Source organism: Rhinolophus hipposideros (assembly GCF_964194185.1).
Source record: "Rhinolophus hipposideros genome assembly, chromosome: 15".
Lineage (NCBI taxonomy): Eukaryota > Metazoa > Chordata > Mammalia > Chiroptera > Rhinolophidae > Rhinolophus > Rhinolophus hipposideros.
Window position 1 is genome coordinate 24,587,281 of NC_138061.1, and position 72,089 is coordinate 24,659,369.

The 72,089-nt window shown below is 41.0% G+C and overlaps 2 protein-coding genes and 1 long non-coding RNA gene across 6 annotated transcripts; 1 reads left to right on the forward strand and 2 right to left on the reverse strand.

Moving 5' to 3' along the window:
* Window positions 1-393: 393 nt before the first annotated feature.
* On the reverse strand, window positions 394-36,776 carry ENTPD7 (ectonucleoside triphosphate diphosphohydrolase 7). Its single transcript, XM_081074873.1, has 13 exons — window positions 36,662-36,776; window positions 36,279-36,381; window positions 34,987-35,169; window positions 21,906-22,111; window positions 21,506-21,656; window positions 17,412-17,515; window positions 15,258-15,314; window positions 13,633-13,766; window positions 9,861-10,027; window positions 7,424-7,748; window positions 5,429-5,514; window positions 4,184-4,345; window positions 394-2,890 (listed from the first exon to the last, which is right to left on the reverse strand). The coding sequence occupies exons 2-13, from the start codon at window positions 36,284-36,286 to the stop codon at window positions 2,659-2,661; spliced, it is 1,815 nt and encodes a 604-aa protein (XP_080930999.1). The 5' UTR covers window positions 36,287-36,381; window positions 36,662-36,776; the 3' UTR covers window positions 394-2,658.
* A 3,666-nt stretch (window positions 36,777-40,442) lies between these two features.
* Window positions 40,443-50,654, reverse strand: LOC308508008. The gene is made up of 4 exons (XR_013994974.1): window positions 49,381-50,654; window positions 49,118-49,213; window positions 48,583-48,717; window positions 40,443-43,503 (listed from the first exon to the last, which is right to left on the reverse strand). It is a non-coding gene; the product is annotated as an uncharacterized lncRNA (long non-coding RNA).
* A 264-nt stretch (window positions 50,655-50,918) lies between these two features.
* SLC25A28 (solute carrier family 25 member 28) lies at window positions 50,919-60,536 on the forward strand. 4 transcript variants are annotated; one of them, XM_081074159.1, is made up of 4 exons: window positions 50,919-51,015; window positions 57,166-57,394; window positions 58,495-58,551; window positions 59,693-60,536. In XM_081074159.1, exons 2-4 carry the CDS (start codon window positions 57,172-57,174, stop codon window positions 60,223-60,225), a joined length of 813 nt encoding a protein of 270 aa, XP_080930285.1. In that variant the 5' UTR covers window positions 50,919-51,015; window positions 57,166-57,171; the 3' UTR covers window positions 60,226-60,536. The 4 variants fall into 4 exon arrangements, with proteins under 4 accessions (XP_080930285.1, XP_080930283.1, XP_080930284.1 ...); XM_081074157.1 differs by lacking the exon at window positions 50,919-51,015 and adding an exon at window positions 51,027-51,332; XM_081074158.1 differs by lacking the exon at window positions 50,919-51,015 and adding an exon at window positions 51,487-51,617.
* The last annotated feature ends 11,553 nt before the right edge of the window (window positions 60,537-72,089 follow it).

Genomic DNA, 72,089 nt, shown 5'->3' on the forward strand with positions numbered 1-72,089 from the left:
ACTCAAAACGCAGAACTGCAAATAGAAATCTACTAAATACTTTAAAAACTGAGGGCTAAAAGAGGGTTAAAGGCAAGATAGACTGACTCTATAAGCAAGAATATTTCATCAAGAGAAAGCAAGCTATATAACTGGCCCTCAGCAAGGAATAAATGGCTTGTTTCTATCTAATGAGATTTCATTTAAAATCATCAATTGGGAGCAATGGAAGAAGCACAGGAGCCAATACCAAGAGCATATATTCAAATTTTCTGAGGGGTATGGTAAAAATCTTATTTTTATACCATGGGACTCATATTACTCGTGGTAATAAAGACAAGCCTAGATCCTGTAGTATTAAAATAACACACAAGATGTAACACACTACACAAAAACTCAAAGCCTAATTAAAATAAATTAAGAATAGAAAATACATTTATATTGAAAAAAATGATAAACATAAGTATCCTGAGTTTCTCAACTATAAAAAGAACACAATAATATCAATCATTCATAATGATTAAATAACATACATAAAATTCTTAACAGAGTGTCTGGTACACAATGAATGCTTAACAAATGGTAGCTATTATTATAACCAGGATGAAGAATAACTTTACTAATAACAGCTTTCAAATTGGACTAATCATCGCCTCTTCCCTGCTTCAACTTCATTTTGAGCAAACAGAAGTGATCACTGTTGGCCAATTAGGTAACTTGACTACATCACTGACTACAAGAAAACCAAAAATAGTACTTGAAACAAAGGTGAGGGGAAAAGAAAGAGCTACCTGAGTGGGCAATGGCTAGCAAAAACATATTTTGACATGATTAATAAGCAGCATTCATAAGGCAAGAGCTCACTCACAGTAACACAAAGATTAAGAAGTCAAAGAAAAATCAAGGCAATTTAGAAGTCTTAAAAATTAAAGGAAATTGCTGTGCTAGAAGCCCTAATGAAAAGCAAAAAATATTTCCAAAGGAACCATTCAGACTCTTTGCTAGATCCATTTTTATCGAATTTGAAAACAATTCAAGACTCATCTTTTTTCACCTACCAACCAAGAATCAGTATACTTCTTTTCATCTTTTTCGTTTATTTCTAGGAGGATCTTGGTTTCATTTTCTGTTTTATGAAGCATTTAATTCCCTTCTCCTTCCAGTATGGAACTTATATTTTAAGAATTCGACTTTCCCCCCCTTTCCATTTCCCCTATTCATCTAATTCTAGAAATCAAAGGTGACAAAATAGAAAACAAGGTTCCTTCAACTCTGGGAGCATATTCTTGTATAGGAAGGGACAAAATATAAAGAAGATTCCATGGTGGGCGGGAGAAGAATAAGAAATCCTCGTGCAATTTTAGTATATGTGCTGCCGAAGCGAGCACGACCTCATGCAATTTAAAGGTTAAATGTGGAGGAGCTTCGTGGGTAAAAGTGTAATTACTATGGCTTTTCCTCTCCAGTAACGGAAATGCTGTTTGTGGTGGAGCCGTCTCTTAACAAAGGTTCTGAAAGTTGTCAGGTGGCTTATGAGCAGATTTATCTATGTATTCCAAAGTTTAGAGTTTGCTTCTTTTCAGACAAGAGTCAAATTGAGAAAATTTATATTTCTCAGAAAAACAATAATAAATAAGAGCTTGGCTCTTATTTAAGAGCTTTATTGCCTTTGCCCATTATCCTAATATTGTTCTTTCCTCCTTTAAAAACAACTCAAATACACACCTTCCCAAACTGCATACTGATCTTAGCAGTGAAATAAAGGAACTCTTCTGAATTTTACTGTATAAGGATTTTTAAAAACAGGCCTAGAGGACAGTGACCTGAAACCAGACAAACCCAGGTCTCCAATCCGAATCACAGCTTCTCTATCCTACAAGAACATTTAAGGCTCACACACAAAAAAAATAATAATAATAATAATGCCCGAACAGCCTGTGAGGCACATAGACATGGGGAAATTTTCTATCGTGGTCCTACCAGACATCAGATAAGATCCTGTCAAAACCTTCAATGGACCATTCATTTAGAAGGGGTTCTAACCTTTAAAAAATCACATACAAACATCAGCAACGTTGTCAGGGCCCTCGGACCACACTCATCATGGCTTCTTTGTCAAGTAAGCAAGGAGGTTGTATTATTTTGGTTGCCTGGAAATTCATATCCGTTCCACTGAACTACAAATAATCTTGGCTCCCTAGTAAAGGTTGTGGATCTCCACATAAATGACATCTCTGTTACAGAGAAAAAAGGGGCTGCTGTGCTTGCTAGAATGTCTTCAGCTTTGCATAAGATGCTCCAAGTTTGGTGTCAACCCAGCTTCCAGTGTGCCCAGTGCCAAACTTCATGCTTTAGCAAGGGGATAACAGTCTGAATTCCAGGAACACACCAGACCTCTCAGATAAAGGAGCAGAAGAAGCATAATTCAATTGGACTAAGGCTGGCCACCTTTGTTAGCACCAATCTCTCATTATTTAGTTCTTCACAGACCAAATTACAGCTTCTCCCAGATAAGGACCTGGAGACAGAAGGAATTAAAGTAGATACTAAAGTAGAAATTCCAAGGCCAGGTATCCACAAGGTCAGGCAAAGCAGCGTCTGAGGCCAATACAAGAAAGTGGTAGAACGCTATGAGCAGCAACTCCGGAGGACACGAGCTTCCCTCGTCCTTGCCCAACCTCATGGCCCCACCTGGACCCCAATCAAGGGCACCACATCTTCAATCCATAGCATGTTCAATGGGGCTGAGGCTCGAGTTTGTCGATGGTGAATTCGGCGCAACCGCAGAAGGTACAGGATGATGGCCAGGAGCACCACCAGGATGCAGGCAAAGAAGAGATAGTGGTTGTAGACAAAGGAGAGACGGAACCAGCTACTGTGGGCCTGTCGGACACCTTCCTGCCGTAGATCCCTAGGGAAGAGTTTGAAGGTAGAAAGAAACGTTAGCTTCAGAGACAGACCTCGATGCTGATTTAAAGGCCAAGGGATGTTGTCCCATTTATTCCATCCACGCAAACACTCTAAGATGCCATCTCCACAGAGCAAGCAAAGCTGAAGCGCATGTCCAGCCCCAGGGCTGCCGAGTGATCCCTCTGGCACCTTCCTTTCCACAGTCTACAGAGGAAGCCTCACAGGCTACACCTTCCAGAAACTGGGAACAAAATCGGAAGCCAAAAAAAACGCACAGTAGGACAAGACTGGTCGTCTATAACATTAGTCTCAACGATGGCCCATACCACTCTGGCCTACACAGTTTGTAAATATGATACTAATGAGAATAGGTGGCCCCTGAGCCCAACCAACAAATCGGAGTATGTCTAAATCTTTTTTTAAAAAAAGTTTCTGTGCTTCCTGAGCATTTAGGTGACAGGTAAAGAAAACTGTCCCCTGATCACCTATATTGCAATCTGGACAAAAATTAAGAGACATGTAAACCTAAATGTAGTGGTCTGTCATCTAGAACACAAGCCGTTCTTTGATGGTCCAGATACCACAACCGTTTTTGTTTTGTTTCAGCTGCAGTTTTTTTTGTTTTTGTTTTTTAAATGTGAGTCTCCAAACCGAAAGACTGCATATAAAATATGGACTTCTGGCTTCTCTTGATAAATGAGAACCGGCACGACAGTGACCAGCCCTTTGTGTAGGGCACACACTCTCCGATTCCCCCACCTTGTCTGACTTTTATCATCTGCCTGGCTTCTGACGGCACTGAGTTTATGAAAATACCTCTCCTATAAAACATCTCATGTCCTTTGAATTCGGGCCCACCAAAAGCATTCTAAGCCAAGGACACAATCTCTAGAGTGGCTTTCCTCATTAGGAAAGATGGCTCTGTACAGACAGCCTACCCCAGTTCTCTAGTCAGTTATGTTTTCCAGGGTAAATTAAGAATGACATTTTCGTTTTTATGAGTCAGTATCTTGGAAGTGGTTAGTGAGAACTCAATCCTCAATTGATTTGTTGTGGATCAACAAATAAAGCTGAATTTCTGAAATTGCAAAGCTGTGGAACAGACTCCAGACCCATAATCTCAACCTTCTTTCTGTTTCAACATGTCTGCTTAGCAATAGCAGTTCATGTGGTAATAGTAAGAGGAGTTTGCTTGGTGGGGTTTTTTGGCAGGGAAAGACCACTTAAGAAACCTATCGTGAGGCACTTACTAACATCTTCTGAGCTCAAGAAGCGCTTGGTCAGTCCACCTTACCTGAGTGGTAAGAACCGTGTTTTATACAGAATGGCTCCCAGCGTCCACTGAACCTCTCGGTCATATACCAGCTGGGCTGTCCGTAGGTTTGGGTAGTCATAAGGAAAGTGGAATCCTTCATGAAGCACTTGGTACATCCAAGCCGATTTAAAACACTGATATCTGTGTGACAAAAAAATAATTTAAAAAATTTAAAAAGAAGAAGCAGAATTCTACTGTTTTCCTTTGCACACTCCCACTGGATGTCAAAAAAATCTCTCTCCCAGCTTCAGCTCCCTCACCTCTAGGTGGAGCCAAATCCGAGCCTATTTTATATTAACGCTTACCAGAAACGTGAAGGACACTTTTATGTAATAATAATATTATGGCTATGTTTTTTCTTTTATTTTTGTTTTTATTTTTTAATTTTTTAAAGAGTTCTTATCTTCAGCGAACATGCTGAAATATGTATGTATGTAATTATAGGAAGTCTGAGTCTAATTAAGATAAGAGGGGAGCTGTGGATGGGAAAATAGATGAAACAAGATTGGCCAGGAGTTGATAACTGTTAGTAGAGTAGGTGGGCGATACCGTGTTTCCCCGAAAATAAGACCTAGCCAGACCATCAGCTCTAATGCATCTTTTGGAGCAAAAATTAATACAAAACCCGGTCTTATATTATATTATCTTAGATAAGACCTGGCCTCATATTATAGTAAAATAAGAGTGGGTCTTAGATTAATTTTTGCTCCAAAAAACACACTAGAGCTAATGGTCCAGCTAGGTCTTATTTTCGGGGAAACAGGGTAGGTACACAGAAGTTCATTATACTATTTTTGTTTATGTTTAAAAACTTTTAAACTAAAATGTTTATAAAATGGGAGGACCAATGAACCAAACTGGCAAAATACTGGTATTTGTTAAAGCTGGATGATAGTTACATGAGGGTTTATGTTACTGTTGTTACTACTTTTCCGTATGTTTGATATTTTAATAAAGAGGACCTTTTTTTAAAAAAAAAGAAAAAGACCACAACTTTGATTTCGAACCACTTGGACATAACTCTGGTAAACACCTGGTTTTCCGTGGCTTCACTAAAATAGGCTCATTATTTGTCCCCTATCTCTCAGGAAAACCAAAATCTGAAATAATCAAATTCTCCTTCAACATAAACTCCACTCTGAACTATTGCTTGCTTTTTCCTTCCTTATAATCTGCTGTCCACATTTTAAGGCTACATCTGAGGGGGAAAAGGAAGTTACTTACTTGAGTCGATGCTCATCTGCATGTGATGAAAAGAGGCCATTCTTGAATCTCTGAGTTAGTACTGACCAAGCCATGCCACAGTAATCCTGGAACAACCACAGAGAAATGGTGCAACATGAAGTTGGAGGCAAACTCTATAACTTCCCCCACAGTCACAGCTATTCCATTTCTAAAGTTACTCGGGGGCTACTAGTTGACTCAGGAAAATAGAAATGACATATTCATTCACCGCACCAGGTCCTGTACAAGGCATGTCCCAGAACTCAGGCTGCTGGGTTCCTTGAGTGGCCTAGAGACACTCCTATTTACTCCTGTCGCCCCAAAGTCTAGTACAAAGCCAGCCTGACATGATGCCTGAGCCCCTTAGGCTTCGGAGAAGGGTAAGGTGAGGATCAGGAACAGCAACACCAAAACCAAAGAGCGCGTCCTTCCACTCCATGTAAGATTGACGGGAGCAGGTAAAACAGATGGAACAGAGTGGTCAAAAACCTGTCACCGGCCTACCTCCACGTGGTAATTCTCACCAAAGGAATCATTCCTTTTGTCTGTTCAGTAAACTAACATTTCCTGAATATCTGCTATGTGCCAGGTACTATTCCAGGTGCCAAAAGGGTCCAGCAGTGAATAAAACAGACAAAAATATCTGTTGAAATTTCTTGCTTTCTCATGAAGCTTACATTCTACTAGTGGGAGACAGACAATAACCAAATATACATACATAAATACATACACATACATACACATATACAGAGTGTGTTAAACAACATAAATGCTCACAGGAAAAATAAAGCAGGAAAGGGAAATAGGTAATATTGGGGAGGGTTACAATTTTGGATAGAGTGGCCAGGGAAGGTGTCACTGGGAAGGTAAGAATGCAAGGAAACAAAATCATCTTTTATACCTGGGAAAGAGAGCATAGTAAGCCACTAGCAACCTGGGCCAGCAATCACTTGAGCCCTTCAGTGTTCAAGGGAATAGAATTTGAAGAAGTTTTAAAATGAGAGAAAGATTCAGGCCATGAACAGGCAGGGAGCCCTGGATGCTGGAAAAGGAAAGGAAGTATGAGGGTGATCCTGAAGGCTGGAGAGGAAAAAGCAAATACAAACCAGGCTTTCTCAGTATTTCTTAGGGACTGGCGTTAGGGACCAGAACAGTACACACACTGCACATACTATTCTACTGGAAGTCTTCCACCAAGAGAACGCTAGAGAATTAGATAAAGCAGAAAGGAAAGAATAAAAAATATAAGAGAGAACAGATTCTGCCCATAAGCTTTCTGATAAAAGAGAGAGATCAGAGACATATACAATAATTCAAAGTGACGAATCTACATTAAAGCGGGAACTATGGAAAGCTGGTGGAACTTGAACCTGTCCAGGTAACTGATGATTTAGGCCTATAGGATACTTAAGTCCTATATGTGCTCAGAGTGAATTTTCACATCTGCTGCATTTTAAATTTAAATAACACTTCCCCCATCATTGTACATTTTCACAACATCTTTCTAATATTCTGAGTGACCCTATATAGTCCAACCTTTTAACAGCTCAAACCAAGAAAATGAAAGTGGATTTGTCCACCTGTGTGACATCAGCTCCAAAAGCACATTACAACTGGGAGCACCCAGTAAGGGGAAAAATACCTAAAGATGATACTTTGGGGTATCATCTATCACAAACATTAAGCAATGTTTAGTGTGGTAAGTTATAGGAAAAACTATTGGCTGCCACAACAATTATAGACCTGGCTGAAAATTGGGGTGATAGGATGCCCTGGGAACCTAAGCTTAAGTAATCAGAAGGCTCTATAGGATAGCAGCTTCCTTAACTTCTCTAAATACAATTCCTCATCTGTAAAATGATGCTTCATTGGGCTCCTGTGAAGAGTCAAGTGAGACCATGCAAGCAAAGCCCTTCACACAGTGCCTGGAGGAAAGTCAGGCACCCAATATACAGCCACTGCTGGCATGAGTCATCTTTGTCATTGATCATTTACCTGAGCAGCCTTGGCAAATGTTGGCCCATGGTAGCGGCCACCAATGCGCAACACATCCTCTGTACAGTAAAAAAACTCAGAGAAACCGTAGAACTCGCTGTTGTTGAAGTCAATTGGCGATTGGTAGACGCCATTCAGCGAGGCCTGGCTGGTGTTGGAGCGAGCCAGCAGGGGGCTCAGCATTGCCCCACAAGTCGCCCAGTCTCCTTTTCCCCGGACATGAAGGACCTGGCTGTTCCTCTCCACCACATCTGTGAGGCCCACGGGCAGGCAAGGATCCAGAAACGGATTGTCAGGACTCAGACCTGTCTTCTGGCCCAGCAACCTATCACAGTGACAAAAACACACAGAACGTATCACTGCTGTACCCAACCTACTCTAAGAACCACCTAGTTTAGGAAACCATTTCTAAGAATGTGCCTCATAGACACTGTATTATAATTTTACATGACATCACAGAAACAAGGATGAAGTATTACCATGTAGCCGAGTCACATGAACATTTAACCTAAGAAAATTCAAGTTAGCAAAAAAAGAAAAAATGAAGAAAAGAAAAAAGATAGAGAAATATGGCAGTGACGGATGTTGTTCAACCTTTCAGTCAACATGTACACTTCCCAGTGTAAAGTGAAATTGGAGATGTGAATCTGCTATTCTCCATCCAGTCTTCTTTCCCACTTGACTTAAAAATGCAAAGATCTCACCCTGCTGAGTGTGGTTCTAATGCTTAAAATAACAACTGGGAGGAGGTGAAGTGGGAGGGGCTGGGGGAATTTCCTGAGAGGGAACCACGGCAGTGGCGCAGTGGCAATGGCTGGCACGTGATGGAGCCCATGCCTGACTCGGAGTGCGGAAGGGAGCGGAGGGGCAATTTGGTTCCCCCCCAACAGCCATCACACTGTTCTGATTACTTAGTTTGTAGGTGCTGAGCAACAGTATTCTCATTCCTGAAGAGGTTAATATGTAGATCTTGCAGAGGACAGAAATTAAGTTGAGACCAAGTAACTGCAGTTAATTAATCATCATTTCCTAAACAGACATTGAAGAGTGGACTTCCTAGGATGAAGACGCACCCACAAGTATAAAGACTGAAGGAGGGAATGGGAATGTGGCAACACAACAAAGCGCTTTGGAACACCTGGAACCTATTTTAAGGATGTAACACCAGCTATGAGGAAAACTTAGAAAATCATTATTAAGAAGAGAGAACCCTTAGGTTGTGACATCCCAGGAAGCACAGGTTTCTCTAATAGATCAGCACGTACACAAGATAAATAATCACTCTTCCGAATTAGGTGACTCAAGATACATGGCAAGAAAATGTCAATACAGGGGAAGAAGATGATGAAGGCTGGCAAGTTCCGAGGCAGCAGAAAATAGCAGAGAGAGAAAAAAGAGCAGCAGAACAAGGAAGAAAAGGGGAAAGGAAGCAGAGCAAAACAAAACTGGTGCGAAGCTTTCATAATAATTGTTCCTCAGATGTCCCAGTGCCAGCAGGAGTGATCTGAGCTCCACAACTGGCAACATTTAAGGGTACTGTCACAATACAAACACACAGCTTGACTTTACTGCCTTCATCAATCACCTGGGATAACAGGATTCTCCCAAAGTACCTTGAACTGTTAGTAGTTGAGACAAAACCAAAACAGACTTATGAGACAATATTTTCTTTAACATGCTTCCAATATAAAACAATTGATTGCTGTAGAAAAGTTACTACAAATGGGATATACCAATACCTCTTCAAACTCGTGTTTCTAGCTAAACAAATGGGGGTAAATAATTTTATGGTGGGAAAGAACTCTACTATCTATTATGCTTTCCTTCAATAGCATAATGATAAAATAATTTTAAATGCTAAAAAAAAACAACACCTACAATTATGGTCTAGCTACTGTATCTGTTACTCAAATGAAGAATCAGTGATCTGGTCCATGATGAAGGAAAAACGGGCTCTTCTGGAATTATCGAGAGAGAACAAGTTCAAGGTTAATTTTGGCTACAAAAGTTTTTTATCTGTTAAGTGCACTATGAAACTAACTCCTGCATAAAATGCAACTCCATCTGAATTCAACAAACATGCCTTGAGCACTTTCGTGTAGAAGAAACTGCCAGGAGCTACACTGTACTGCACATTCGAAATTAACGTAATTAATCTCACTTAATCCTGTGACATCCGAAGTGAGACACAGTAAGAAGTCATTACAATAAGCTGCTGTACTTTTTTATGAGTCTTGATGACCAAGATCAGAAAGCATTCTGACCCAGATCCAGTGGACGACTACTGGAGTCTCTAAGAGATGTTACCCCACTGGCAGGGGTGGTAAGAAGAAAGAGGAAGCAAGGACGTATCTTAGCAGGATATGAACATTTCTTTTTAATATCTGCAACCTGATGACATTCTATTCCAGAAGCACAGCTCTCATGCCAAATGTACCTGTTTTTGTTAAGAGTTTCATTCAGCACAAGGTCTTCATAGCGCTGCCGGGCAAAGTTGCCCCCAAAACCCAGAAAGGTCGTGACGTAAACCCGATACACATGTTCGGTGTGTTGTACATCACAACCCAGGTTGAATTCAGCCAGCAGGATCTTTGCAGCTTCTTCCTGCAATGCAATGTAAAGAGAAAAAGGGGAGTTTTAGTTTTGGTTGATTTCTAGAAAGCTATGACAATGCTAATACCCCAGGCTTTGCTGGCTATGAACATACCTTGTAGCATTCTTTCATCCTCATAGCATTATTTTATACAAAGACATACAATGACAAGACTGTACAAAAAAGAAAAAAATCAGAGACTGAATACCAAATTATAGACCAAAACACTATCTGTAGTTACACTGAAGGTAAAATCGTTACAGAGGTTGTTGTTTTCTTGCATGTACTTTTCCGATTTTCCAATTCTCCAAAATGGGAATGTACTATTTTTATAATCAGGAAAAAAAATCCTTTGATAAAAATAAATTTAAGGAATTTGGGAGATCATCATGAGATCTATTCTATGGCCTTTTCTAAAATGATTCAAGAAGTCCTAATGGTCTCTGTGACAGATTTGGAATTGAGAAAGTTCTGTTTTATTATACCTCCAATAAAATGTGCTCTATTTCCTTCCTTCCTCCCACCCTCCCTTCCTTCCTGACTTCAGGTACAGAGGTTGACTTAATCACATTCCCCAGTTCTTAGCACATTATCACGGTAAAGTCCCACTTTTGTTTTCTTCATTTACTTCCTTTTATGTTCACACCCACTCCTGTTTCTGCTCCTCACTAGAGGCAACCATCCTAATGTGCTTAATGTGTAATATTTGTTTGTATGTATTATTGCCAAATCGTTTTGAATTATTGTTTTGAATGTATTTATTTTTAATTTATGAAAATGCTACTGTGCCCAGTAATTCCATTCTTAGATATATGCTCAAGAGAACACTTAGGTATACACAAAAATGTGTACGTGAATGTTCACGGCAGCATTATCTATAATAGCTAAAAACTGGAAACAACCTAAATGTCCCTCAGCTTCTGAACAGATAAACAAAATGCGGCTTGGTCAGACAATGGAATGTTATTCAGCCATAAAAAGGAGTTGAAGTACTGACACATGCTACAACATGGATGAACCCTAAAAACATTTTGTTACATGAAAGAAGCCAGTCACAAAAGGATACATACTGTATAATTCTATTTATATGAAATATCCAGAATCCATGAATCTATGGAGACAGAAAGTAAATTAGTGGCTGGTAGGGCCGGGGAGAGTGGACAGGTGAGTGACTGATAACGAATATGAGGCTTCTTTTGGGGGTGATGAAAACATTTTGGAATTCGATAGTGGTGGCACAACTTTGTGAACTGTACAAAAAATACATCAGGCATTAAGGATTATGTAGGTTTTTAGAAGTGCTATTGTGATGTCTCATTGTTTCTTTCCTTTTTGTATCGAGCACTAAGAACCATTATATCGCTACCGGTATGTGTACAATTGCTTGCCAGTATATTCCTAGACCAGTGTTGCTTTCTAAATCTGCACACACATTTGTTTAAGGCCCTCTGCCACCTTCCACCTACCCCTTAGTATCAGAACCATGACTTCATTTTACTTGTTGAATACATACAAACAAATACAGCCTAAAAAGTTTCACAATCTAGTTCCCAAAATCTCCAACCCTAGCACAGATTTCTTGACTGAATGCCAAAACCACATTTCCAACAGTCCTGCTGGATATTTGGACACATATGTTCCTCAGAGATATCAAACTCAACATATTCGAAATTAAGCTCATTGGTTGTAGGACTTCAGAGCTGGACACCAGAAAGATGCTCTTACCCAAACCACCTGGTTTGCTTAGCATCAACCCTGCCCTTTCCCCTGTGGTCTCTCACAGTGACTGGGCTCCTCACCCTTCCAGTTAGTTCTCTAAGCTGGGCCCTCGGAATCACTGGCCATCCCTCCCTGCCCTACCCACACCACCACATTACATTCTTTTTTCACTCCAAATCATCCCTTGAAATCTGTCCCCTCCCTTCCATTTCCATTTAACATTGTCTAGTTTAGCCCTTTAACACTTCTCACCCAAGGTTCCCTGACCCACATTTGTTTCTCCTACTACCGTGTTTCCCCGAAAATAAGACCTAGCCGGACAATCAGCTCTAATGTGTCTTTTGGAACAAAAATTAATATAAGACCTGGTATTATATTATATTGTATTATATTGTATTACAGACCCAGTCTTATAGTAAAATAAGACCGTGTCTGATATTAATTTTTGCTCCAAAAGACGCATTAGAGCTGATTGTCCTGCTAGATCTTATTTTTGGGAAAACACGGCAACACTGAAATTATTTTCCTAAAAAAAATGGATTGATTGGATCACAGCTGCACAATTAACATAGCCATAAAATTCAGAGCTGGGAAGGACACCTTCAGAGTTTAATTATTTCATAGATGATGAAACTGAGGCCCAAATGACTTCCCACTCCTAAATCTTTGCTGGTTCCCCACTATCTATAGATACAAAAGCCAAATTCCCTAGCATGGCACCCAAGACTTCACGATTTAACTTCATCTTATCTTCCCAGCCTTACTTAAAATCCTATACTGCCATAGGTTATCCACCATTCCCTGGACATTCTGGGCTCTGTGCTGCTCTTTCTGTGCCCTTGTACATACTATCCCCTCCATGCAGAGGGCCTTCCTTCAGCCTCCACTACGCAAAAACCTGTCATCATCCAAGGAAGGTAAATATCATCCCTTCCAGGAAGCTGGCATGGCTCCCATTCAAGCCTTTGCAAATGGAGTTGACTCTGCCAGTTCCCACACTGCCACCACTCTGTTTAGACCAGAGGCTTTCAACCACGGTGATTTTGCACCCCAAGAGATATCTGGAAATATTTGGAGACACTTTTGATTGTCAAAACTGGGAGCTGGTAGGTGGGGGGGGTTGGGGGGTTCCTATCCTCTGGTAGAGGTCAGGGATGCTGCTAAATATCATTTAAAGCACAAGACAGCCCCACAACAAAGACTTATCCAGCCCAAAGTGTCAATTGTGCCAAGGACAAGAAACTCTGGTTTACATCAAATGACAGCACACTGTCATGGTTTGCCTGGTACTGCAGGCTGTCTCACTGACAGATTACAAGCTTTTGGGCTCAGTGTAACATGTCTCATTCTTTGCACATAATAGGTGCTCACAAGTGTCTGTATTTCTTCTTCCTCTCTATGATAAAACTTTTCCCTCAAAGTACATTTTTTACATTCTTCTCAGGTAAGGAATATTAGAATGGAATCATTAGTAAGAGAAAGGGAATAACATTTAAAGAACAAGTATGTGTCAAATACTGTGCTCTGCGATTTATATGCATTATCGTGTTTAACCCTCAGGCAACCACATGAGATAGGTAGTATACTTATAATTGCTGAAATGTATTAAACATTTATTATATGCTTGACAGTTTGCTAAGAGCTTTACACAAATGGTGGTATTTTATTGTCACAACTTTATGAAGTAGATATTATTACTATTCCCTTTCTACATATGAGAAAACTAAGGCTCAGAGAGGTAACCTGCTCAAGAAAATGCAAGCTAGCAAGTATCTGAACAAATATTTGGACCCAGGCAAGTAGGTCTAAATCCACAGAATCTAATCTAATCTAAATCTAATTTCCTTCACAAATACGGATATTCCTTGCGATGGGATTTCCCTAAAAGGTGAAATACCTGTTTTGGAGGAAGGACAGAGGTTGAGGTAGGAACTTCATAGGCAATTTGGAGAGAGGCTCCTCCCATATCCAGTATCCCTACTGTCCTTCTGCGTCCCGTTGCCAATTCCTGGGGAGCTTCAGCATCTGATTCTGAAATAAATAAAGGACTGGAGAGGTCTGGTAATTGAAAACTAAAATTAAGTCAAAAAGAAGAAAAAAACAGAAAACAGTAATCCCTTAAAAAAAAACAAAACAAAGAAATTAACACAGAGAAGAATTATTTCAAGTGACTTAAAACATGGTATTTTAACTATATATCCCTTGTAGATATATCTTAATGACAAAAGGAACAAATAAATATCTTAAACCACATTCTAGTAGTCTTATTGGTAATATTATTGACACTATTTTAAAACCATTAAACACATATTGAGGAACAAAGCAAATAAAAAAAATTTATGTTATTATCTTTAGGGACCAATATTTAGCGTAAGAGAAAAAGAATATAAATATGAAATCAACTAAATTAAATAACCTTATAATCTTAAATATGAGAAATCCCAGCTGTTAAATGCAGAAGGAATGACAGAATTAGACAAATCATCCTTTTGCAACTTCTAGTGAAAAAACCCAATCTAAGCAACGAAAATTGGCTCTTAAACCATTAGGTGAAAAGTGAATGAGGAATTTTTATAATACCTCAGAGCAGGCTGACAATACCTGAACCCCGACTACCTGTCAGTACTAACACGGCTAAAAGTGGGACAACCAGACATCACAACCAGCCTCCTCATGTGATGTAGCAGGAAACATTTAGCACCATCTATGATTTAGTCTTGTGGAAAGAACTGAATCTTAGTCTAACCAAGTTTCCATATCTAATCTGCAGTTTACAGGACCTATGGGGAAACGAGAAACACATTAAAGACCCCGCAAAGATGTGGCCAACCAAATTTAGAACGTGGCAAATGCATTCTACTAAGCGACTACTTTCTTTTCTTTTTTTTAAATGAATGATTTGAAAAAAGAGGTGTGGGGGGAAGGTTAACTGTTATAGATTAACAGAGACATGTCAAATGAAATTCGTGATCCTTGTTCAGATTCTGATCTGAACAAGACAACTACAATAAATATTGAGACAATCAGAGAAGTCTCTACCTAGGAATTAGATGGGTATTGACTACATAGTAGAAATTGTTAATTTTCTTAAGTATGAAAATGGCATTGTGGATTTGTTTTTGTTTTGTTTTGAAACTCCTCATCTGTTAGAGATATATACTGAAGTATATGAAGGTAAAATGATTATGTCTGGAATTTGCTTTTAAAAATCCAATCAGAGAAAAATTCAGGTTGTGTGGAGGGAGTATGGGGACCAAAAAAATGGCAAAACATTAGTAAGTGTTGGGTCTAGGTAACGGCTTCATATAAGTTCATTTATTATTTACTCTTGTGAATGTTTGGAACTTTCCATATTAAAAGTTAAAAAGAAATAAAAGAAAGCTAATTAGGGCTGGAAAATGAAGCATCTTGAGTTTTTTTTTTAAAAAGAAAACTCAACATTAGCACTTATTTGCTACTGATAGTTTATAACTTAATCCTCTAGCCCTTAAAGAACTGTCATAAGAAGACAATATTACTCACCATCCTCATGGTCGAATCTTCCCAAAACAAAGTTGATTCCAATCCATGCATAAACCCCTAAGAGAGAAATACAAAAGCCTTCACTTAATTCTCTTCTGCTACACCATGAATACACCTCTCCCCAGAGTTGCTCTTACTCTCCTTTTCTTACAAAACTAGTGGTAATAATATTTTACTCCACACTCTCAGTGCATGAACTTAAAATCTTTTATGTTAAAAAATAACTAAATAAAATAAAATAAAATAAAATATTTTATCTTGTGATGCTTTTCACTTTTAAAATGATTTGCATTTTTCTAAATTTCCTACAATGACTAGGAATTATGTATAGAAACAAATGTTAAAATGTTCGTTTGGTTTCTGAGCAAGCTGAAGCAAGTACAGTCCACCCTGCTTCCCCTCTAAATGCAAGTATAAACTCTGTATAGAGCATATGGGGCAGCTTTCTGAGGACCCTGAAAATTAATGATAGTGGGCACACTAGGACAGAGATCAGATTTTAAAGAATCACCAAACCAATACTGAGTTTCCCATTTTTTCCCCCTCATATATTACCTGGCCTGGACTAAGTAGCTTGAAACACAAAAGAACACACCAGGTGGTCAGAAAGACCTCGCTTTCTGTTCCAAGGAGCAGAAAAGGAAGCTACAAAGAGTAGGAAGAGTGTGGCGGGGGTGGGGGGCAATCCCTTCCTTTTTTTCCTTTTTTTCTCCTACCAGGCAATCCTGTAGCAGCACAGGTGAAGGTTGGGCAAGTACCTAAAATTCTGACCAGACGAGCTGCAGCCCCAAGAGTTGGGGCAAATCCTTATTGCTTATTTTTTTCCCCTCTATCTTCCACCACTTGGCCTGCATGCAGCTGCAATCATGGAAATGAATGCATGGCAGAGTGGGCAGATTAAAACCGGGCTTTCTGACCAGAGGACTGTGAAAGTGAGCCCCAGGGAGCCAGAAAGTGTCAGGATGATCATAGAGAAAAGGGAATAAAGTGGTGTATGAACTCCTGGGCTCACCTTCAAGCTACATATGCATAGATCTGACTCTAAACAATATAGCAAAGGTTTTGAGAATGGAGCTGGGGCGAGACAACCCATTGGTACGGTCTATGCCCAGGTTCCAGACTGGCCACTGGCTGGCACACACACGGGATAAATCCAAACAGCAGTGCCAAGTCTTTTAAAGATGAACCAACAGAATCACAGCCCACAAAAGGCAGGTCAGAACTTGAGGTCTGAACCTAACCGGGTCAACTATCTGCTCAAACAAACATACAAAAAAAAAATCAATATTCTGCTTATGATTGAAACAAGACCCAGAGTCTCATAATATAATATTCAAAATGTCCAGGATACAATATAAAATTACTTGGCATAGAAAGAATGAGGAAAATCTCAACTCATAAGGGAAAAGATGGTCAAAATATGCCAACCCTGATATGACAGAGATGGAAAGAGAGAAAGTCTCAGCAAAGAAATGGAATATAAAAAGAACCAAATGGAAATTTTAGGACTGAAAAATGCAATGTTGAAATTGAAAAAGATAAATCTTTTTCCCTTACGTGGACTGCAATTAGAAGACATAAAAGATATTTTTTTCCAAGAAACAGAAATATAATTCACCATACAGGCCACACAAGAACACACATTCAACTCCACCCCAAAACTACAAACCCTATAGGGGAGTTTTTAGGAAGGTATCAATACAGCGTAGTAAGTGCAATGAAAGGAAAGCCCATAACAAAACAAAAGTAATTCATTCTGATCATTCCCTGCAATCAAAACTTCTCCTTACTTTAATAATTTGCTTTACATTTGAATTTGGCAAACTCAGTACAACTCCTAAATGCAGATATGTTTTCAGAAGTGTAATTCGCTAACCAAAGAGCCATTTGGTACCACCATTATGTACTGATACATTCTTAAAACCACAGTAGTTAGCACAAAGTTAAAAACAGATATAAACTGATAACTTCCGGAAGCAGCATTCCAAAACAGACACCAATGCAGAATATGCAAATAAACTATACAGCAGAACCAAGAAAATTACTGTCAGAAAAATAAAAATCAGATATACAAAGCAATCCTAAACACCCGTTAGAGAGACAGTGCCGTGGTTGGCTAAGAGGTGAACTAGCGCTCCCCTCAAGGCCCAGTACCTTCCTGCTTCCCAGAAATCACTTCTGCCTGAGACTGTGAAAAGAGGAAGTCGAACTCCAGCGGTAAATCTCTCACCAGATCAGCCAAGATGGCCAACTGCTTCCTGCAAGAAAGAACAAAAAATCCAAACGTTAATCCTTAAACTCTCTTCTCACAAACAGCCTCAACTTGACCTTCTACTCAGCCTCGTGACCTCACTGTTTACCCCATTCCTTGTCAAGTCCTGTTTCTCTTTGGTATGTCCTTTGATTCCAAAGGTTTCAACTGCCTCCAGACTATAGCCTCCTATTTAAAAGGCAATATGGTGATAGTAATACTTTTCCTTTATGTGTTACAATTCAAATAGTGTGAAAAGATGAGATGGTGTGTAGTTCTATGCCTCTCATAGGCTGAGTGGAAATAAGCCCCAGGAAACTGAAGCACAGTTTTGCAATCTGTAAAATAGATGTAATTACATTATTCCTAACTACTGTGAAAGAAAGCTGTTCAATTGAGGTACACAATATTATCCTCAGACCTTACACAATACATAAACGGTGCTTCATTTCACCACACAAGAAGCAGTTAGGTCCACGGGTTTTCACATAATCCTTTATATAAGCTTACAATGAATTTTGTAATCTCCCTTGCCATATTTCAAGGATTGAATTTTTTTTCTTTAGGAAAGCCGTATCATTTGAAAACCCCACATCGGGATCAAAATCCAAAGGTCAAAATTTGGGAATAACATTTGAAGCTCAGTATCTATAGGGTTGTTTTTTTCCTTCTAAACTTTTGTGTTATCAGTATTATCAGACAAAGAAAGGCAAAGCAATGAAGCTAGAAGTAGTAATATGAATCTAGAGAAAATGTTGGTTAAAGATAAGATCAGGGATGGACGGTTAGGGTTAGAGTGTGATGCTAATAACACCAAGGTGGCCAGTTCGATCCCCGCATGGGCCACTATGAGCTGCGCCTTCCTTAGAAAAAAATAATAATTAAAAAAAATATATATATATATGATAAGTATCTTGGATTTTAAATTACTCATTACAAAAATATTCTACTGGATCAGACAGTTGTCAGCACAACTTAGCGAGAATATTGTTAGCACTAAAAAGTAAAGAATTACTTTTAATGATGTAATAATCTTACAGCATGTCAAGTACAGTTTCTAAAATATCCACTGTCACACATACTACATTCATGCAATAAGAATTTTACATGGGGAACAACAGGAGATATTTAACCCTCCTTACTGGATATGCTTCTTAACTACCCAAAGAAGAGGGCTTGCTGGTTTTAGTGATGGTATGGAAGAATGGGCACCGACATACATTGCTGTCTGGAATGTACATTATGGGTACACCTTTCTAAAGGGCAATCAAGGACTATGTACCAAATTTTTTATGTGCTTAATCTTTGATCTGGCAATTACACTTTTAGAAATTTATTACAAGGACATCATCAGAGAAAAATACAAACAGGAAGAATACTGCAGCATTATTTGTAACAATGAAAAACTGGAAATAACGCAAATATACATAAATAGGGACCCGCTAAATAATTTATGGTATAATCATACAATGTAATATTAGACAGATGTTAGAAATGAGGTCAATTTTTATCTACATGTATTGACATGAAAAGTTGTCCAATATATTTTGAGTTCTACCACAAAACAATGTACAATATAATCCCAATTTATGTTAAAAATAAAACAAAATACTCTTCATGTACCATACAGGATTGAATATAACTTTCATTTTCTAAAATTCAATAATTTTTTTTTTAAACTGTTAATGGCAAAACATTGGTAACTGTTGAAGCTGGGTGGTGGGCGAATGGGGATTCATTACACTGTTCTCTCTACTTTTATATACATTTGAAATTTCCCATAATTAAAAGTTTTTTCCCTTAAAAATCACCTTGTGTTATCTGTAACTTTTAAAGGGTTTTTCCATTACAAAGTAAAAAAGTGGTAGAATAAATTCTGTTACTCCAGGCCTTTGGCAAAAAAATAAAACCTAGTGCCAATAAATTCAAAATAGAGTCCAGATGATTCAATGCCATTTTGAATACTGCTCACAAATGCTAATAAATTATCAAAGCATTAACTATGCAAAACAGGTTCTTGCAGTGATAGTTACACTTAGGTCAACAATTATAGCTGCCATAGAGGTAGCAATGATTTCATAAGCCCAGGATAGAGCTAGGCATTATTAAGAGAGGTGATCAGAAAACAAATTAAAAAAAAGGCAAGTTCTGTAAAAATTCTTAAGATAAAATAAATATTAACATTTAGAGCTTCCAAGCTGACAGAGAACATTTAAGACAAATGGGGTGGAGCTACAGTGGGCTTTGTTTGGAAAGAAACTTCTTTGACAAACAGAGGCAATGCTGAGCAGTGTCAAGAGATGAGGCAATCCCCTCCTTTGCTCCAGACTCACAAAACGTGGCCAAACCATCGCCCTGCTGGTTGACTCTGATTTTTGACCCCCGAGTCAGCCTTTTCTCTGGCCCTCCTCCCTGCCTCCTTGGTTGTGAGATCTCAGGCTATTCACAGACTTGTGATGTGGCACCACCTGTGTCATCTATACTCTTCCCAAGTTTCTAAACTTTTGGATGATATGAATATTACTTATGTCAGGAACAAAAACTCCTAAGTTGCATGCACAGTATGATTACAACTTTGTAGAAATTAAATACATATGCACAGAGAGAAGAGAATGTGACAAAATGAAAGTTTTCATAGGGTAGTAGGATCATGAGTGCTTTTGGTTTGGGTTTTGTTTGTTTGTTTGTTTGACTTTTAAGATTTCCTTTAATGACGTAAGGTTGAAGGCATAATATTTTAAAGTTTGGTTTTAAAAATAAGTAAAAACACAACAAAATTTTTTTAAAGACCAAGATATATGGGAAAATAAAAAGACAGAGGGCCTCTCATGGCTATGTAAAATACAGTGGTACCTCGGTTTTCTAATGTAATGCGTTCCAGAAGACCGTTCGAGTTCTGAAACGTTTGAGAACTGAGGTGTGGTTTCCCCATAGAAAGTAATGCAAAATGGATTAATCCATTCTAGACCTTTAAAATCAATCCCCCAAACTGAAAATTTAGCATGAATTTTTCTATCTAATGATACCATAGATCCATAAAATTTATGGTGTTTGTAAACCGAAATGTTTGTCAACGGAGATGTTTGAAAACCGAGGTACCACTGTAATCTACTTCTCTGCAGTAAACCAAATAGGAAATCAGTAACTGCGCATCTAAACAGAAGGAAAGAAGTCCACTGAAAGAAGTACTGACATATGTTATATTGTCTGGCATGTCTGGCATAAGCAGCATGGAGTCCTATACGTATGACTGAGATTTTTGTTGCCAAGTATACAAAAGGAAACTTTTGTGGGAAAGGGAACTGCTATTTACCATGGAGAAATATTTAAGCTGATAAAAAAGATCTGATGCCTATGAGACGATGAACATTTCAGAGCATGGATTCTAAAGTCAAGGGCGCTCAGTCCCACCCCGTGACCATAATAAGTGTGGAGGGGTCGGGGAGGTGGTCAAAGGGGAGATATCACAAACAAGAAGGGGGCTCTTCCTCCCCCAGTGAGGGAAGAGGGATCAAGTGGCAAGATGCTGGGCGAAACTCCCAAGGTTAGCTGGGAAAGACTTGAGACGGGCAAGGGTTGAAAACACTTGTCAAAAGCTCTGGAGCCTGAGCTTTGCTAGGAGCCCCACCAGGGAGCCAGGAAAGGTGCAGAGAAAGCAGCAGTCCTATCAGAGCCCTCACACTAGCCCCAGGTACCCAGTCCCTCCGTGACCCTCCTACTACCCTTCTGTTATTATGCTCCCCATCGAGGTGCCTCATGATTCAAATTTAACATCATCACCACTGCTCCTGACCTTCAATCAAAACTAAGAACCATTATGGCCTTCTCAGGTAGATATGGATCCCAAAGAAGCAAGTGACGCGAAGGTGTGAACAACTGGTTGTGTAGTTACTGCGGGGACTGGCGGCTCTGCTCAGACCAGGGAAGCACAGAGGACAGCAGCCTTTCAAGTCTTGTGCCACCCATTTTCCTGTGTTTCTCAGACCCTGCATCTCACCTCTCAGGAAGAAGCCGCATGCCCGCTGTGCACAGGATGTAAAGGGGGGTCTCCTTGTGCTTCTTCACAGGCACATGAGCAGCAGCAAAGCTCAGCAGAGGACGGAGATAATCGCTGGCATGTTCTGGAGTGTCTGCCATTGCAGAGATTCCTTAAGTAAGACAAAATACTGTTTTTACAAAGCAGATCACACAGACTCAGAGGGCTGATACTCTATGAGGCTCTGCTTAAGATCCTAAACATTCATTTGAGAGGAGGTGGGAGGCAATGAAAGAGATACCGCTCCCCTTAACCGGAATCTCAAGAGAAAAGGGGAGCTTGCTTTCTTGCCCTTCTCTCCTCTCTCATATGCCTGTAGCCGATATATTTCATCAACAACAAAATACATTCTGGTTAGTACCTGGCTTGATTTTTTTAACCACTGGTTGGCTGTTGCGATCTCTCATCTGTTTGATGTCCAACAAGTCATGGGGATTCCCATTATGTCTTGGCCAGAAATAAACAAAAATCCGGGAGCCACTGCTGCCACAGTCTACAACAAGTCCATAATTTAGATTCGGGTCTTCAGTGTCAGTAGCTTCAAGCTCCCCCACTCGAGCCAAATACCTAAGTCGGGCAAAAAGAGAAATTGCTGTTAAGAGGCCAGGTCCACAAAAGGCACCACCATTTAATTCATTTGTTCATGTGTCTTCATTAAGCGCCGACATGTGCCAGGCACATGGGACTCCATGTCCTAACAGAGGAATGAAACAGTATTGACCATGTGGACTGACGTATAGGAGGCAACTGCTGGTCTGTTTGCCTAGAGGCCACTGAAATTAGATAGCTAAAGGACTCCTCCATATTTGGTCTCCAGTTCTGAAACTGGCTGCGGTAACCACTCTTTTCCAAGCTCTTCATGAAAGAGTTCTAGGCCTGGGTAAACAACTGGTTTTTGTTGTTCTAAGCCACTAAATTTTGGGGAGGTTTGTTATGCACACTAAATAACTAAAACAATCTTAATAATTTTCTACCTATCTATTTATCCTTTCTATATATAAACATAAAGAATACTACAGAATGATTATCACTTAATGTGTGTTTCTGGGTGATGATGTTTTTATGGGGCTTTTTGCTTTGCACTTTGTATTGTTAGAATTGTATTGACAAAAAATGCATTTCATGAAACAATAATTATTCTTGTCTACGCTCTTTTTAAAAATTTTGTAGCTATAAAAAGAATGTTCATAAAATTTGCATAGTGTAGTAAAAAATAATAATAAGACAATGCCTGTGTACCTAACACCCAGTTTAAAAAATAAAACATTATACAAATAAAACAAACAAATTTAGAAAAAAAGCTTCTAGGCTCTAAGACAGTACTTTGTGTTGAGAGTTTTCTCAGATTCTCATTCCAAGATACCTGACTGACAACAGGAAGAAGAAACAAGGAAAGATGTTGCTGTCAAACACCAAGGGTTGAGTCTCAGCTCTAGCACTTTCTATGCTGTGTGACCTCAGCAAGTTCCCGAACTTCCCTCAGGCTGTCTCCTCATCTGTAAAATAAGGATCGTGGGGCCTCTGCCCTCAGAGAGACCATGCGATGCCTGTGGGCAGATAGCACAGTGCTGCTGTCGCCACTGCTCTTGCTGTTACGTAATTATTGGGAGAGAAAATAGCTGCCAACCCTCTGGAGAAAAGGGATGGAAAGTCCAGAAAGAAAAGAAGGCTAAGAGTTGGTCGATGCTTCTGAGCATTGCGGCTTTAATTAATATTAAAATTCCCTCAGAGCCTGAGGGTCTGAAAAGTACAAATATCACTGATTCCTCTCTTCAAAGGCTTCACTTGAAGAGGAGCCCAAGTGAGAATGGCTTTTAGCTGAGTATACAGAAAAGGAGCGCTCTTTCTTGGTGCTAAGAATACACACTGCGTGGTAGACAGATTAAAATTCTGTCTTCTAAATTATTTTAAATTTGAATAAGCATTACCCTAGGTTGAGTTAATAATGAAATAAATGCCCTGAAAAGCAATGCTATGGAGTTTTTTTCAAGTGTAATAGCTAAACTCCCTTCCTTATACGTCTTACTCATCCAACATTGTCTTTAGAGCTAACTCTTAGATCCCCAAGACCCTTCCACAGAACTCCTCAGAACTAGGTTTTGTGGAGCCTGAAGCTAATACAAGTGGAGGGGGCGTCTTTTAAAGAAAAGATTCAACATGACAAATTACAAAAGGGGCTCATACAAGTCAGGGGTCTTGAAGTGTAGGTATCATTCCTTAGCTTTGTAGTAAATCCACCTCTGATCAGAACACAAAGCCAGTGTGAAGCCCCTCAGAACAGTCTAGCCTGTGTTTACCGGTGATTTCACATTGCTATAGAGACCACAAAGTTCCTTACTTTGGACAGAAAAAAGCAAACATGTTAAAAAGAAGAACATGTAGAAACTGTTCTAAAATAAAAAGGTAGAGCTGAGTACCTTTCCTATTCTATCATACAAAACGCATTTTTTTTTAAAAAAGAGAGAAGGACATATATTTGAGCTGCACTATAACGTTGTAAATTAGTGCACAGGATAAGGTCAGGTAGAACTTATTCTGGACTTCATGAGAGTGAGTTACGGGAAATGCAACAGGTGGTAAAAATCTGTTACACACTAGAAAGTTCACAGTCCTAAAGATTCCATTTCACCACATTCTTTCCCATGCTAATCAAATTGCCGTGCTGAACAGGGCTCACAATCCACCAATCAGCCTGTAACAGCTCACTTCTATCACATGAAAGCTGGGCAGACATCTGAGTTTGTCACCAAACTCTTGCAAATAGTGACCTCGCAAGATACCATAGATAGAAAAGAAATAGGCAAGACAATCCATCTCCAGCTCAAATGACTTTTCATTTCCCATCATAATCTTTGTACTTCAATGCTTCACAGATTTTCTCTGCTTCTCTTCTCTGAAAACCATTCCTTCTTCTTCTCTCAGACATTCTGGATCCCATCCATTCATGCTTAATGAATAACTTTTCTCTAGTACCTTGATTCTTAAACTTTTGGGGCTCAGGATCCCTTCATATTCTCAAAAGTTATTTTTAAAAAAACTAGTGTATATAGATTACATCTATCTATATTTACCATATTAGAAAATAAAACATAAAAATTTAAAGTATTTACTAATTTAGATATAACAATAAACTCATTGCACATTAACATACTGTATAAAAAGTAACAATATTTTCTAAAACAAAAAAGAGTGCTGTTGTTTTACAATTTTGTAAATCTCTCTAGTGCCTGGATTAATAGAAGACAGCTGGATTCTTGTATTTGCTTCTATATTCAATCTGTTCTGATAGGCTATTTTGGTTGAAGTATATGAAGAACATCCAGCTTCACACAGACATGTTGTTGGAAAAGGGAAGGATATTTCAATAGATCATTATGAATATTCATTTTTATGAATATTTTATGAATCATCATTTTTAGATCATTATGAATATTCTTCTTTGATGCTGCACTAAAACTCAACAAGCAGAGTTTCTTAAAGATTAGTTGCAATGTGGAGCCTAAAACCCTATCTAAGAAGTTTCCCTGCTCCCGGCGGCCAGAACCGAGGGGTAGAGCAGCCCTCGGCGGCCCGGAGGGGCGGGCGGCTGTGCCCGTCCCGGGGCCCGGCGAGGCACAAAAAAAAAAAAAAAAAAAAAAAAAAAAGAAGTTTCCATACTCTGTAACATTAAAATCCATTGCTCTTTCTTGCACTTTGAATGGCTTTTACCCATGCATGATTTTGTAACATCATATATTGGAAAATACTGGTTCACTGAACTACGCAAATCTTACTAATGTTCACACATTTCATTGGACAATATTTAAAAAAAAACACATTCACTAATATCACTACTAATCTTATCAAAAAAGTTTTAAGTATTGGGAGCTATCAAACTCACAGCGGCAGATACAAATTTTCCAAACTTCTGATTTTCACTTGAAAGTTCAAATCTTATCATTGGCAATAAATACTGACAGTTGTTTTCCTTAAAGTGACAAGCTGTTTTACTTCATTCATTTGCAAGAAAATGTCTGTGAAATACCCAAGTCTGAAAACCACAGTTTTTTCCAGCAATTATTCTTTCAAGTGAAAATAGTATTCCATGACAAAAGCAGCTAGGTTTAGCTCACAACTCAAACAACTGCCTAAATGCTTTTCCTAAAGACCATTTCAGTATGCAACAGAACTGCTTAACGCTGATTTCCCATTTTGTCACACAAAATATTGAAAATATATTCTGAAGTGGAACAAAACATTTCCCCCTGCTGCAGCTGTGTGGCAATGGAGACTACAATGACTACTAGCACAATCTAGTACCTCTCCCTGGATTTGTGCTATGGCACCAGCAGATTTTCTCTGCTTCTCTTCTGCTTTTGCATCGTCAGTGTAAATGTCAACTCAGTGAAAAGGCCAAGTATCATCACAATAGCCAAGAGGGAGAAACAACTCCAATGTCCACCGGCAGGTGAATGGATAAACTAAATGTGGTCTATACATACAGTGCAATATTATTCAGCCTTAAGCCTATGAAATCCTGTCACGTGCTACAACCTGGATGAATCCTGGGGATTTTGTGTTAAGTGAAATAAGACAGTCACAAAGACAAACTCTGTATGATTCCACTTACATAAGGTATGCAAAGCAGTCAAATTCATAGAAACAGAAAATAAAATAGTGGTTACCAGCGGGGCTGGATGGGGAGGGAAAAGGGGAAATTGTTGTTTAATGGGTATAAAGTTTCACATTTGTCAGATGAAAAAGTTCTGGAGATTGGCTGCATAACAATTGGAGTATATTTAACACTACTGAACTGTACATTTAAAAATGATTAAGATGGCAAGTTTTATGTTATATGTTTTTTAACACAATTTTAAAAGGGCAAATATTTTAGTATTATTATCAAAATAGTTTTGGCCTCATAGACCCACTAAAGATGAAAGGGTACAGAAACTCTAAAGGGTCAGTAAACATTTTGAGGACCACGGCTCTGATGTGACCTTTATCTTTCTTAACATCAATCTGCTTCTCCACCTCCGCCTATTCTTTCCCGTTTGCCTTCTTTGACATGGCTTCCCCCTTCTTAAGAAGCCTCCATGCCGCAATGCAGACCTTGTAATATCCACAGTTATCCCACACAGTCTCCTCCTTCTGCTATAAAATGTGGAGTTTCATTATTCCCTTTGAGTTGTTTGTATATATTTCAGTATAAGCCCCTAAGACTTCTTTCTTTTTTTATCCCGCTCTTCATTGGCCTTCCCCTCCACTCCGGTTCAAGCCATTGTTTCTCAGTCTAGTTCTGTAGGACACAGCTCCCTGGCCCATGTGGGAATTGAAGCAGTGACTCGGCGTTAGGAGCATGCCGCTCCAGCCACCTGAGCCACCGGGCCGGCCCCTAAGACTTCTTTCATATTTGTTTGTTCCACCTCTCCATCTAGACTACTAGTTTCTCAAGAACATGGCCTTATCTGCAGTACCTTGATATTGCCATATGTTCCTCACATTTCTCTGATGTGTGTCAATCAACACTAAATGTCTGGTCCTAGAGTTCACAATATGCAGCTGTTGGTTTGTTGCTAACGTCTCTATATCTTTGTATAGCTACACTCAAAATCAATTGGTCTCCTCCTTAGAAAGTTTCAATGGCTTTCCAAAGCATCCTGTCATCCTCTTTCGCTCCTGTCAAGATAAACAACTTCACAGCTCTAGTTTGGATGCAACTCAACTTTTCTTTCTCTTCCTTTAGAAGTCTCCATGTATGCACTGGCAGAAAAAAATGTCAGCTGACATTAGAACGCAAGGGAGCAAGACAGGATCAGACAGAACTTATGCTACACCTCCGATTTGAGTCTTTGATTAATCCTGCAGGCTGCAGAAAGTCTCCATTTTTCTCATCCTGTATACAAATGAGTAACTAAAGAACAATTCCCCCCTCCGTGAAGTACTAGTATCACCTCTTTCTGGAATTCTGACATCTTGTGACTTAATCAGGCTTCTTACACTTTTCGATCCCTGAAGGTCCTCCTCTGGGTAGACTCCTAACATAGATAGATCACTCCTAACATGGACAGATCTTAGATGTTCTCATTTGTGATGTGCAGTCCTGGCCTTAGCCATTGTGGTCAATTACTTGCATTGCTGGACCCTCCTGCTTTGCTGATGCTGCACTAAGTCAACCCCTAAAGAGGACCTAAAGCCCAAGAGAAAAGTTCTGAAAGCTTTGGAATCCCTCATATCCACCTTCCCAGGAGAGATCTGATTCACCATCACACATACTTAACCCCACCCCCAACCCCCAAAACACACACACTCCCTCTCTCTATATTTGAAAAACCTGTTTTCCCTCTGGTCACTGCTGAGTCAATGAAAAGAAAGTTGCCCACACATATATCACCCGAGGTAGAACTGGAAGATAGTGGCTTTTCACTGCCATTATCCTGAAAACATGAACAGCGTTAGCACGGTAACTGACCAAACCATTACCTAGCTTACAAAATGAAAACTAATTATGCCACTTCTAGAGTTCAAACAGAACTCAGTAATGCATCAAAAGTCAATTAAAGTACCCCATCGCATGGGGCGACCAGCTCTTTGCTGAACGGCATCATACTCTTCAACTCCATTCAAGGCTCAGAACCAAATACAATGACACCACAGCCAGAGTAGCTGTGCATGACTGACGATAGTAACACAGGCCCAGAAAAGCCTCTTGTAAGGTTACTGTTTATCTCCTAACAAGATTAATCAGAGCAGTCAGGAACATTTATAAGTTAAAGTTCTGCTTACAAATACCACTAAGCACAAGAAACTAAATAAATGAATGTGAATAAACGCAAATAAATGCCTTCAATTTCACCAGCAAAAATATACGGATTGTTCTACTGTATAAAAGAGCCCTTACTTACCTGCATATCCTAAAGTTAGTATTTTTTTTCCTAACTAAAAGCAATGCCCTTTTTGACTTGCTTTAAACAGAACTGAAACTCGTAAGGAAGGTCTGTACTAGCTTACGTATGGCCCCTGAACACTTGAAAAGTGACTAGGGCACGTGAGGAATTTTTTGTTTTATTTAATTGTAATTAATTTGAAATAGCCACGTATGTGTAGTGGCTACCCTACTGGATACCACAGTGTAGACATTCAATATTATTTGTTGAATAAGTGAACAGACAAATGAATAAATGAATGTAAAATATGTATTAAGTCTGAAGTTGTTGGAGCACATCTTATAATGTAAGGCACACGCCAGATAAAAAGTTGATGAAAACACATACCTAACCCAAATTATTCTTAAAAAGAGCTTTGCTGTGTATGGTGGTGGTGGTGTGTGGGGGCTTTGCAGAGGGTATAAAGGAAATCCCTGTACTTTCTGCTCAATTTAACTGTGAACCTAAAACTGCTCTAAAAAATAACATTAGTAAAAAAAAAAAAAAACAACTCTACATTCTATCCTCACCGACATCCCATCATTCTAAATTTACCTTTTCCTAAATTCTAGTTCTAATGCAAAGCTCCCGCCTTCTTCTTCCAGAAGCAATGTGGGTACATGTTCATGATAAAGAAAAAAATAATAATTCTTCAGTTTTGAAACGACTGAGGGGGGATCCCCCACCCAGGCTTCTATCACCTCAGCAGATATGCTAAGTTCCACAAATGGCTGAAAAAAAATTCAAATTTTTTTCAATGCGAAAATAACTGAATCATTCTTTTAAACATTAGCTACTTTCATACATATTAAAACACAAAGGTGCAATGTGCAAGAGAGACTGTAATTTCTACCTAAAGCAATGCCTCATTTATCAAGACCATAGGACGACTTTGGTATTCCTGTGAGCATATTTCCCTGATCAAGTGTTTCTAAACTTGCTCTCGTGTAGACACCTAGTAAGCCAGTGTGCTCCTGGCCACATAGCACACAGTTAGTCCTCACGTGTCATTGAGAGGTTCTTGGAATGTGACTTTAAGCAAAACAACATATAACAAAACCAGTTTTACCATAGGCTAATTGACATAAACAAGAGTTAAGTTCCTATGGCATATTTCTGGTGAAAAAAAAAAAATCACCAAACTTCTAAGTAAAAACCCCAAACACTTCTAATATTAAACACTGAAATAAATGTGAGCTATACATACACTTAAGAAAAATTAATAAAAACAAGTTAGATAATTATTTTCCAACCCGGTGATTCCAGTTCAGGGTCCTAAGTGGCCTGAGCCCATCCTGGCAGCTCAGGGCACAAGGTGGGAACCCCCTTGGACCGGAATCCCTTCCATCAAGGGTGCACTCTCACATACCCACATTCACTCAGACCAGGACCATTTAGACACGCCGTTCACCTCACATCTTGGGCTGTGGGAGGAAACCAGAGCAGCGAGGGAAAACCCACGCAGGCATGGGGAGGACATGCACACTGTACGCCGACAGTAGCCCCGGCTGGGAACCAACTGTTGTTTTTGTTCTCATCAACATTGAACAAAACCGTGTTATTCAAGGACCAGCTATCTACCTTTTGTGAAGCATCACAACATACTGATTTAATTTCGTTTTGTAAATTAGGGACAACTCATGAATTCCTAATTATTTGCTTAAAAATTCTTAGTTACTCATTTAATGATTTTTATCATCAGCTAGTGGCCACCAGCGCTTACATAGTAGCTACTGACACACACACAAAAAAAAATTCTGGAAGGAAAATTTTAAATGGAGATAATGCTGTCTATTATCTTCAGTGTATGTTTATAGGACAAAAAAAAAAAAAAACAACCCAGAAATTAGAAAACAGAAAAATCAAGATTATTTCAAATAATAATAATAGTAATAAAACTAACACCCATGATGCTACAGGCAGTCCTAGATGCTTTTCTCTTTTAATCCAAATGACAAGACTGCCTCCACTTTATACATAAAGAAAATGATATTCCAGAATACGACACCTGCCCAAGACACCCAACTAGCAAATGATGGGCTTATTAGCTCTAACATCAATCCTCTTATCCCCACACCATAATACCTCCTTCCCAAATAAATATCACTAAACCTTAGTGCAGTGGTTCCCAATTCAGGCTGCATGTTAGAGTCACCTTGAGAAAAGGTCCAACTATTTCTTAAAGTTCCCCAAGTGATTCAGATACACAAAAGTTGACAACCACATATTTCAGGTCATCCTTTACATAAATTATTAGACTGTGTAATAAAAGTTTTAACAAAATGTGCAGAACTGTTTGCCACTAGAGAACGGTGGATAGAAATTTTGAGTGTCTACATTGAATACATTTCCTCTCTCTTGCCTCGCTGTCAAAGTGCTAGATATTATTTTTGTCATCTATGTGCCCACATCTCATGACCACCGCACACTCCCCACTACCACTATTCCAATTTGCTCTGGTCTGCTGTCTTCTGAGACAAGAGAGACCCCAGCTAAATAAAACAATGTGTAAAATAAAAGCAAACAGGCTCTTTGTGAGAGCTTATCTTATCAGTAAAGTACAGAAGCTCCTGTACATGAACTTAGTCATATCAAATTGGGTTACTCATGGGCCTCTTTGATTAACTACTGATTCTTAACTTTGTTCCGGATTCCTGGCAGCATACAGTTCCTGATTCTCCATTTCTGATTCTATACAGCTATACATAAATTATTATCTCACTGGGAAATAACTATTCCTTCATGTCTGCCTCCCTAACTAGATTATGAACTCCATGAGTTCAGGAGCCACATTTTATTCATCTTTGTACCCCAATGTCTAGCAGTGTTATGTACACAGCAAGCTCTCAACAAATGTTTGCTTCCTAAATGACTCATAGAGGCTGCCATGATAGTTTAATGATATACGGTAATTTGTGGCAATATGCACATAACTTTTGAAATAGTGCCATTTGTGACAACGGTGAATCTTGAGATTATTATGCTAAGAGAAATAAATCAGACAGAAAATGTCGAGAACCATAAGATTTCACTGATATGTGGGATATAAAACTGAAAACAACAAAGGAACAAGACAAACAAATAAAGAAACAAAAACTCATAGACATAGACAATAGTTTAGTGGTTACCAGAGGGTAAAGGGGGAGAAGGGTGGTAAATGAGGGTAAATGGGATCAAATATGTGGTGATGGAAGGAGAACTGACTCTGGGTGGTGAACACACAATGTGAGATACAGATGATGTAATACAGAATTGTACACCTGAAATCTATGTAATTTTACTAACAATTGTCACCCCAATAAACTTTAATTAAAATAAAGAAAAAAAGAACAAACTGCTTTTAGGCTATATGGCTGCTTGCTGCTCAGCCAAAGCACTACAGGGTGTCAAGACTTTGGTAAGGTCACCACAGTGGCACAGTCTGTGTGTTCCTTAGCACTGTACCTAACCGGTTTCAATTAATTCAACTTAACAAGTATTTAATGGATCTGGCCCCTTGGGGTATATTGGCAGACAAGACCAATTGGATCGCTCTACCTCCCACAGATCCATCAAATGCATTTCCTTCTCGCCATCGTCATTGCTGCCACCCAAGTTCAGGCCACCATCAGCTCTCTATTGCACTATTCCAGTTCATCTCCCTGCTTTCATTTTTACTCTCCTCCAATTCATTCTCTACAATGCCACCAAAATAAGCTTTCTTTAAAAAGCAAACCATATCATCCTTCAAAGCCTTTCAAAGCCTTCCCTCTGCCCTTAGGATAATGTCTAAACTTCCTAAAATGGCTTAGCAGGCCCAGCCTAATCTATCTCTTTACATGACTCACTAACTCCGTAACAGTCTTCACTCTAGCCATATTAACCTGCATAGAATTCCATAATTAGCCCATGCTGTCTTCCAGTGGGAAACTGCACAGGTCTACCAAGGAAATCCCAGTAAGCATCGAGGAAACTCAAATTATGGATTTAGTTCTCCAAAGCTAACAGGCTTCTTAAGGCCAGTTGTTGACAACTGTGTAGTCATCTAAACAAGTGTTGCCTCTTCTGGAAAGGAAGAGTCAAAAGAAGTCAGTACGCCTCAGCACTGCTAGAGGAGTAAAAGCTGAAAACATAAACTTGTTGAGAAAAGGTACCAAAGTCTCCATGTCCTTGTACCATTATATCACCCAGCACATAGTGGCTGCTCAATAAATGTTTGTCGAATGAATGGATGGATGAATGACCAAAGTGATAGAGAAATGAAAACTTCTGGGGATAGAACAACCCAGAAATATTAAGGGGAGTAAGCATGTGTCCCAATTCCAACTGCAGAAGGTTTAAGGAAAGGGTTACTAGACGTTTCTGGGAAGGGTCTTCTGCATTCTTATAAGAGAGCATGGAAGGCCTGTTTTTCTCTAGAGAACAGGAATGAGGATGCATGTAGCCCTTGTTGCTACTGGCTGCTGTTTTGCAACCATTAAGTAAACTGACACTGTAGACAACAGAGCCAGAGACTCCCATCGTGCCAGCCAGTGTTGAACTTGTGGTCTCTCTGCCTCTGGACTTCTAGTTATGAGCCAATAAACTTCCTGATTATTTCATTCAGTTTGTCTGTTACTTGCAGCCCAAAGCCTCCTAACTGATACATACCCGAGAAGCGATAAAGAGAAAATCATGTTGAAGATGATGAAAATAACATGTCATCATGTTATTTTATAGCCTAATCAGAAATTAATAGCAAAATGAATCACTATTATAAAAGAATGTAGCTCTTCTATGCAAGTGGTAAGGCATTGAAACTATATCAAATAATTCAGATGTATTTTCTGTGGGAAATAAAGGTATTATTCAGCTCTCACTGGATGGAATTAACAGATTAAACCTACAGAAGAAAATACTACTGAACTAGAAGGCATAGCAATATAAAATATCCAGAAAGAAACAGAGAGGGAGAAAAGACTGAAGAAAATGAATAGAGCATCAGTAAGCTGTGGAAAAATTTCACATGGTTCAAAATACATATATGTTGCGAGATGCCAAAGATGAAGTGAGAGAGGACAGAAAAAGTATTTGAAGAAAAAATTTGTCCGGATTTGATTAAAAACTATAAATCCATTGATCCAAGAAGCAACAAATCACAAGCACACGAACCATGAGGAAAACTCCACCAACAAACAACATCACCAAATTGCTTAAAACCAGTGAAAAAGAGAAAAATCTTAAAATCAGCCAGAGGAAAAAGACTCATTATATATACAGAGAGAACAAAGATAAAAATGACAGCAGACTTCTCAGAAAGAATACAAGCCAGAAGACAGTGGAGCATCATCTTTAAAGTAATAAAAGACCAACCTAGAGATCTATACCCAATGAACATTTCTTTTAAAAGGAAAGCAACATAAAGACTTTTTCAGTTATGTGAAAGTTGAAAGAATTCACCAACCACAGTCTCAAACTACTGGACATGTTAAAGGAAGTTCTTTAGGCAAAAGGAAAATGATACCAAATGGAAATATGAATCTACACAAAGGAATGAAGAGGCTCAGAAATAGTAAATATGCAAGCCTTGTTTTCTATTTTTAAAACCTCTTTAAAAGATAATCAAACGTTTAAAGCACAAATAAAAACAATATATGGTGGTGCTTACAATATATGCAGAAGTAAAATGTATGACAACAGCACAAAGGCCAAAGGAAAAGGGAGGAATGAAAGTACGCTGTCGACAGGTTCTTATAGTATGCATGAAGAAGTACGATATTACTTGAAGGGAGACTATGGTAAGTTAAAGATGTATACTATAAACCCTATACCCTAAAGCAACCACTGAAAAAATACAAATAAGAGTTATATCTATAAGCCAACAAAAGACACAAAATGGAATCATAAAAAATGTACTCAATTCAAAAGAAGGGAGAAAAAAGAGGAAAAACGAACAAGGAACAGATGTGACAAGCAGAAAAGAGCAAAACAGATTTAAACCTAAACATAATTGGTAACCACATTAAATGTAAATGGTTTAAACACCCCAAGTAAAAGGCAGACACTGTCAGGTTAAATAAAAAGCGAGACTCAACTAAACGCTGCCCACCGGAAGACCACTTTAAATATAAAGACACAAATAGGCTAAAACTAAAAGGATGTAAAACCATCTATCATGCTAACACTAATCAAAAGAAAGCTTAAGTAGCTATATTAATACAAGACCAGCAGATTTCAGAGCAAAGAATATAATCAAGGAAAAAGAGAGTCATTTAATAATAAGAGGGTCACTTCATCAAGAGTACCTAATAATCCTAAACATTTATGCACCCAATAAGTCAGCCCACCAAAACAAGAAAACAGAAAGATGCCTTTCATGTTTAAAATGCAGCAGCATCATTCCTAAATCAAACCTGAATATTGACAAGATCTTTATGTAGTAACTGGCGTGCAATTTTACTAATAAAAGTGCAGTATTCCCCCAAAGGGTCAAAGGTAGTAAGTAATGTATTAAACAGCTTATCAAAATATATATGACTTCGGTGCAAAGCTGATCAAAGATATCTAAAGCTGACTCACCTTTCAAATTGCTTATCTCGTGGTAATGAGGCACCCCAATGTCGAAAGTCCATGATCAACATAAGTAAAAGGAGACAGGATATGAAGAAGAGTCCTAGGAATGCCACTCGCTGACGGGGAAATGGGCTCACTGTGGGCACAGTAAAGTACCACGAGGCTGGGCAGAGGTAGGAAAAACTGATCCTGAAATGAGACGAACATTAGTAAGAAAAGTCTCTAATATTGAGTATCAAAATATAGTTTTTAAACTGGGTTCAACCTTTTGTAATAAAGGCAAAAACTCATGCCTCCAGAAATCTAAATGTTCCTTTAGTCTCAAATTTTAGAAAAGGGCCTATGTGGTTCATGGTGCTGCTACTATATAAATCAGAAAAGCTTTATCTGATCTTTTTCCAAAGTCTACACTTTGAGGTGCAAGTCAAAGAATTAATCTTATGTTAATAAAAAGATCACCAGTCTCCCTGGGCAACTTCGTAACATCGAAGAATCATAGTAACTACAACACTCCCACAAAAAATGCTGTCAAAAAAGTAGACAGTAATAAAATTTATTCAACTGAGTTTCAAAAATATTTTAACAGTTAATATATGTACCTGGTTAAAAAAAATCAGCATAAAAGCCTACATAAGTAGAAAGTGAGTCTTTTGCCCTAACCCCACGATTTCCCTCTCAAAGGCAACCATTGCTACTCAATTTCTGTGTATTTTTCCAGGGATATTCTATGTATACACAAGCATAGATATATATCATGTATGGTAATACATCCGTATGTGTATCTCCATTCCTTTGGTTTTACTTGATAGTTACTGTTCTGCATCTTTCCCCACTTACTCTATTTGACAACAGTCCCATATCCACAGATCCACATGAATCTTTTCTGACAGCTTCAGAGTATAATGTATGTATAAGTGTATTCAACTGTGAAGATCACTTTTTATATTGATTCAAAAGGACCGCAGTCTGCTTTCAAAGTTCATCGGGAAAAAAAATTAGTTTAACCTCCTTAAGGGGCACCTAGCCTCACTCAAATGGAAATTTGAAAGAACATTACAAGCTAGCACTTTTCAGAGTTTAGATAGCACTGAAGTGATCCGGGTTTATGGGCTGGAAATTACTGTTGTATCTGCCTTCAAAATAATGCAAATTTGATCTCTGCGTCCATCTGTCCAGGTGCAAAGTCCTGATGCAGCCCTAGGGCAATCCTCACTTGTAAAAACCTCTCCCGGCCCCTCAACCTGTCTGCCAACCCCCCCCCCCCAGCCTCCAGCTGAGAAGGAAGTGTGCAGCCTTACCTAGCCATGGGTTCCCTTCAGTGGTCTCAATGCCTGTCACCTCCTTTTCCTTTTGCCCTGAGATGGTGGTCTCCTTGTCCCAGGCATCTCCTAAGCCTGCAGCCTAGAAAGAGTTGGTTGGTTGGGTTTCAGGCTTACTTCAACAGTGCCCACGAGAGCAGACCTCCGCGAGAAGGCCACGGAGCCCACCGACTCCCCGGGCTCCCACTCCAGATCCGTCCCCTCTTGTTCCTGGGGCCCAGCGGACCCTACCCCGGCTCCCTGGGAGCCGGGAGTTCTCGAAGGCCAGCAATGTCCTCGAGGAACCAGCAGTCCCCAGGTGGGGGACTCCGCTACCTTTCCTGTCCCTCCCGGCCCCGCAGCCCTCCAGCACTTACACTTACCGGTCGAGTGGCCCGCCGGCTACCTCAGCACCTCTCCACCTGGTCCGGTGCGACTCTCCACCGCCTTCAGCCCAGCCGGAAAAAGGCCTGAGCCGCCAGCGGCGCCACGTCCCCAAGGAAACCGCAGGGAGCCAATGACTGACAGAGGACCCGCGGAGAGGGACCCGCCCTCCACCCAGCCGGAGCCCCAGCGAACCAGCTCCGACAGCCGCACGTCCGTCCGCCAAGATGGCCAATCCCAAGAGTATTCTGCCTCTAATGCCCGCCCCAGGATTTCGAGCGCGTCCAATCCAGAGGAGCGTCGTACCGTGGCTCCGCCTGGAGGGGCTGGCGGTGGGTGCCTGCACAGGTGACCAGTGTGGAGCAGCTCCGGGGTACCCTGCTCCTGCTGCCCCCTCCCGTGGCGCGAATTCTCCCCCTGCTGCTTTCTCCCCGGCCTCTTTTAGGACAGAACGGCTCCGGTGGGTGGGTCTTGCGTTGTCTGCGACATAAGTGCATCCCTTGTCCATAACGTATAGGAGATTTTGTGTCCACCAATCCTACCCTCCAGAATGATAGTTCTCCCACCTCGCCTCTTCCCTAGAATAGCCTACCAAACTGATGCCCCGGCCTCATTGTCTTGTCCCGTGAGAAAAACATGGAAATTGGGGACAGTGACGTCTACACAGAAGCGCTTATATCCATTCATTCAATATTCATTGAGTGTACCGTGCGCCACGCATGGTGAGCGGCTGCGTCCCTGCCTTCCCAGACCTTACCGTAAGGCATACAAAGGTAATGTTTCCTAATGGTTTTCTTCCTTGCTTACACCAGCCGTTTCTCTCACATCTAGGAGGGAGCCGCTTGGAGAGGGTAAAGTCCAACTCCTTACAAACGTGGCACAGACATGGCCGTCCACAACCCGCCGAGCTGCATTTGCTGCTGCTCCTCGCCTCCCCTATAATGCTCCAGCAACGCACCTCTGTGGTTTCTGCCCTCTTAGGCTTTGCTCATTCTGCTTCCCCCCACGTCACCACCTGCCTTGAATATCTTTCCCTGAGTCTTAGCCGGGCCAACTGGTACTCATCCCTTAACACTGGGCTTAAGGGTCACCTCCCCGAAAAGCCTTACTTGACCTACACCCCCTTTATATATGCCTATTTCGCTTACTACACTGAATTGCAATTATATTTATGTGTCTGTGCAAATAGAATATCCTTGAGGACGACGACTGTCTGCTTCCACATCGACGCTGAGCACTACCTGGCACATAAATTTCAACTAATACGTGATACATGAGTGAATGAATGTGGAAATAAATGAAGACCACCCAAATGAGAACCAAAGGAGGCTGTTTATTCTATGCCGGCTATAACAAGGCAGTCAACCACTATCACTTCCTTCTGGCAGACTCAAGGCTTGTCAAGGGAGTGGGAAAGCTTGAAGTGAAAAAAAGGGGTTTGGGGAAGGTTTCAAATATGCTCTGATTTGAGAGTATTAGCATGGGGAAGCTGGAAGCAGACTAACTAGAAGCAGGGCATCTTAGTAATTGTGTTGGGGCAGCATATTTGGCTTTCTCTAGTTGGTCCTGAGTTGGAAAGAGGCAAAAAACAGGGAAGCTGACAGTCATTGATGAGTCAAGAGTTCTGGCCTGATTGCTGCAGAGGTTGTGAGTCGGAGTTCTAATTGTCATATATGGTCTGGCCATTGTCCAGTTTGTGTATTCACTGTCACGTGACTACAGTTGACCCTTGAACAACACAAATTTGAACTGCACTGGTCCACTTACATGTGGATTTTTCCCAATAAATATGTATAGTACTGTAAATGTATTTTCTCTCCCTTGTGATTTTTTAAATAACATTTTCTTTCCTCTAGCTATTTTAGTGCAAGAATACAGTATATAATACATATACAAAAAATAAGTTAATTGACTATGTTATTGGTAAATCATGTGGTCAGCAGTAGGCTACTAGTAGTTAAGTTTGGGGGAGTCAAAAGTTACGTGCAAATGTTTTACTGCACAGGGTGGGCACCCATAATCCCCACACTGTTCAAGGATCACCTGTGTTGTTTTTTCCCCTCCATTCCCCTCCAACCTAGTTGGGCTTCCTAACTTGCCTTTCTCCTTCAATTCTCAGTTCTCAGTTTTGTTCTCTGTCCCTCAATCCCTACTCTGCTTCAAGTGTCATATTGAACAGTACAGAAGCTACATTGAGTAGAACAGTTGCATAAAGTTAGGATTAACCACAAAATTATATAAATATAAGGTAGTTTTATTATTCCAGAGCCCAGTGCCTAGAACAAAGTAGACATGGAAAAACTCAACAACTGTTTTGGAATAATTTTTTTTTCAGTTCCATGTGTACAAAACAATGTAATGAGACATTTACACCCCTCATAAAGTGATAACATGCCCAATCTACTATCTGACATCGTGTATAGCTGTTACAGTACCATTGGCTACATTCCCTACACTGTACTTTACATCCCGTGACTGTATATGTGTATATATATATATATATATATATATATATACATATACATATATACATATTATATGTATACATATATAATTATAGTTGACATTCAATATTATTCTACTTCAGCTTTAGGTGTATAGAGCTGTGGTCAGGCATCTACACAGTCTATGAAGTGATCCCCCTAAGTCCAGTGTCCATCTGGCACCCTACATAATCTTTACAACATTATTGATTATATTCCCCATACTGTATTTCATATCCTTGTGACTATTTTGTGATTAATATTTTGAACTTTCTAATCCCTTCACCTTCTCCCCCTCCCCAACACCCTCCCAGCTAGCAACCATGTTTTTTCTCTATATCTCTATTTCTGTTTTATTTGCTCATTTATTCTGTTCTTTAGATTCCACATATGAGATCATATGGTATTTGTCTTTCTCAGTCTGACATTTCACTTAGCACAATATGCTCTAGGTCCATCCACATTGTTGCAAATAGTAAGATTTCCTTCTTTTTTATGGCTAAGTAATACTTCATTGTATAAATATACCACAATTTCTTCATCCAATCGTCCAAGGATGGGCATTTCAGTTGTTTCCATATGTTGACTGTTGTGAATAGCACTGTAATAAACATAGGGGTGCGTATATTTTTTCGAATTAATGTTTTGGATTTCTTTGGATAAATATCCAGGAGTGGAATTGCTGGGTCATAGGTAGTTCTATTTTTCAATTTTTTGAGGAATCTCCATACTGTTTTCCATAGTGGCTGCACCAATTTGTAATCCCACCAGCAGTGCACAAGGGTTCCCTTTTCTCCACATCCTTGCCAGCACTTATTGTTTGTTGATTTATTGATGATGGTCATTCTGAGAGGAGTGAGGTAGTATCTCATTGTGGTTTTTATTTGCATTTCTCTAATGATTAGTGACATTGAACATCTTTTTATATGTCTGTTGGCCATCTGTATGTCCTCTTTAGAGAAATGGCTCTTCATGTCCTCTGCACATTTTTTAATTGGGTTGTTTTTTTGGTGTTGAGTTGTATGAGTATAAATTTTGGATATTAAGCCCTTATCAGATGTATCATTGGCAAATACCTTCTCCCATTCAGTAGGATGTCTTTTTGTTTTGTTGATGGTTTCCTTTGCTGTGAAAAAACTTTTTAGTTTGATGTAGTCCCACATATTTATTTTTTCTTTTGCTTCCCTTGCCCGAGGGGATGTATCAGTAAAAATATCACTAAGGGTAATGTCTGTGAATTTACTTCCTATATTTTCTTCTAGGAGTTTTATGGTTTGCGTTTTTTTTTTTAATTCTTGAAGTTGCCTGCCAACTGTTCAGTTCTTAGTCTAACCTACCGTGTTGCCCCGAAAATAAGACCTAGCCAGACTATCAGCTCTAATGCATCTTTTGGAGCAAACATTAATATAAGACCCAGTATTATACTATATTATATTACATTATATAAGACCCGGTCTTATTTTAACATAAGTTTAACATAAGTTAAAATAAGACCGGGTCTTATATTAATTTTTTTCCAAAAGACACATTACAGCTGATGATCCAGCTAGGTCTTATTTTCGGGGAAACATGGTATGTATATTTCAGACTCCAGTGTTTCACCAAATGGGTGTTCTTAAATGGAAATAGAATTTCTGTTTATGTTTCAAACAGTACTTAATTCATATGGTTTATGAACTATATTCGAACTTGAAGGTGCATTGGAAAATCTTCTACTTTACATTTCATAACTACTGTTATAAAACAGAAAAGAAACCTACTTTTTTTTTTTAAGGAGGGCACAACTCATAGTGGCCCATGCGGGGATCGAACCGGCAACCTTGGTGCTACCAGCACCATGCTCTAACCAACTGAACTAACCGGCCACCCCAAAACCTACATTTTAATCCCAACGCTTTCTCCTTATACTTTCTTTGTCTGTCTCATTTGGACAACACTTCCTTCAGTAAGTCCATATGCCCTCAGGCATTTGTAAAGCATGATTCTTTACAAAAGCCTGCAGTGTTTATCTGATTAACAGCTCACAGGGCTGAGTTCTGAGGTTTCCAGTCAGAGGGCCAAAAAAATGGGGTGAGATCATTTCTCCATCTCATTTGCTATAACTCAACATGTTGAAACAAATTACAGAAATCTGTATTTCGAAACAGGTTTTTAACTGCTTTTTAAAGGCTAGTCTTTAAATTACATTTGCAATTTTCTCAAGAAGTTCTTGACTCTCTACCCAGCCCTGAGCAAAATCAGCCAAATCAGTCCCACACGAGGCATCAGTTGTCTGCATAACTTTATTTCTCCTATCAATTCTCCTTCATTCCACACTCCATCTGCCCTAACCTTTAAAGGAGTTTAAGTAATGTTTAAACTCTCCCTTCCAAGTTTACTCATCTCTCTTCACGTGTCTTGCAAGCACCTCATTGTCCAAGACCAAATTCATTGTCTCTTCACTCTCTCCGTGTCTACCCAAACCTGTTTATATTCCCAACTTTGACGAAATACCCTGTGATTCACCGAAGCAGAAATCTGCAAGTCATTCTAGAATCTCTTCCTTCTATTTCCTTTCCCCATTCCATCCAATTAATCACTAGGTGTTCTTATTTCAAGTGCTTAAAAGCTTCTCCAATATCTTCTGATGAAGCCTTCTAACTTGTGGCCCTACCTCCAGACCCATATCCCTCCTGGGTACCCCTCCATTTTGATACAGTTAAATACAATCAAGCGACTTCCTGTTTTAAAATCCTACTGTGGTTCCCCATCCTAATGGGATATAGTCCGTATTCTTTGGCATGGTGTGGCAGATGCTGACTGCCTACCCCAAAATCAACAATCTCTCTTCTGCCTTGTTAACAGAATCTCCATTTTTATTCAAGTAACCACTCTTATGCTTGGCCCTGTCCTTACAGAGTGCTAGGCTCCAGCCCCAGACCCAGGGAATAAACTGTGATTGCTCTAAGTCAGTCAGGTGGCCTATTCCCTCACCAAACGCTGAGCCTCGCATATGATGCAATTCCAGCCAGATACTAAAGGGAAGTCAGCCATGAGGAGGAATGGGAGGAGGGAAGACATTTCTGGGATAGGTTTTCTCCATTCTAAAAAAGAGTATAAGTCAATAATAAGTTTATATAATGAGAAACAGAAGGCCCCTTTTCTACCTCCAGAAGTAGTCTTAAGGCTGTGATGCCAGGATCTACTGTAGCCATCTTACAACCGTGGTTGGGGGACAAGCCTGGGGATAACAATAGAAATATAGAAAAAGCCTGGGTTCCTTGGTAACATCAAGCTACTAAATTAATCAACATGGGAGCAGCCCTACATATAGTCTATATAGATTTATTATTTGAGATACTAAATTCATTATTGTTATTTTTAAGTCATTTAAATCAGGGGATTTTTACCTGTAGTCTCCTAACTGATGATATATGTGGCTTACAATGCATGATACGATCTAACCAACACCTTCCAAGCTCCCTAATAGGTATTCTTACCCACAACCATGACATATTTACAGTTCTCTGAATTATGCCTTTTCTCTGAAGCCTTTGTACTTGTTACTTCTACATAAATGATTTTCTTTCACTTCTCTTCCAAATGGACTCCTATTTATCCTATAAAACTCAGCTCAAAGGTCACCTCCTCTGATCTCCCCCAGTCATCGTAGGTGCTTCTTCTCTGCTCTTGTAGCACTTTGCTCATGTTTACTTTTATTAGGGCAAGAATAGTTGTTTTAAAAGCTGGTAGCTATTTGAGTGGACCTGGTACCAGTTGGCCTAGTAGGAAGACTATCTAGGTTTTAGACCTTAATGAGTAAGTTTGGTCAGGGAAGTGGGATCCCCTGGGCTTAGCCTACGTGGGAGAGGTTTAGACCAGGATAACTTCAATTCCTCTGCATAATAAAATACAGGAATTTGGAGTGTTCCCTCTAGAGACTGTGTTTGGGGAGCTCTGATAAGGAAAAAGGAAAAAAAGATGAAAGGTAAGAGAAAGGAGCCATGCAAGGTGGTGGCAGACAGGACTGAAGAAAAGGCCCATGAGAGAGTCCCTGTGTTACCTGTCCATAGTTGCATTACAAATTACCCCAAAACTTGGTGGCTCAAAGCAGGGATAAGCATTCGTATCTCTCATAGTTTCCGTGGGTCAGGAATTTGGGAGCAGCTGGCTCAGAGTCTTTCATGAGGTTGCAGTCAAGATGTCAGCTAGGGTCTGAAGTCTTAACTGGGACTAAAGGTATGCTTCTAAGATGGCAGACTGCACGGCTGGCACGGTGATGCTGGCTGCTGGGGGGAGGCCTCGGTGCCTTTTCACTTGGGATTCTACCAGGGATGAAGTGTCTTCATGACATGGCAGCTGGCTTCTCTCAGAGTGATCTGAGAGAGAGCGGGAGAGAGAGAATATGAGAAAATGCCAGGTATAAGCTCTATCCTTTTTATGCCCTACCTCAGTAGTCATATGTCTTCACTTCTGCCACATACTATTTGTTCAAAACGTCATTAACTCCCAGCCCACATTCAAGGAGAGGGCAGTTAATTTCCACCTTTTCAAGGGAGAAGTATCAAACAATCTGTAGACATATTTTTAATTCTCCAGTCCCCAAGGCAAGGTGATCAAGGACATTTCAGATAATAGTTATGACATCTATTTTGAGTTCTGTGCTATGTTACAATCCTTTCCATGACCCCAAAACTTCAATAAAAGTCTGATAGCCGTGTGTTAGAGAACTTTGAGGAATGAAGGCATAGCAGTGCAAAAAGATCACAACAACTGTAGGAAGTGAATTAACAAGTAGGATGATTGAAAATTTGGCAAACACAGGAAATCAATGCCATGGGTCATTCAGAGAAGTGAAAGGCCATGCTTTGGAGACACTGTCGGGGAAGAAGGGTGCAGTATAGCAAACTCTAAAATGCTCGTAGTACTTGGGACACTGGCCTGGGGAGAAAGATATCAATCCCCTCCTCTTGGTATCCATTCTAATTTTATTTGGCTGTGGGCACCTTCCCCAAGCACAGCCCATGTGCATCTGAGGATTCTGACTCTACGCCTGCTCTAGGAGTGGGACATGCAAGCCAGGCTCAAGATGTTAGGCAAAATTCCATCCCTTGGCCACAGCTACCTTTTTAGGAGTGGGCAGATAGCTCAATTCCAGATAAAGAGACATGTTCGCTTGGGCAAATGAAAAGTGTATTTACTTTCCTTAGAGACTATGTGAGGGAGCAATTCACCCTCCTCTAGATTCTTTTTTTAATTAGTGATAAACTAAATATATTTATAATTTATACAAATGTTTAACAAAAATACAAAAAAAAAAATTCACAAGATGCAAAACCAGGAAACAAGTTCATTGGAGACACCACTGTTCTACCAAGGATGGAATGTGAGGAACAGAAAAGTAATCTGGGCAGATCACACAGAAAGAGAAGAATGGGCTCTGCCCAGGTCAGCAGGCTCTGTTCCTCAAGCCTACAGTCCTTGGCCCCTCCATCCACCTTGTTCGGTGCTCCATTTGGTCTACATTGATGGGTGCCCTTCTGTTGATTACTTCCTAGATTCTTAACGACATGGCTAAACCACTGAGTCACATCAAACCTGAATTCCACTGTATGTCTAGACAATTATTTCAGCTGATATTTTTTACTGCTAAAGTCAATATGAAATGAGTACTATTCTTTCAATTTTTTGTACATTTGACAATTTTTACAATCAAAATGTAGGGAAAAACCTACATTAGGTACCATTTTTCAACTACCAGATTGTCAAAGGTTAAAATGTTTGATAATACACTATGTTAGTAAAGAGGTAAAAAAGAAACAAAAACAACAATAACAATAAAAAATACTCCATTCTTCCAGATGCTCAGGCCCCAAATCTTGGGAGTTATCCTTAATCCCTCTCTTACTCCCATACCTCACACCCAGTCCGTGAGCAAAGCCTGTTGGTATTACCTTAAAAATTGTCCAGAATGCACCCATTTCTCACTAACCTCACTGCTACAACTCTGGTCCAAACTACTTCTTACTGAATTACTGAAGAAGCCTCCTACCTGGTCTCTCTGCAGCTACCCTTGCCCCCTACAGTCTATTCGGAACACTGCAATCAATGTGATCCTTTCAAGTGCAAACCAGATCATGTCACTCCTCCAAACTCTCCAGTAGCTTCTCATCTCAGAGTAAAAGCCCTAATCCTCACAACACCTACAACACACTCACCTCTTACCTCTCTAACCTCATTTGTCACTGCAATTCCCTTCACTCACTTCACTCCAGCCACACGGGCCTCCTTACTGTTTCTAGAACATGACAGATCCTCTCTTGCTTTAAGTTTTTTGTAATTACTGTCCTCTTTTCCAGAGCTTCTCCAGAGCTATATCTGTTCTCCCCACCTAGAGATTTTCCCCTTACCTCCTTCTGTCTTTACACATATATGTGTTTAATATATATATATATATATATATATATATATATACATATATATACACACACACACACACACACACACATATACACACACATATATAGGTAGTCATTCAGATGACCCAAATATATTTCCCAGATATATTTGGTCTTTATCCACAGTTCTTGGCTCACAGCTCCCAAGAACTGAATTTTCTAAGAGATGAGAGCAACAGTGGTGTCTCTTGTTATGTTAGTAAGGTGACTTTTGAACCCCACCCAAGTGTGGGAACTGGTTGCCAGTAGGAGCCAACTATGTGGTTAGAGGATTGGAACTTTTAGTCCCACCCCCTGATTTCCAGGGAGGGGAGAGGGGCTCCAGGTTGAATCAATCACCAATGGCCAATGACTTAGTCAATCATGCCTACATAAGAAACATCCCTAAAAACTCAAAAGAACAGCTCTTTGGTCTTTTTCCAGAGAACTTCCAGACAGAGGCACAGAATGCTTTTGTGTGCCACTGTGCGGGGCCCCAAGCTCCAGGAGGACAGAGCTCCTTCATTCGGGACCTCGCCACATGTACCTCTTCATCTGGTTGTTGATTCATATCCCTTAATATCCTTTGTAATAAATCAGTGATCTAGTGAATCAATGGGTTCTCCTGAGTTCTGTGAGCTGTTCTAGCAAATTAAGCAAACCCAAGGAGGGGTGTCTTGGGAACCTCTGATTGATAGCCAGTTGGTTAGTAGTACAGGAAACAACCTGGACTTGAGACTGTCATCTTGGGTTGGAGGGAGTCGTTTTGTAGTCAGTTCGTCAGATGCACAGGTTAACAACCTGGGATTGTGACAAGTGTCTGAAGTGGAGGGTGGTCCTGTAGGACTGAGCCCTTTACCTATGGAATCTGATTCTATCTCTTCATAGATAGTATCAGAATTGAGTTGAATTCTTGGACCCCTGCTGGTGTCTGAGAATTACTTGTTGGTATGGGGACGCCTACACACACACACACACACACACACACACACACACACACACACTGGAGTTGGGTCTGGGAACCCCTCTTTACCCACCCTAACCATCCTATTTAAAATTATAACTTTCCTTCCCACTCACACTTCCTGTATCACCATTTTCCTTGTTATATTATCATTTTACATACAATATGTTTTATTTATTGGTTTGTCTATCTCTCTGCAACTCGAATATAAGCTCTATCACAGCAGGAATTGGGCTCTAAAGATGAATAAGGAAGCTCTTTATATACTGATATGAGAAGATCTCAAAAAAACAATGTTAAATAAAAACTGACAGCTAATGGAAAACCTCATATCACCTATAAAAATTAACTTGAAATAGATCATAGTTCTCAATGTAAGGGCTAAAACCATAAAATTTACAAAAGAAAAATATAAGAGAAAATCTTAGTGACCTTGGGTTTAGCAAAGATTTCTTAGATTCAACAGCAAAAGCAAGGTCCACAAAAGTAAGACTTAATAACTTGTTCTTTGTTAAAATTAAGACCTGCTCTTTAAGAGACACTGCTAAGAGAATGAAAAATGAGCCACACAGTGGGAGAGAAAATATTTTTAAATCACATCTGAAAAAGAACTTGTATCTAGACTATACAAAGAATCCTCAAAACTGAATAATAAGAAAACAAACAACCCAATTATAAATTGGACAAAAGATTTAGACACTTCACCAAAAAAGATATACAGGTGGCAAATAAGCACACCAGACTTTCAACATCATTAGTTACTAGGAAAATGCAAATTAGAACTACAATGTGGTACTATGACATATGTACTAGAATAGCTATAATCAAATAGTCAATGACTTGCCAAGAATGAGGTACCATGTACTACCACGCCATAAGGACCCTTAAAGAGCTCTGGAGATGCCCACATGGAGAGGAACTAAGGCCTCCTGCCAACAGCCAGCACCAACTTCACAGTCATATGAGTGAGCCATTGTGGAAGTGGATTCTCCAGCCCCAGTCAAGCCTTCAGATAACTGCAGCCCAGGCCAACATCTTGACTGCAATTTCATGAGATACCCTAAGTCATAACCACTCATTTAAGCCACTATCAAATTCCTCACCCATAGAAACTGATAATGAATGTTTGTTTCTATTTTAAGCCACTGTTTTGTAGTAATTTGTCAGTAGATAACTAATATAGATCCACATAGGATTAAAAGAAATAATATATATACTGGTTGGCACATAGTATATATTGCAATCACCAATGATTGCAAGTTTCTTTTAAAGGACTGTAGCTCATTCCTTTTTTTGCACTCTGTCCCGTAGCACACTGCTGAGCACACACATAAGAGAAGCCCAATAAGTGCCTCTGAAAGGGAGAAAATTAAATTCAAACGTGAAACAATTTACCTTGCTCACTATGAGGATAACTTTCCATTCCCTAAAATATTTGATTTTTTCTTTTGCTGTAGTCAATGTAAATGCCTGGGCTTTTATATGCTAGTTTGCAATGAGTAAGTTGTAAAGGCAAGGAAGACTAAAGAGTGAAAAGACCTGATGGATTTAAAGGAGGCAATAAAGAAATGAGCACTGGATAAGGCAGAAGGCCAGGTAAGAGGGTCAGAAATGTGCCTGTAGTAAAAAGAGTGAAAAATGGGAATAGGACTGGAGAACACCCAGGAAAATCACACAGATATCCAGGACTTCAAGCTTTAAGGGTTTGAGGCCCACATCTGCTGCTATAATTATGTTTTTGTTATTATTCTTCATGTTTTCTGCCTCCATAAGCCTGGCTAGTTGCTTCGAGAATACATCCCATATTTATAAAGGATTCAATACCACAAAACATTAAAAATAATCACATCTACTTAGATACATAACCCAAACCTCATCCCCTGCTGATAGCTTATCTTCTTTGTATGTCAAGGACAACAAATATTACATTCTTTGGTAACATTCAAGGAAAGTTTTGTAATTCTAGCCATTTTACTTAAGAAATTAAAAATATTTAAATCTGGCCCAGCCCAGTGGCTCAGGTGGTCGGAGCTCTGTGCTCCTAACACCAAGGTCGCCGGTTCGAGGTCGTACGGATATACTACTGTTATCCGTAAGGCAGCAGGTTTCTTCTACTTTTTGCTTTGCCATCTGCTATGGTATAGGTCTTGTCCTCACGTCCCAAAATGGTCAACATCTTCTGGGTTTATATTCTAGATGACAAGAAGGAAGAAAATAAGGAATTCAAAGATGATGTAATCTTTCCTTTCAAAGGCAGAACCCAGATGTTTCATGTCACTTACACTCACATCCCACTACCTAGAACTTAGTCACACAGCAAATGCTAGCTGCAAGGGAAGCTGGAAAAAACTTGGACTTTAACCATGCACCCAAGCTAAAACTTGGGGTTTTGATTATTAAAGAAAATACATGAGACTTTATATTGAAACAACTAGCAGCTAGGAAAGAAAATGTAAAAAAGAAAATGACAGGAACTAGAAGGGAGAATGTGGAAAACAAGTCTCCTAGGAATAAAAAAACCTAAGAGTCTACAGTGCCTGATTGAGGAGTTGTAGGTGTGGGAAGCTATTGAGGGTTTATAAAGACTATTACCAAAGAAGTTGGTTCTTTGCTTGCTAATTTGTCGTTGTTGATTTTAGGGAGGTGTAAGTGCTGTTGAGATGTAGGATATTGTAAAGCCATGTTCTCCTGTAAGAGAAATATATGTAAGTCAGAGAAAGACAAAGTCTACAGTTGTACCTTGATTAAAAATGGCCTGATTAACACCAGCGTTGTTTGGCTACTTGGAAGTTGTGTACCAGCACCCCTAGAGGTCCACAAATCACCTTCAGGGACTCTGTAAACTCAGAAATTACATGCAACATTTTGTGCACGGCAGGTGGGAGGTGGGAGTTGAAGGCAAGGATTTGTAGTTTCATTATTTTCCAAAAGGTTGAGACCCAAAGGTCAATAACCACTGCTGAAGAGGAAGAGAATAGGTGAGTTTAAAAAAAAAGTTTTAAAAAGAAAACAGAGGCCCTGAGACGGGTTAAGATTCAGAGCGAAAAAGGAAAAAATCTCTTCCTTGTCAAAGGAAACGCTATAAACAGGGGGAAAATTCCAAAATTGCATCGTCATCTCAGTAAAATGGGTACTAAAGACAGCTAGAAATAGTGCAGAGGCTTGCACAAACACGCTCCAGTGAATAGAGAGTGAAGATGCCGTGAAGATGCCGGGCTGCGTGGAGTGGGGAAAGCGCCTGTGTTACTCCACCGAGCCTGCGTAGGTCCTGTGCAACGTCACGGCCCCGAAGGTGGTGCTCAAGGCTGGGAATTTAGGGCATTGTTCTTTAACCAGTGAGCGCCCCCGACTCCCGCCGGCCCGACTGGGGAGGGAGCGGTCCTTTCACAAACGGCGATCCTCAGCAGGCAGTGGGGAGCATCGGGCGTCAGCTCAGGAAATAGCTGCCCGTCCGAGCTCCGCCAGGGTGGCCGTACTTTCCTTGCAGTGTTTGCGCAGCTGCCTCCAGTCCGGCCTCTCCACCTGTCGTCTCTGAATCACCCCGCCCATTTCGACATCTTCCTTCCCTGTTTCATGCTCGCGGCCTGGCGCAGGGCCCATTGACAGCGGGACTCCGAAGAACTCATTCATTCAACAACCGCGCGGTTTACCGGGCGACTCCGGGTGCAAGCTCAGTGCGGGATGCTGGGGCCTGAAGAACACTGGGCCCTTAGGAGTCAGCTTGCGCACGACCGGGGGAGGGGCAGGGGGACAACAGTCCAGACAGGCGTCTAAAGGCCCGCCGCCAGCGCGTCGCAACAGGTTCCCGAACAAGACCCGCGGGCCGTTCCAGGGGATGCCCCGCTCAGGCCGGCTCCGCCTCACGCCAGCCCGAGATCCCGCGGGAACACAACTCTCGGGCTAGGGACCAGCGCGTCTTGGGATTTGGGGCGGGCGCTTGAGCACGGGTCCTAACGGCAGCAGTCAGCGGTTTGACCTTGATGCGTGGCACCGCCCCCCTACCACCACCAGGCGATCCGACCCGCAGCGCCCGTAGCTCCACAGGCGCCAGTCCCGGGCCCAAATCCAGCCTCTATCGCCCCGGGCGCTTCGCTCTCCTCCTGTAGCCAATCCGATCCCGACGTGGTGCGGGCCAATGGCTGCGGTCAAAGTATCAAGGGTGGTTGAGTCTATCAAAGTTCAGCCTTAACTTTTACCTGTCAACCAATCAGTGGCCAATAAACAAGAAGCTTCCAAGATCAAAGGGGAAGGGGTGGGATTTCAGCGGTAGCAACGCCGCGGGGCGGAGGAATGACAGGCAGCTTCACTAATACCACGGACTTATTTTTCCTACGTAACCAAAGGGGCAGGGCTAATTTGGCAGCAGCACCAATGGCTGGTTGGGGGCGTGTCCGCGGGGCCAAGCGGGAGCCGGAGGCCGGGGGTTCTCCGGGCCGCGCCTGAGGCAGACGCGACGGGGCCGGAGGGCGGCAGCGACAGCGGCGGCGAGGGTGGGCGTCGCAGCCGGCCCGGGTGGATGGAGTTAGAGGGGCGGGGTGCTGGCGGTGTGGCGGGGGGTCCGACGGCTGGGCCGGGGCGGAGCCCCGGGGAGTCTGCGCTGCTGGACGGGTGGCTGCAGCGGGGCGTGGGCCGGGGGGCCGGCGGCGGGGAGGCCGGGGCCTGCAGGCCCCCGGTACGGCAGGATCCGGACTCCGGCCCGGACTACGAGGCTCTGCCGGCTGGATCCACTGTCACCACGCACATGGTGGCGGGCGCCGTGGCAGGGATTCTGGAGCACTGCGTGATGTACCCCATCGACTGCGTCAAGGTGAGACTTGGACCGGCTCCGAACCCGACCTGGGGCTGACCGGATCCCTGGGTCCAAACCGGAGCCGACAGGAGTTCCTTCCCGGCTTCTGCCACTACCACACAATTCGACCGATACTCCGTGCAAGCAAGGTCCGGGCTGGGAGTTGGTCCCAGCCGGGACCCGGGACCCGTTTCTAACCGTCCGTGAGATATGAGTCGGGACTCTGGAACGAAAATCTGTCAGCCCAAGCCCTGGACCTCAGCGGGGACTAAACAGGAATAGGGTGGGATGGGATGAGAACAGGTAAGTGCCACTGACTTGATGGAGATGAAGCCAACTGGCGCGTGTCAGGCCCTTAATTAATGCCTGAAGGTGTTCTCTGGGCCGGTGCTTGTACAAGCTCCCTGCGGGGTCTGCCCTTAAAAGTGACGGGGCAGGGACCAGCACCTGGGATCTCAGCTAGATAAAGGGTTTACTTAATGTGATCCCCGAGTGATGGGAGATCGTTAGGCAGTCAGAATTCAGACTGGAACTAACGTGGGAAAGACCGTGTTCAGGAAAAGGTTTCGGTTTCTCTGTGCAGCAAGTTCCTGAACGTGGAAATGGAGCTGGGATTAGGATGGGGCACGTACAGGGAGCACATCAGACCCCAACTGAGAGGTGGAATTGATCGTGTGTTTCTTTAGTCACCTGAAGTGACGGTGGGTGCAGAAGTCAGGTGCTTCTGAAGAAAGCTGGGTGAAGAGGGGAATGTTATCCTTGACGGTTTTTATTGTGCATGAGCTAAGGTACCAACCGTTAAAGGCGAGGACTACAAGGACTGAGAAACTCAAGAGGGTCTTTTGAAATAAATATAATGACAAAGCCTGCTGCCTCCTTTACACGTTAAGGGTATGTAGTCAACCAATGTCCTGTCAACCGCTTGATGTATGTTTTCTCCTCTAATTAGGAATATGTTATATATTCAAAAGAAGGAGAGCATCAACTTGGGAAATGCCAACTCTTGTCTCTTCGGCTTCTCTCCGGTTCCACTGCTGTTGAATGTTTTCATTAGCAATGTGGATGAGGAAATGGGGAAAGTGCTTATTAAGTTTTGTGAAAGACGTTGAGTTGGTAGGAGTATTCTAGCACGTGTCAAGGTAACTCCTAACAAGGGCCAGACCCATTGAAAGGGTGGTAAATGTATTTGGCTAAAGTGGACATTAGAATTTAAATGCTCTTGTCAATTGGGAGGAATAGAAATAAATGGTAAAATCTGTCAGAGAGCAGTAAGAAGATGGTTAATGCTCTAACAGTACTGAAATGTAAAATGGGTAACTAGAAATGAAAAGATTGAGACATTTATGTAAGAGTCATGTTGAATGGCTGTGAATTGTTAATGCTATATATCCAAAAGTTAATATGATCTAACTGCAAAATAACGTCACTATACTTAGACTGTGAGTAGAAAGGCGGGTTTAGGGTGCTATGTTTCAGGATAGGTATCAAATGAAACCGAGATCAAGGAGCGCAATGAAAATTATTTAATGACTTGAAAAATACAATGTAATATAACTGACTTAGAAATATTACTACAACTTACCAATTTAAGTGTCCTATTACCTTGGGAGGCCATCGCCTGGCTCCATGTATTTACATAATGCTATTGTTGCTGTTTACAGATTCCTCTTAGAAATGCATATATCCTTGTGTGCATATCCTTAATGGGAGCAATTCTTTGTTCTATGACAAGATGGAATTGACTTTTTAGTAACTGAGACCATTTAGAATCAAATATGACAAATAAGGTGGGAAGTCAAAATGGGTAATACTTGATTGGGTCAAAGATACAGTGGGACCAGAAAGCAAAGAGATTTTTTGCTTTGATTAACTCCTAAGGCTGTTAAATCCACAGAGGGAACACTTCTGAAGAGGAGTTCCAGAAATGTTTTGCATAACCACAGCATTGCTGGAAGTCACTTCTAGCCTTCCAAGTTTTGAAGAACAATTCTTACCCATTTACATAAGCTTTGGAATTAAAAAAAAAAATTAGTCATACAATATTGTCATGCCTCAATGCCCTGCATTAAAGTAATAATTTTTTGATCTGGAGGGAAGAAATGCTCAGGAATCTCCAAAACCACAAAAGCTTATTTTAGAAGAATCATTTTTATTTGTCATTAATGCTGGGACTTAAATGACTAAAGAGAATAACTAGGTGAGACCAGTAGGTTTAATGTCAGTATGTTAAACACTTGTGCAGATATGAAAGTAAAACAAACCTCTTTCTTCAGAAAAGCCTTCCCTGTTCACTTATCCCCAGGCACTTATCTCCCTATTAGGCAGCTCTTCTTCCCTTTACCGTAAATGGGTGGGGGAGAGGAAAAGCAGCCCAGTCGTACCCTAAGACTAGAGGCAGGTATCCGTATTGGAGCCTCAAGGGCCACTACAGTGTTTGCAAATGAAAGCTGACATTGCCTCTTGGCAGGCAAGCCTGTGTACCCCTAGTCACTTATCAGGGTCAAGGAAACTTGAAATATCCTTGGGACAGACCATGGGAAGTCAGTATAGACTTGCTAGGCCATTGTTATTCAGCTATTTCCATGGTCATATAGGGAGGTTTAACAGCTACCGCCCCCCCCAAATCCCACTTTTCCTTTTTCGTGCCTTGGAGGGAAGCCCCAGACTTTATCTATAGGGAGAGGCTCTGCAACTGAAAGCAGTCAGAACTCTTCTCAAAATCATCTGGCAAAGTACCCATGTGTCACCAAGACGCTGCTTTTGGGCTCTAGTGGCGAAGCAAATAATCTACTTACATAAGAAAGAAAGCAAAGGGAAATAATCTTTTCCAAATTCCTGATGTAAATGGTCACACGTTTACCAATGAAAGATTAGGAAATGGAAACATGGGCTTATTTGCTTTTCTTGCATTTAATAATAAGTATTCAATAAATGACAGTGGTTCTTGTTTGCCAAGCACTCTCTGATGTGCCTTATATTCATTTATTTGTTTAATCTGTGACACTTCATGAAGTAGACACCATTTTAATTATTCTACAGATGAAGAAAAGGAGGCAAGTTAAATAACTTGTCCAAGGTCACTTAGTATTAAGTGGTAGAGTCATGATGGGAACCCAGTCTGACTCCCAAACCTTCCATACAGCCTCCCAAATGCAGATTTCCAGAACCAAGCAAGCCACAGAATTTCACAATAGTGTTTGTTCCTAAACATGACCTTCAGATTAATAGCTGGACATATAAATCATTATAACCACAGAGAAACTTGAAAATGAAAAAAAAAAATTAAACCTAATTTATTAGTGGTTAAGGACCAGTTAGATGCCCATGCATATTTGTGAAATGACATGTATACAAAAGATAACAATGCCATGATCTGTAAATTCTAAGACAAGAATCATATTTGAATACAATAAAAAGCTTTATATTTCTATCACCTCATAAATTACTAATGGCTTTTACATGCCTTAACTCTTTCAATTCATACAACAGCCTTATAATATAGCCAGCCATTCTTACTTAGTCTTATGCTATAAGTGATAATTATTGACTCTCGGAGAGGTTAAGTGACATACCCAAGACCACACATCTAGCAAAGCTGGAGCTTAAATTCAGGCTTTCTAACTCAAATGTAACTTGTCTTTGTTTTGACTAAACCACTTATCTCCCTATTCGTCCATTTGGCTTTTCATCAAAGCCAGGCAGTGGGACTTTTTTTATGTTGAAGGCTATTGATAAATTCTTCAGAGATTTCGTCTTTGCCCCAAAGGTAGATTTATTGGCTCACAAATTAGGGGAGCCATATTCATTTTTATATTTGGCATAGCTGATGCCTGGGTCCTCTCCATAAGGATGTATTTTCATTGAGTTATGGTTGTGAGTCAGATTTAGACGTGTGTAAAATGTCAGAGTAACTTACCCACAGTCCAGGTTTCTCTTGTGGATGAAGGGTTCCAGGCCTCTGAGGCCAGACGTTTCAAGACTGGTTGCCTAAACATGCAAAGCAATGCAATTTCTGAACATTCTCCCTATTCAAGATCAGTTTCAAAGAAACCTATGAAAACACATGATTTTTAAGCCACCAGGCCCAGTTTATCTGTTAGTAGCCATAGCCAGTAAAGACCTGTAGTCACTGTATAACTTACCTGATGTATCTTATACTCCCCTGCATGATGTAAGCACACCCTTTATTGGACATTTATGAGTTTGTTTTTTGAGAAGTGGAAGAGAATGTGTCAAATTGTGATAAGTGATACTGTGTATTGCTTATTAAACTTCCAGCAATTAAGCTTTTAAGCTTCCAGTTCTTTGTTGGTAGCAAGGAGGAGAAAATAATACAGAGGAATGTGGATTGCTTGTGCCTAACTGGGACCTGTTAATCTGGTTTTCTGTTAATGCAGTTAGTTTCTTTTCTCCATGCTCTTGAGAAAAGGCATTCCTTTCAGGTTCCAGATGGCCAACAGGAAGGTTCGAGCTTTTAGATGCAGACTGAATCAGTGATTGGAATGAAGTAAGAATTTAAACTGTATTTGGGCTTCACTTACCCCTATTGGCTCACTAATGGCCAATTTCTACTTTCTGACCTGGTGCAGGTACATCTAAGATCCATTCATTCTTTCATGTGTTCATTAAACAAACACATCTTGAGTACCTACTGCGTTCCAGACACTGGATATTGGTTTTTATATTAATGGTTTTAGTCCCTGTGTTACCTTAACCTTGAATTGGATCAATAGAGAAGAGATCTTCATTGGGAGACACCCTTCAGAGACCGTCTGTGATTTGGGGAAGTGTTTCAACTGAGAATAATTTTCCAAATTTCAGTAAAAGTTTGTCCAGGAATATCATACAAAGTGTCTACTGGGGGCATTTGAGATCTTGCTCCCCAGCATATGTTGTCAGTTTGGTGCAAACAAACTCATTATAAGAATTCTCTACAAATTTGGACATTTCTTACATTGACAGACTCATATAGATGGAATCATACAGTGGAATCACATATACTCTTGTGTCTGACTTATTTAATTTATTAATAATATTATGCTTGTGAGGTTCATCTATGGTATTACATGTAACAGACATTTAAAAAAAAGTACCATAAACTTTAGTTCCAATTATTGAATCCTCTAGAGATTCCAAGGATTATATTTCACAGGGACTGATTTTATTCACTGATGCCAATTTTGGGAGTTGGTCGACTTAGATTAGAAATCTGGAAGCTCTTTCAGTTTTAGAGACTAGGTTGGTTCCACCTCCATAGTTTCAGGGTACACTTTCTTTCCCACAAAATGAGAGCAGCATCTATTCAGAACGCTATTTCTGCCAAGACTTTATCTTACAGACCCATCTGCCAATTCCAAAAAGCGTGTAAAAGTCAGATTATCATCAAAGTTATGTCAAAGGATGAGCCATCATCTCATTAGTCAGTGTAGTGTTTGGACAGAAAGCAGGCCCAAAATCAGCCTTCAGAAATGCATGCAGTATGTTATACACAGCAAATACTTTAGAATCCATTTGTAAAGAATTCTTAGCCTGAGATTTAAAGCACAAAAGCAACTTCTGAAACATAGGCTGGATATTTGTTGCTGGGGCTGTGAATCATTTTGGAGTTCAAGGACACTTACTAAAGGGTGATATTCTCGTGGAAAATAATGGTATTCCATTCTTAGAGTCATAAATGACTAGAAAAAGGTCCAAGGCTTAGAAAGATTGGATACAGATTTGGAAGGAAGTAAAACTGGATGCACACTGGCATGATTCCACGAAGGTCTGCCCAGTGCCCGAAGCCTGAGTGTTGAGGCGGAGCGAGAAGTTGGCATCACTGACATTGCTTTTCTCTTTTCTGTAATTTCAGACCCGGATGCAGAGCCTACAGCCTGACCCAGCAGCCCGCTATCGCAATGTGTTGGAGGCCCTCTGGAGGATTATAAGAACAGAGGGCCTGTGGAGGCCCATGCGGGGGCTGAACATCACAGCAACAGGCGCAGGGCCTGCCCACGCCCTCTATTTTGCCTGCTACGAAAAGTTAAAAAAGACATTGAGTGATGTAATCCACCCTGGGGGCAATAGCCATATTGCCAATGGTATTGAGCCTTCCTGTGCTGGTTCCCCCACTTTCCCAACTCTTTGGGCTTTGCTGCTGTCAGTGCTTTCCAGTCTCAGCATGGTTTGGAGCTGAAGCTTTGGGCTGGGGTAGGCCAGATTATAGGGGAGGGACCTCCAAACCTGATGATCTCAGCCAACAGGCCGCTTCAACCCTACCCCTCCTTTGGGACACCTCAACAAAGGGTTACAATATCCTCCCTTACCTACCAGCTTGACTCTCTTCTCATCTTCTCCCTGGCATCAACTTCTATGCCCTGGTAATGTGGAGACACCCTGACCTACCCCCGTTGTATGTCTCAATAATCGGGTGGTGTCCTGCTCCTCAGGGCAGGATCAGAGGTGACCCAGCGCCCAAGGACGACACTAATGGAGCCCCAGCTCTCCACCTCACCTTTTCAGGATCCCAACTGACCACAGGCAGTTGGTGTCACTGAGGATATGACCTCAACAAGTGCATGGAAGTGGGACCAAGGGACTTCTGTATGGAGAAACCAGAGGGTTGGAAGTTGTATGGAAGGAAGGGAAGGGATAATAGCCAGGAGATTGAGGATTGTCTGGAAACCCAATTGCGTGTGGAGAGGAGAGGGGGAGGAATATGGTGGATAAGAACCCAAAGAAAGGTCTAGAGTGACAGATGTTAGGATTAGAGACGGGCAGCAGGATAGAAGGTGAGATTTTGTGGAGATCTGACCACCTGCCTCATGTTCTCCATGCATTGGAGGCAGTTGATGACCTGGCATCCCTTGGCAGCAGTATCTGCTTCCTGTTTGGGGCATGAACTACATTTATTCTCAGAACCAGTTTTATTGGTGAAATCTGGGCTGTTTTTTTTGACCCTTCCTGGCCTTAATATTTTAGATGTGGAATGTATGTTGACCTTAACTAAGTTGGTGGAGACAAATACCTTCATTTCTTGGAACAGGAGCTAAGGAGCAGCAGCTTCCCATCTTTTGAACTGGTCTTACCATTCCATCTCCCCACTGAGGGTTAGCACAGCCACTTCCCTTCACTCTGGGGCCTCAGTGAATCAGTAGCCCTCTCCAGGCCTTACATGTGGCAGTTTTTTTCTCCTTTGCAGGTGCGGCCGGGTGTGTGGCAACATTACTTCATGATGCAGCCATGAATCCAGCTGAAGGTAATGATTCCTCATCCTTTCCCTCTTTGGGCAGCTGCACCTGCATCTTTGGGCTTTTCCTTTCTTTCTGGTTTGCAGAAGAAAGCTGAGGAGCAAGCACCCCATCAGTTTTGGTGGGAAATCCTGCTGTATTGCCTTGTCTCACCACTAGAGGGCGCTCCCTCCGTGTTGTAGGTACTTAGCCCTTCGGACAGGAAGCATGTTCATTGAGATTTTATTCATCTTTGGGGCTTCCCTAAGAAAGATATGGTTCTACCTGGCCTGGGCCTTCTTGGAAGTCCCCTTTGATCTCATCTGAAATATTAGCAGAGTATTTCACTTTTCTACAAAGATGTGAAGATGAACTTGAAAATACTGCCATTTGGGAATGAAGATAGTTGAGATAGGAATGAAGGTTAAATTGTAGAACTCAGTCCCTGCATTGTGGCTTGGATCTTGGCATTTTAGTTGGAGAATGAGGTACGCAAGAAATATGAAGTGATAGCACAGTTTGATAGTTGCCATGTTTCTAAGTTCATTTTTTGCCTCTCTGGGCAAGGCCATGGTGTGGAAAGGGCTAAAGCTAAGGTGAAGGTCTGCGGATCTCACACCGTGTCATCTACTTGAGGAAGTAGGAAATATTTGGAAACTAAAGGCACACTCTTCTTGGCTAAGAATTTTCTTAGCCAAGTTTTCTTTTTGGTAGCATTTCCTCCTCTCCTGTAGGAGGGTGGAACCTCATGTCATAATCATTAGGTGCTATTACTACCTGAGCGTTGGGGTTGTTAGGGCTTTCTGTTCATTATTATGTTCACTGCCACTGAGTCACTTCTCGTTTCAGAAGTTGTCAGAAGGTACGATAATAATGATATATCGATAGATAGGCACTTACTTCAAGGAAACCCTTGAATATATTATTTGGCTGGTTTTAAAGAAATCATACCAGAAGTGGGTCCATTGTTTTTTGTCTCTTTATCAACCCTATCCGGTCCCCTCCTCTCAAATAAGGGAAACCTTAACTTACCAGGATAACTGACAGCTCACTCATTCTTTTCCTCTCTCTTACATTGGCGGATCCGCTGACGTGGGACCCTGAATCTGGACATTGCTCACCGGTTGGTTGCTGTTGCCATTCCTTCCTTGTCATTGATGGCACTACCAGTGGTCAAGCAGAGAATGCAGATGTACAACTCACCGTACCACCGCGTGACAGACTGTGTACGGGCAGTGTGGCAAAATGAAGGGGCTGGGGCCTTTTACCGCAGCTACACCACCCAGCTAACCATGAACGTTCCCTTCCAAGCCATTCACTTCATGACCTACGAATTCCTGCAGGAGCACTTTAACCCCCAGAGACGGTACAACCCCGGCTCCCACGTCATCTCCGGAGCCTGTGCAGGAGCTGTAGCTGCCGCTGTCACAACCCCACTGGACGTTTGCAAAACACTGCTCAACACCCAGGAATCCCTGGCTTTGAACTCAAACTTCACAGGACATATTACAGGCATGGCTAGTGCCTTCAGGACGGTATATCAAGTTGGTGGGGTGACTGCCTACTTCCGAGGGGTGCAGGCTAGAGTAATTTACCAGATCCCCTCCACAGCCATCGCGTGGTCTGTGTATGAGTTCTTCAAATGCCTAATCACTAAACGGCAAGAAGAGTGGAGGGCAGGCAAGCGAAGTAGCACTGAATGAAACCAGGGGTTCAGACAGCACTGCTGCACCCTGCCCACTCCAGACACACTCTGTCTCCTGGCATTCTCCAGCCTTGAGTGGAGGTGGAAGGAAGGTAGAGGGCTCTCCCCAGGCCATTGGTGTTTTGGCAAACACCAGTTCCTGCCAACTTCCATTGCCACCACCTTTCCTTCCAGGCCCTAAGCAAGTGCAGCAAAACACCACAGCACCTTTGACAACCTCTCCACCCTGGGCCTGATGTCCTGCTCTAGACTGTTATAGAGGGATAAGCAGCTCGTTCCCCTGGTTCCTAATAAAAAGCCTTTAAATTACGTGGTTTCATTGGGTTTGTCTTGTCAAAGGGGAAGTGAAATGCTGTCAACTATTCTTGACTTTAAGCATAAATCGAGGGGCCCAAGGGGAAGGAAGGTCTAGTGCGTGTGTGTCGTGTCTGGTTTTGCTGATTTTCACGGTGATTTAAGACAGTGGGGCCCTACTCCCCTTGTTTTAGTAATAGGCTCCAAGGAATCTCCCTGATGGCAGGAACCATGGGCCTTTGATAGATCCTCCTAAACAGATGCTCTTGATCCCACTATTGCCTTTTCCCTGGGGCAGTGGTGTGACACAGAAGAGGTAGAAGATCTCTCTAATTCTCAGCTCTGCCTGCAGCAGTAAAACTTTCCACGTGGCAAAACTGAAATTATTTAGTGAAGCTGCAAGTCCTGAAGATTACGTGGTGCATAAGAATACGTTTCATTTGGTTTTAAGGCTTTTACGAGTACTTCAGCATACGTGATTGCACCTGTTCTCACAAAATCTGTGAAGTAGGCAGTGCAGGTGTCACCTCTATTTTCCAGGTGAGGAAAGCTCACAGGGGCTGTGACTTGTTCAAGGCCTCACAGTTATGCAGAGCCCAGATCTTTTGTCCCCCAAAGTGAAGCTAATTGTGCCTTCCTGCAGGTAGCAAATGAGTGGAGGGCATGTACTCCAGCCTACCATCTCTTGAAGCTCCTTGCCTGACAACTACTTAGGCTGTGTTTGGAAACTTTCAGGAATGGGGCTTTCACTGTGCTTTGTGGGTCAGTCTGTTCCCTTTTTTGGATATCACCAATTATCAACTTCTTCAGTACATGGAGTAGAAATCTAAACCCGGGAAACTTCCATTTGTCATCCTTGTTATGTCATCTGTCCATTCAGTAACTATTAAGTGTCTGTCAGGCACTGGTATTAGGGATGTGATAAAACCATCCTAGCCCTCAAGGATGTCTGGAGAGGAAGATAGATGTAAACAGGCAATTCATTACAAGATAAGATGATAAGAAATAGGGTAAACCTAGAATACTCCTTTGGAGGACATAGGAACATCCAGCCTGCCCTTGGGTGATTGGGGGTAGGCTTTTGGAGGAAGTGACATCTGGGTGACACCTGGAGGGCAAATAAGCTAACTAGGTGAAGAGTAGAGAGGAAATGTTCTGGGCAAAACCCTGTAGGTAAGAGAATAAGAAGTGTTTGGGGTTCGATATGCTGATACAATCTGGCATGGCATGCAGCTAGAGAACTAAGCAGGGGTTGGGGCTTAAAAGCAATACTAAGGAGTTCAGAGTTTATCCTGAAGGCAATGCAGAGGCATTACAGAATTTTAAGCAGAGGTGTGGTGTGATCAGATTTACAATTTAAACAGATGACTGAGGCTCTCTGAAAAAGGATTAGAGGAGCAAGACTGGACAGGCATGCAGAAGGGTTAGGAGGCTGTCGCGGCCATCCAGGCAAGGCTGCAGGGGGGTCTGTGGCAGGGGAGATGGAGACAAGTGCTAGACTGGAGCCACGTTAGGGCTGGAAAAGCAATAGGGTTCGGCTGCACAACAAATCTTGTCCTCTTCCCACCTGACAGCCCTTCAACTAGCTATGGAGCACCTCTGAATGCACTTGAAAAAAAAAAAAACTGTCAAGAAAACAGCAGGATCTCCTGCTCTAAGCCTTATTGAAGTAAGCTACGCCGCCCCTCTGATAGAGCAATGCCCCTTAGACTGCTACCAGTGCTAAGGCGCAGTCACTGGAGTTGGACTCACCTGTGGGGTAAAAAGCGCATGATGAAACTATTGCAGGGGTCATTTCAGAGGGTTTGCTAGTGACAACGGAAGAGAATAGCTGCCTCCCAGCACAGATGAAGCACAAGAACAAAGGGATGCTTCTCAGGACCATGTCCCTGCAGTCACTGTTACAGAGCCACTGCGTGGCAGAGTACGCGGACCACAGCAGGCACGGTGGCAGGAAGGCCCATTTTTTAAGACTAGGATGTGGGATAATTTCTGAAAGAGTGCTAGTCACGAAAGACCCCTTCATCTCTAATGCTGCTCACAAGTAATGAGAAACGAATGCAAAGGTGACCACCCAGTCTCCAATTGTGCTCTAGCTACTGGAGGACAGTTAGTTTGGAATTTGGACAGGGCATAAAGTTTTGCAGGTTTCTCAGCCCAATTACTAGAGAAGATAGAAGCAGAATAGTATAATACGGTCAAGCAGTCTGGAGTGCCAGTGAGTGACTGGACACCTGGGTCAGGAAGCAAGCCTCACCGTCCCCATGACTGCTCTGGGCATGTGGGACATTCTCAGCTCCAGGCCTCTCTGGAAAGCCAGATAAGTCATGTGGTACCTAGAGGGTGCAGAACCAAGCCACCACCAAGTGCCCAATTCCTGCACAGGACTTGGCGATGGGGAAAGCGAGAAAACAAGTCACAATTTGGCCACAGAAAACTTTTCTGAGTTTTCTGTGGCGGTACAAATTGGAGGTACACAACCAGTGTGAAGGAAACAATCTTGTAATAACACAAGACAGTATGTAGCCATGTACTGGATTATACAGAACCAACAATGAGGTTGATAAACAGAAAAGATGATATAAGTGTAGGTTAGAGTTAAGAATAAAGAGGTGGCTTTGCTGAATAGAATAAAAAAATACTTTCATAAAAGCCAATAAAAATCGAGTGCTGCTAATTTTATAAGATTTAGAAAACATAAATAAAAAGAAAACCCCTTTAATCCCATTACCCAGAGAATATGTCAACATTTTGATATACACATCATCTAGTCTTTTTATACGTATTTTTGTTAATTTTCCAAAATCAGACCCCATTGTAACCAGCTTCTTTCACCTAATAGTATGTGGTGTCCATCTTTCCACATTATTAAATTTTCTTCCATCACCACAGTATAAACTACACAACATTTCATTGTACAAATGTACAAAAGTTTACTCAGTCAGTCCTTGTTGCACCTTTATGATGATTTATTATCAAGAGCGTTGCTGGTGGGTAGGTAGAATCTGAATGAGTAAAAGGAGCATAGGGTATGGGAGTGAGGAGACGGTTTGGCGCCATCTGCCGGCAGGAGCTGAAGAGATCCTGACCGGCGACCACGGTGCAGGTTAGGGGATAGAGGGGATGAAGCTAGTCAGCACGCATGTCAGAGCTAAGGGGGTTCTTAGAAGTCCTCTTGCTTCACCTTTCTCCTGGAGCCCGACCTCACTCTACAGCATCCCGGACAGGGGTTGCCCACCCCGCTTCCGGCTCTGGGAGGCCGTCCATGTCATTGCTGCAAAGCTCCCTCTGTTAGAAAGTTCAGTCGTCACGGGCTCCTGCTCCCACTCTAGGATCACATCACTCCCCCATTTCTGCTGCCAAATTCTTCACGGTGACCAACAGTGCTGACGTAATTTGGTCCCTGCCCACCTCTCCAACCCAAACTTACCACATAAAGGTGATGCATTCAAAATAAACACATATTTCTTGAAAATCTAAAATAGTCCGTCATCTTCATTCACTAGTAGGATTGATAAACAAAATTGTATCTGAACTATCAGAAACTTGACACGATTGATGTTCAGACTAGATGTGCAGTATTTTGTTACCTCCTGACACCCACAGTCACACACTAAAAAAGAAAACGATTCTTTCCATTGAGGCACTTATGTCTCCCTATAATGTCCACCTATAATCTCCTTCTGCCTGCTAGAGCAGCATGCCATCAGATTAATCTTTCTTCTCTCAGAAATATTAAGATAGCTGTCACGTCACCCAAGGAGGGTCAGACTATGGACATCCTGAAAGCTAGTCAGAAGAGTTTACTAACTAAGGAAGATTATCCTAGATAACCTTGGCGGGCCTGATTCAATCAGCCAAAAGGCCTTAAGAGCAGAACTGAAGTTTCCTGAAGAAGAAATTCCACCTTGGACTGCAGCTTCAACTACTCAAGAGTGTGTGTGCGTATAAATATGTATATAGTACATATGTACGTGTGTATGTATATGTATACACACACATGCACACACACTCACATACATCTCCTACTGGTTCTGTTTCTCTGGTGGAGCCCTGAATGATACAGGATATAAGTGCATATACATGTAACAAGAGGAAAGCATCACTTACTGAGCACCATTGTTGGCCAAGCCCCTCACTTCCTTCGTCTCACTTCTCACACAGTCCCCCCAACAATACTGAGAGGAGAGGCTATTATTCCCAATTTTCATAGGAGAAAACTGAGACTTAGAAGAGTCTAGATTTGCCCAGTCCTATGTTCTGTCCACACACTGTTTCCTCTATTTACAACATTTTGGCCTGAATCTTTGGATGGTGGGTCTCCTCTTATAGTTTAAGTCTTGGCTCAGATGTCATCTTCTCAGACAGTCTTCCCTGGCCACCCAATCTAAAGATGCCCTCAGTCGCTCTCACGTCCCCCTGTTTTATTTTATTTTCTCATAAACTTTATCACTATTTGTTACTATGATGTTCATTCTAACTATTCCTTGTGTTAGCACCAATCTTCCTTGCAACCGGAATTCCATGAGAGCAGATGTTTTCTTTACCTTCCTTATTCATTATGATTTCACCAGGGCCTAGAAAAATGCTGGGCACATAGTAGGCCAGCACTCAAATACTGTTGAATGAATGAATGAATGAATGAATGAATGAATGAATGAATGAAATAACTGGACCCAGCTCCTGCTGCCAAAGAACTCAAAGTCTAATGGATAGCAGAGACAAATAAGTAGCCAGGGTGGCAATTGTGCAGTGGGAAATTTCGATTGGATTCAAGTCTCAATGCTCGTGGCAGTCAAAATGTTCACTTTGAATCAGGTGTGTAGTCCTCAGAACTGTGTAGCACTGTGACTAGGAGCACATTCTCTGGCACTGGCCTTATGGGTTTCAAATCCCAACACTACCCTTTACTCGTTAGAGTGTGATCTTGGACAGGTTTGTAGCCCCTCTTACCTCAGTTTCCTCTTCTGTGAAGTGGAAGTAATAACAACAGCTATCTTATAAGGTTGTTTGTGAGGATTAACTGGGGTAACACATAGCGAGTGTTTAAAACCCGGCCTGGCACATGGTAGGCACTATTTAAGCATTTGCTGTTACTAGTGTGCCACACAACTAGACATTACACTCGCTATTCACTCCCTTGTATTGCATTATCAATTGTTTCCCAATTAGATTATCAACTCCTTGAAGACAGAAGCCAAACTCTTTTTGAGCTCGTTCCCTAATGCTAAGGAATCTGGGTTTTATTTTGTCATCTGGTCTGTTAAAAAAATAAAAAATTTAACTGAGCAAATTTGAACATCTAATTGGCTTTATTAACTGATTCATGAGTCCGGCAGCATCTCATCTAGAAAGCACAGAGATACTCCTAGGAGTTATACAAAATGGAAGGCTTTTATAGGAAAGAAGATGGGTCAAGGAAGTCATTAACAACAACAGCAAAAATGAAAGTCCATTGGAGGAAAGTAGGAGTTCAGGTTGATGATGGCTTCTCATTGGCCGAGCTACAGCATTTTTCATTGGCTAGGCTAGTTGCTGGGCAAGAAGAAAATCTTCCTTCCTCTTGCTGGGATGGTACAGTAGACACACCTTCTGCTGGAAATGCAAGGTATGTCTCTTCCTGTTTGGGGTAATTGATGAGGAGTAGTAGGGCATGAGAGCTCCTTCTACAAGTCTTTCCTATTCCAATTTTAGTTGAGGTTTCCTTTATTAATTTTCATTGGTCCAACGGTGAATCACCAAGGGATTTAATGCAGAGAGGGTTGTGGTCAGATTTGGGTTGTTATTAATAAACAGATTATTCTGGCAGCTAGGGGATGGCTTTGTGGAGGGACAATGTAGTGGGTTGAATAGTGTCCTTCCTAAAATTCATGTCCATTTAGAACTTTATTTGTGACTTTATTTGGAAATAGGGTCTTTGCAGATGTAATTAATTAGGATTGAGATGAGATAATACAGCATTAGGGAGGGCCCTCAATCCAATGACTCATGTCCTTATAAGAGGAAAGGAAACAGAGACACAAAGAGAAGAAAACAGGTGAAGACAGGCAGAGTGTGGAATGGTGCAGCTACAAGCCAAGGAATGCCAAGGATTGCTGTAGGCAGGAGAAGCCAGAAGAGGCAAGGAAGGAGTCTTCCCTAGAGCTTTCAGAGGGAGCATGGCCTTGACGACATCTTGATTTCAGACTTCCAGCCTCCAGACCTGTGAGAGCATAAATTTCTACTGTTTTAAGCCACACAATTTGTGGCATTTTGTTACAGCAGCCTTGGGAAGCTAATACAGAGAGTGTAAGGGATGGAGGCAGGGAAACCAATGAGGAGGCTGATGGGGCCCAAGCAGAAATTATGGGACACTGATGGCAAGGAGAGGAAGAGACAAACTGCAGGGTGAGACAAGAAGCTGAATCAATGTTCCCTGGTGACCTGTTGTACTTAGGGTTATAGACTAGAGTCATCTTGGGTGGTTTGTACATTTCTGAAAAGGAAAGCAAGTTTTCTGGGGAGCAATGTTTAAGGCCTGAGTAGATTTTTGGGATCTGCAATATAGATTTAGGAGTTAACTGTACAGAGGTTATAGCTAAAGCCATAGAGTGGATAGAAAAGACATAAGTTAGAATAAGTACCCTTTCTTTTCAAAAACGCTTTTAAAATAGCATACATAAAATGCTTAACTAACGTAAAGTGCACAGCTCAATGAATTTTTACATATGTACCATGTTTCCCCGAAAGTAAGATCTATCCAGACAATCAGCTCTAATGTGTCTTTTGAAGCAAAAATTAACATAAGACCTGGTATTATATTGTATTGTATTATATTATATTGTATTGTATTGTATTGTATTACATAAGACCTGGTTTTATATTATAGTAAAACAAGACCGGGTCTTATATTAATTTTTGCTCCAAAAGATGCATTAGAGCTGATTGTCCGACTATGTCTTATTTTCGGGGAAACACAGTATGCACTTGTGTAACTAACAGACAGAGAATGTTTCCAAAACTCCAGAAAGCAACTTGCGTCCTCTCATAGTTAGCACCATCACTCAAAGTAACCACTGTTCTGACTTCTGTTATTATAAATTAGTTCTGCCTGTGCCTCAACTGCATAAAAATAGATTCATATGGTATATACTCTTTTGCATCTAAGTTCTTTGCCTTAACAGATATCTTTAAGCCTCATCCATGTTGTTGCATGTAGTTGTTTGTTCATCCATTGCTGTGTAGTTTGAATATACCACAATGTATTTATCCATTTTCTTGTTGATAGATATTTGGGTGACTTCTAGTTTTTGGCTATTTCCAGTTTTTACTACTATAAACGTTCTTATACCTGTCCTTTGGTGAACATAGCACCCTTTTCTGTTGGGTAAAAACGTAAGAGTAGAGTTGGTGGGTCATAGGGATAATATGTTTTGCCTTAGTAGATATTACCAAACAGTTCCAAAGTGGTTCTATCAATTTATGCTTCCACCAGCAATGTATGAGAGTTCTAGTTTAGTGCAAACTTTTTTTTTACTTTTAATTTGTATATAATTTCACAACGAAAAGTTACCCCCCGCAAAAAAGTACAAGGAACACTTATATGTTCTTTACCCAGATTCTCTAATTGCTAATATTTTGCCCCAGGTGTTCATCATTTTATCTATATCTATCTCTATCTAATCGATCTGCACACACATACATATTTTTTTCTGAACTATTTATGCCTTCCTTATTTGTAAATACTGGATATTTCCTAAGACTTCTGCTTACATAACCACATTTATCAAAGTCAGGAAATGTAATTGATACAAAACATTATCTGATCTACAATACATGTTTAAATTTCACCAATTGCTCCACTAGTGTCCTATTTTATAGCTATTTTCCCCCCTGATTAAGTATCCAATTCAAGTCAAACCTTGAACTTACTGTTCATGTCTCTTTTGTCTTCTTTAATCTAGATCAGGTCCTCTGCCATCCTTTATCTTTCATGAACTTGATCTTTTTTCTTTTCTTTTTAGATTACAGGCCAGTTATTTTGTAGAATGCCCTTCAATTTGTTTTGCTTGATGGTTCCTTATAATTAGATTCAGGACATGAGGTTTTGACAGGTGTACCATAGAAATGATATTGAGTCCTCAGAGCATCATACCAGGAGGCAAATGAAGTCAGTTTATATCTTTATTGGTATTGTTTACTTGAATTAAATGTTTATGGTTGTGTTCACTCACTAGGTTAACCCACTGTAGAATTACTAATTTTTCCCTTTGTAGATAATAAGTAATTTGTAGGGAGGTGCTTTCAGTTTATGTAAATATCCTGTTCTTCATCAAACTTCCAAGTTCTAGCATCCATTGATAATTCTTGTCTATGTCAATTATTACTATAATGGTTGCACAATGATTATATTCTAACTTCATTATTTCTTCTACATTTACTAGTTGACATTCTGCTATAAGAGAAAGCTCTCCCTTCTTATTTATTTACATTAGTATGAGCTCATAGATTCTTATTTTATGCCTACTGTTCTATGGTAATATTACCATTGTTATTTATTTTGATGTTTAGATTGTCCTAGATTTGACCAATGGAGCCCCTTCTGATTCCTCTTTACTTTTGACATATCACCATTGTCTTTTTAGCACTTCTTTGCTTTCTGGTACAAACATGATATTGTAGGCTCATCTTGTGCTTTCGCTCTCAGCCCTGAAAACAGGCAATTTCTCCAAGGAGCCCTGGTTCCTTTTAGTGGAGAATGGTACAGAGTTTAGAAATTAAGATCTGGGTGCCATGTGTACTCAGTGCTACTGGGCATCTACTTCTAAGCTCTTTAACAGACAGAACTAAGAAATATAAATAAATACTTACATCTTAATTTATTTATACACACACACACACACACACACACACACACACACAAAACTATGAACTCATACAGTTACCTCCAGTTCCAATTCAATATCAGTTTCATTGTAGTCTTCCCTTTCTCCATATTTGTAACTCTTCTCCACTAGCAAGAACTGGCTCCCATTTTCCCCAGTATATTTACTCATTTGCTCAATTCTATAGTACGCAAAAAGTATTTCAGAATTGCTAACCCATACCACTATAGAAAAACTCTAACTAGAATGCAGGGTTCATTAGTTTTTATTTGTTTGTTTACTCTCCCTTCAGTGTGGTAATGTTTTTTGTTTGAAATAAAGTTAGGTTCAATTTTTTAAAATTTGTATTCTGTTTTGGGGTTTTTTTCTCTCCTCCCTTCATCCTTGTTGATTTTTTAAAGAGCAAAAGTATTCTTCACCTAAGGCCTGTGGGGTTTGTGGATGGGCTTCATCCACAAAACTCCCTGAAGTTTTGTGCAGACTACTGGATATGTGTGCATTTTTTTCTGGGGAGAAAATCCATAAATTACAAAATATTCTCAAAATATTCTCACTCCTCTCAAAAAGTTTAGAGGAGCGAGAGAAAAGAGCAGGAATCCAGGGTCCCTCTTAGAGGCTTCCCATCAGTGGAGTAGGAAGTTCCATCAGGGCAGATAGGATCTTATTTATCTTATATTTCCAGTGCCAAGCACACACACAAACACCAAATGAACAGGAACCAAAGGAGAGAAAGAAAACTTGGGAGCAAGTCTGCATGCTGAAGCAAGCTCAGGATTGCTCTTTCTTCCTAAGTGCCTCTCCCCCAGGGACAACATGGTCTCAGGTCAAATAACTTAGATTGTGGGCCTCCCGGGGAGGCCTAGAACCAATCCAGAGGTGGGTGGGGGAGACACATCCTGGCATTTGCCTACAGGTATCCACAGAAAAATAAACGAGGAGAAAAATCTCGGTTTGCTGCAGAGACACTGACCCAAGGCTCTAAGGTACTCCTTGCATGAGTTTCTTTTGGCTGCAAGATCCCTGCCAAATTGGAGAACAAGAGCAATTATACCTGAATAGGGAAGCTGTGAGTCATGCAGGGTTTGCCCCCTGCAGGCACCAGCTGAAAGCATTCCCTGGGTGTGGTGGGAGGTTGGGACCCACCCTGGCATCTGACACAAAATGTTTCATTGAAGGGCAGCACTGTTTCTCCAGGAGCTTCTGCTGCGAAAGAGAGGCCGAGGAATATAGATAATGAGGTGAGGACCTCATGGTCCCAGATAGTCTCCCTGGAATGCCTCTTCTGTACGGCACATCTCACTAAGGGCTGGCCAGGAATCCAAAAGAAACAGAAGACCTAAGTCCCTGCCATGTGGCTCAAATAATGTTTAGAAAGTCATGGGTGGACTAAAGCAAAATCATAGAACACAAACTGAGCCCACACAAGCTGAGTGATGGGTGGAGTGAGTAAATCAGAGGACGTTTCCTAAAGGAAGGAGTTGATCCAGATTTTAAAGCAGGGTTGACGCTGAAGGAAGCAGAGAGAAAAGGCAAGAGTGTTCCATACTGCACTGATGGCTCAAGGAATGAGTAAGAGAGGTATGAAGACGAGATGGCTGGACCAAACTGGAGGGTGCTGAGGTTGTATGCCTGTAAAAAGCGTGCTTCAGGAGAGACTGAGCGATAAGAATGATGCTTGAGGAAGAGACTGTATAGGGTTGAACTGGGGAGCCGCCAAATGCAAAGAGGATGGCAGCGGGATTACCAAATTCACATGGATGGGACATATTTACCTAAGCTGGACAGACAGGAGTGCAATCGTGTGTTAACCCTACATGCTAGCAGGTCAATAAAAGATGAAAATAAGAATTTACATTGTATGTGGCTCTGTGGCCTAAGATCATATTTGCACATATAGGATTCTTACAAGTAACAATGAGAATTACTTATAATGATTTATGGAGTGTCCATCATGTGCTGGTCATTGAGTTAACTGCTTGGGTAAGCCTTACAACCACTATCTGAGGGAAACATATGGGAGGCTGTGTACTTGCTACACTTGCTTTCATGAGTTGTAAATCTGCTCAAATGGGAGTCTAACAGAACCCTGTGTGGCAGGTGTGGCAGGAATTATAATCCCGATTTTGTCGATGAGAAAACAGACACTGAGAAAGGTTCAGGCTCTTAACAGCCACACAGCCAAAGACTCTTAGCCAGTTCTTTGGACCTGTAGGTCAGTGAGACTTACACCTCGCTTTCACTCTGATTTCATGTACAAAGCATTAACAGAATCATCCAAGTGTAAAACATCACTTTGACCTAGATCTGCTACGCACTTCAGCTAAACACACCAAATTCCTGGCATTGATTTACCAAGGGTTAGTAATTGAGCTTGTTCAGGGTTACTCAGTGGAGTCTGGTTTGCCTGGGCAAAGTGTCCAAGGAATGGAAGCAGTGGTAATGGCAAGAGGACTAGCCCTCCTGATCACGTCCCCATCTCTTATAAGGCTCCATTTCCCCTACTCCTTACTCAGACAGGGATTCAGCTGCCAGAAGGCAGAAGATACATTCAATCTGCACAGGCAGACAGAGTGAGGGCAAGGTCTTGAGGTCGCCATCATTCCTTCATGACCTCAGGAAAGCAGACAAAATGCTGACCGTTGCTTGGGATCAGAGCAGACAAGGAGGAGATCCGTGGGGAGGCAGTTTCCTAGGCCGTGTCCTG

Coding starts and splice junctions, on each gene's coding strand:
- SLC25A28 (XM_081074157.1), top strand. CDS start 51,042: ATGGAGTTAGAGGGGCGGGGTGCTGGCGGTGTGGCGGGGGGTCCGACG. Junction 51,333..57,165: donor ACCCCATCGACTGCGTCAAG/GTGAGACTTGGA, acceptor CTGTAATTTCAG/ACCCGGATGCAGAGCCTACA. Junction 58,552..59,692: donor AGCCATGAATCCAGCTGAAG/GTAATGATTCCT, acceptor TGGCACTACCAG/TGGTCAAGCAGAGAATGCAG.
- ENTPD7 (XM_081074873.1), bottom strand. Junction 13,767..15,257: donor AAGATTCGACCATGAGGATG/GTGAGTAATATT, acceptor TATTTATTTCAG/AATCAGATGCTGAAGCTCCC. Junction 4,346..5,428: donor GCAGATGAGCATCGACTCAA/GTAAGTAACTTC, acceptor TTTGTCACACAG/ATATCAGTGTTTTAAATCGG.